Below are 60,948 nucleotides of genomic sequence, written 5' to 3' on the forward strand. Positions count from 1 at the left end.
CTTGACTCCTTTTGGGGTCTCAGTCTCCTCAGTCTCCTAGCTCCCCCTCTCCCCACACTTCATAAGGTCTATCTTAAATTATATTTTATTACATTTTCTTTTTCCCACCTGTCACTATATCAGAACTTCCTGGGTCCCTCTAAATCATGATGCACCCTGGTGTTGTGTCCCCTCTTCCAGGAAGCCTTCCCTGACCAGCCTTCCTGGACTCAGAGTTGATTAGGCCCCAATACCCTGGCTCCTGGCTACCTGGAGTTTCACTGTTCTGATTATCCTGATCTTTGCAGTGTGTTCAGGTAGAGCTTTCACCTGCAGCAAACCTGGACTCAGTGAGTAGGTGGGAAATGAATGAAAGACACTTTCCAGGGAAGCGATGTCACATCTATCATCAAACACATCAGGGCCCACCAACTCTGTCCTATTAGTGCTCCTTTGGCGGCTCCTGTTGGCTTCTCCTTTTTGCCACTTCTCCCCTTTCTGGGCCTAGCTCTCCTGTAAGGATGACAAAGCCAGCAGTGAGAATCACCTGCACCAGGGAGATCTGGCCTTCAGAGGAAGTCCTTTATGACCCACCCTCCCCAGGGGGACAAACACAACTCCCCCTCATTTTACAGACGCAGAAGTTCAGAAGGCGGAGTCTTACCCAGGGGCAGGATCGGGGGCCTGCATGGGTCACACTTATGCGGGTGGATGTGGGTCCCAGACCGTGGAGGGGACGTGTGGTTCTGCTCAGACCATCCCCCTGTGGCCACATGTGTGGTCTCCACAGTGTGACTGTTGCCAGTGCCACAGGAAAGGCCTCATCACTGGACAGATGGTGTATTGGGCCTGGTGCGCTCGGCCTCCAAAACCCAGCCCCCATTCCACACACTTGCTGACCTTGCAACTCCAGCCCCCTTAGCCGGGAAGACAGTGCCATGGATTTATTCCTTTTCTTCACAACAGCCTGAGGAGGAAGTTTCTCTGTGTATCATCGCCATTTTACAGTTGGGGAAACTGAGGTTTAGAGAGGTTAGGGACTCCCCCAGGCTACCAGCTGGTGAGTGGCAGAGCAGAGACTTGAATCCTGGCAGGCTGGCTAGGCTGTGCTGGGCTTACAAGTGGAGGGGTAGCAGTGGGAGGGGAGAGGCCTGCCGGGCTTGGCCAAGGCCCCATAGTCTCCAGGGCAGAGTTCGAGTCCTGCTCAGGGACCCATTTGTGTCAGTGAACCCCTGTGCCCCAGGTTCCCCAGAAAACATGGGGGTAACTGCAGCGCCCTCCTGATGAGGCTGCCAGGTCACCATGCAGAACCACAGGAAATAGAAGGTGCTCAGGAAGTGGGGTGGGGGCTTCTGAGTGTGGGGTGGGGGCTTCTGAGTGTGCAGTACCAGAGATGAGATTGGGGAACAGGTCAATGTGGGGGCTGTGCAAAGCTCAGGTCATGATCCCAGGGTCTTGGGATTGAGTCCCGCATGGGGCTCCTTGTTTAGCGGGAGCCTGCTACTCCCCGTGCTTGTGATCTCTCTCTCTCAAACAAATAAATAAAAATTTGTTTTTAAAGTTAAAAAAAAGATTTTTTTTTTTAAAGATTTTTTTTAAATTTATTTTTATTAGAGAGCGAGCGAGAGAGAAACAGCATGAGAGAGGAGAGGGTCAGAGGGAGAAGCAGGCTCACCACTGAGCCGGGAGCCCGATGTGGGACTCGATCCCGGGACTCCAGGATCATGACCTGAGCCGAAGGCAGTCGCTTAACCAACTGAGCCACCCAGGCGCCCTAAAAAAAAGATTTTTTTAAAAAAGATTTTATTTATTTATTTGACAGAGAAAGAGACAGCGAGAGAGGGTATACAAGTGGGGGGAGTGGGAGAGGGAGAAGCAGGCCTCCTGCTGAGCAGGGAGCCCGATGAGGGGCTCTATCCCAGGACCCTGGGATCATGACCTGAGCCGAGGGCAGACGCTTAACGACTGAGCCACCCAGGCGCCCCCCCAAAAAAGATTTTAAAAATTAAAAAAAAGGAGTGCTGCCTCATAGAGGGCCCTCAGATTTGGGGGTGGTGTTTCTGGGGTGTTTGGGCAGTCTGAGGTCCCGATCTTGCCCCAAGGATGATTCTAACAAGGCAATAACATCTGGTCTGGAGAATACCCACCGGGATGATAATCTTAAAGAGGGAAACTGAGCCCCAGGTTGAGATGTAGTGAGGTGACCTGGGGTGGCTGAGAGACCCCTAGACCCAACAGACACTCCAAAGGCATGGAAAGGAGTTGCCAAGGTTTGAGAAGCAGGTGTGTGTGTGTGTATATGTGTGTGTGTGTGTGTGTGAGTGAGAGAGAGAGAGAGAGAGAGAGATCCCTGCCCAAGACTCTCTGTTCTCCTTTCATCTACCCCCTCCTGTCAGTTTCCCCTGTTCCCCATTCCGCCTCAGCCTAGGGCCTGGAAGCCGGGGCGAGCAGGATGATCCTTTGGAACGTGACACAGCGACCTCGCTTAACATTGGGGTTGACACTGGCGCCCCCTGGAGGCCAGTCTGAGGGCCAGCAGGACCTCTGGGAGTTTGGGGATTCTGAGGGCAGCCGCTGAGACAGTAGAGCCCTCTTCCCTGCCAGACCTGTGGATTTTCAGATCCAGAGACCTCAGTTTAACTAACTGATTCCCAGGAAATACTGGGGGGCTGATACAGCACAGCTAACGCCAGAGCTGAGGCAGGCGGTGCCCACAGCTTCACAGTGATTCAGTCATATGGAAGCAGAAGTTGGGGGATCCCCAGGTTGGGGAGCCTGGACCAAACCCCGCACCCCAACCTCATTCTTGACTTGCTCTGGCTACTGCAACCCATCCTCCCCCCAGCCCGGTTTGGTTTACACAAACCGTGTCTGAACACCATGTCCTCAGCTCCTTCTGGGTTCTCTGACTCTGGGGAGGCCAGCTTCAGCTCCTACTGACCTCTTCAGCCCCTACCTTGCTGCTGAATGGCTGTCAGCACTGACCTGTTCCCAGGCTGTGGGGTAACCAGTCCTAATTCCAGTCCTCACGGAGGGAGGGAAAGTTCAGAAGGGCTTTCCTAGGAGGTGGCAAGGACTGAGGAGAGACAGGCCCTTAGGAGTTCACCAGAGAGAAGGGCATCCTTCTGTCCTGTGTGGCATGAGTGCTGAGTTCTGGGCAGGGGCACAGATAGCATGGAGGTATGTTACAGGCCCAAAGAAGAGTTGGGTGAGAGATTTTCGTCACAGATGTCTTTAGTAAAAAACCATACCAGCAACTAGGACTGGCATTGGACTGGAATGAGGCAGAGGGACCAGGAGGTCAGGAGACACCCGGAGTGAAGACTGGACCAGAGTAAGCTGGAGGGCTGGAAGGTGGGCCATGTCCCTGCCGCCCTAACTTAGACTTGTGGGTTTTCTATCATCAGAGGATTGGCAACAACCTCCACACCCTCAAAGACAAATGTGCTAGTTTAAGCTCCCTCAGCCACATGAAGGAATATTGTTCAGCCATAAAAGGTGTCTACAGAGCATTTGTAAAAATGTTATATTTTTCTTATACATCGCTGGCAAAAGTGTAAATTAAGGTAATCCCTACAGAGGGCAATTTGGCAACACTTCTCAAAACTGCAAATGCCCAGAGCCTTTGATCCAGTGGTTCCACCTGGAGCAGCTCATTTTAATGCATCTGACCACCTTGGAAAGGACCTCCATGTCCATCACTAGCAGCTTGTTGAATGAGTGGCAGTTCATCCATATCATGGAGTACTATACAGCGGTGAAAAAGAACAAAGCCTCCATATGTGGATTCACAAAAATCGTTAAAACAGATTGGGGAAATACAGCGAGGTGCGGAACAGTAAGTAATCTATGCTACCTTTGTGTAGAGAAAACATTTAGAAAGGATATTTACAGAGGTATTCCGGTATGCTTGTATGTTACAGAATAACTGTGGAAATATATATAATATATAATAAACTGGAAACAGGGAGATGCTGGCGAGTGGACTGGACAGTGGAAGGATACGTTTCATCCGATACCCGTCTTTTGAAGGCTGCGTCCTATGGATGTTTTTCCTCCAACCCTGATGCCAAAGTGGAATTCCCCAAACTCCTGGAGCTGTTTTTGGGAGCTCAGGTGGGCTGCAAACCACCATTCCCGAAGGGCTGGCACTGGGGCTTGGGTCCCTTTCCTCTGCTCACTGGGTCTGGTGCAGCCCCTGCCCAGGTCTCCCCTCCTCTTGGTGCCCGTCCTCGCCGCAGTTACTGGACAGACCACTCCATCCCGCCCTCCTTCCAGGACTTGGCTGCTGGGCAGCTCCTGGCGCCCAGAGAGCCTTCGCCCTTCCGTGAGCCACTTCCTCAGACCCTTAGCCTGCACGGCAGGTTCCGCAGGGCTTTCTCGGGCGGGTGGGTGTGGGCTGTGCTCCCAGCGCACCGCCTCGGCCACGCCCCCAGCCCGCCCTCCGCCAGTGCCCGCCCCCATCTCAGCGAGGGCGGGGCTGAGACGCTCCCGCCCCTCCCCTCCCGAGCCGCCAGGGCACAGATGTTACCTAGGGCCCAGAGCCCAGGAGCCCTGGGAGCCGTCCGGAAACGGGCAGCGCTGACGGCCACCGGGCCTGACGCCCGTCTCCCCGCTCCAGCTCGCCACCCTACCCGACCCTCGCCCCCGCCGCCAGGAAGCCCCGACCAGCGCCCGGACCCCGGAGCCCGCGGTCTCGGCAGCCGCCGGGGCCCCGCAGAGCGGGACTCACCTGGCTCACCCCGGAGCCATGCGCTCTGGACAACGTCCGGGAAGGGGCAAACCGTTTCTGGGACCTGAGGGAGGGGGAGGAGCCCCCAGGGGCTCCAGAGCTCTAAGTCCTCCTTCACCCCGCGCAGGGTCCTCCCTCTCTCCATCCCTCCCCGCGTGATTGCCCGCCTGCCCCGGGGACCGACGGCAGCGGCTCGGCGTGGGCAGTGGTGGGGCCGAATGTAAGTGGTCTTGAGGGCGCGGCAGTAGTGGTCCCCAGAACCGGCCAGCGAGGCGGTGGACTGGGGTCTAGGTGACGCGGCTGCGCCTGGGTACGCGCTGCAGCCGGGCCTGGCGCCCAGGACGCCTTCAAGTTCTAGGTGTGTGGCGGCCGCGCCTGCGAACTGCTGGACGGCGCCCGGGGCCCTCCACCCCAGGGTCTTACCCATAAAACGGGGGCGGGGAGTGCTCACAGAGGCTCCCCAGGGTTGAAATGGTTTCAAGTGAAAGTTCTGGAAAACAAGCAGCCTCATCCCAAGTTAGGGCATGATACCTGCTTTGTACGTTCTTTGCTGTTCCTCTCTCTATATTGCCTTCCTCGTGAACTCCAGGGACGTGCAGGTAGACAGCTGGGGGGTGAGGGGGGACAACACCGATTTTCCTGACATCCCCTCAGCCAGAGCCCCGTTCCCACACGTATTTATGCGTGTATTGAGAGGTCCACATTTCCTTGTAGTAAAACCTCTGGCAATGAGTTTCAGGAAGTGACACCAATCCCTATGTATATAGAACCATGCTGCTAAAATGTACTCCCTGGCTCCTACTTTCAGGATTCTGCAGAATTTGAAAGAAAAGTTTGTCTTGAAACACTAAAACCGTTAAACCATGCTGGAAGAAACCGTGCCCTAGAGACAGACACCTTTGAAGAATACTTTGAAAAGGTTGTATTTTGATCAGCAGTACTGGGCTGGGTTCCTCCGTGGCAGGGAAACCCCTGGAAATGGGGCCTGGTGTGGGGGGCTGCTCTCCCACCTTCCCTCCTTTGCTAAGCTAGCCTTGGTGTGGCCAGCAGAGGCCAGTGCCCAGATCTTGAAACCTCACTCCACAGCAAAAACTGGGATATTGCTGGGCTCTGCAGGCAGTCTCCTCCCTGGCCTGTGTCCTGGGAGGCCCTTTCTCTTGCCTAGTCAATGGACTCTCTGCCACAGCCCCATCAAGACCTGACCTTGCTATTGCTGTCTACGCACACGCCCTGGTTCCCCGGGTGTTGGCAACCTGAGGTGGAGCACAGAGGGGACCCCTATCCTGTCCTGGAAAGCTCGTGGTGCAGATGTAAAGATGGCTTCCGACAGTGGGAGCCGCTGTGGAGCCCAGGGCAGGTTCGGGAAGGCTTCCTGACTGCCTGGGGGAGGGTAAGCAAACGCAATCCAGGCCAAGGGGGGCAGCTCAGGGCTGGAGCGTGCCTGGCTGTCTTAGCCCGTGATCCCTTGCTGACTTGAGACCTCGAGTGACCTGCCCTTCCTTGATCCCTCTGGTCTCATCAACTCCAAGGGCCCTCCACCTGGGCTGCGCAGTGGAGACCTTGGGGATCCCGTCCCAGATTGATTTCATGGATCTGGATGCTGGGTTTTTTTAAGTTCTCCGGGGGTTCTATTATGCAGCCAAGTTTGAGAACTACTTGTGCCAGTGAAACCCCTCACTCCCGCGCCTCCGGCGCTCATAAGTCCTGGCCAAGGAGCTGTGGTCTATTTTCTGCCTGTGATAGGAGTGAGGCTTGAGTCCGCCGGGGCAGACGAAGGTGGGGGAGCAGCCCCCCACACCAGGCCCCATTTCCAGGGGTTTCCCTGCCACGGAGGAACCCAGCCCAGTACTGCTGATCAAAATACAACCTTTTCAAAGTATTCTTCAAAGGTGTCTGTCTCTAGGGCACGGTTTCTTCCAGCATGGTTTAACGGTTTTAGTATTTCAAGACAAACTTTTCTTTCAAATTCTGCAGAATCCTGAAAGTAGGAGCCAGGGAGTACATTTTAGCAGCATGGTTCTATATACATAGGGATTGGTGTCACTTCCTGAAACTCATTGCCAGAGGTTTTACTACAAGGAAATGTGGACCTCTCAATACACGCATAAATACGTGTGGGAACGGGGCTCTGGCTGAGGGGATGTCAGGAAAATCGGTGTTGTCCCCCCTCACCCCCCAGCTGTCTACCTGCACGTCCCTGGAGTTCACGAGGAAGGCAATATAGAGAGGAACAGCAAAGAACGTACAAAGCAGGTATCATGACCTAACTTGGGATGAGGCTGCTTGTTTTCCAGAACTTTCACTTGAAACCATTTCAACCCTGGGGAACTTGTGCTAGACAAATATTTAACAGAAGCCTTCAGAAACAGGTACCTAGAAGGGAAAACATCCAGGTTTTCCTTGGTGGTGTAAAGCGTGAGAACTACTGCTTCATCTTCCGAAGGCCAAGACTGAGCACCAGCCCCCCGCAGCACCCACTGTGCTCACACACTGGGAGCCAGCTGCTTCTCTTCTGTACGGGGGCCCCAGGTGCGGGGAAGGGCCAGTGCACCCACGCAAGATCTATTTTGCGGTTGGCAATGACAGGGCTGGGCTGCAAGACGCAGCACCCCGGGGGGGGGGGGGGAGCACCAGTTGTTTCTGCGTTTCACAGGCGTTCGCCAGGTGCTGAACTGCTCGGGAGGCTGCCGTGGGCTGAGGAGCCTGCAGGCAGCACTGAGGACACACCGAAACACCAAAGCCGCCGCTGCCACCACCGGCTGATGCAAGTTTTATTGAGACAACGTACAAACAGGCCATGGAAACAAGGGTTCTGATGCCGGGACCAGTAGCGTAAAATGAATACAAAAATAAAAAGGCACTAATCTGTTAAGAAAAGACACTCAATGTTCTAAGAATATAAGTCATTTAATACTGTTAATTTTATAGCACAAAATAAAACAAGCTATGATCCCCAAAAATAATTTTAAAAGCTTACACAGAAAATATTATTGCCTGAAGTTTATGATCTTTAAGTTACAGGTCAAAAGTTTTGTGTTGTTGTTGTCATTTTAAAACACACAGTGAAGACCGTCTAGAAGCAAGGCCACTGTTCCTCCTGCAGAGACAACGACCCTGTCTCAGGGAACTGTCCTTCTACTCCTTTAGAATATACAACCAGCTCAGTTTCCACACGGATAGCAGTTAACCAGGGCCAGAGGTCTCTGGTCCCAGGGGGTGGAGTTTGAGGCAGAGCTCAGTGGTGTCCACAGAAAGCATTAGTCTTAGGTACTGTGTTAAAACAATCAAAAAGTCACTCATTTTAAGAGGTTAATGAACATAATATTAAAGGATTAAATTATAAACACCTGGCACAAAAACACATCATCCCTTTTCAAAAATAAAATGGTCATATTCCTCTGAGCAAACGTTACAAGAGCAGTGGCCGTCTGCCCTGGCCTGTCTTGTCTGTAAACAGCTGTAAAAGAAAGTTAGCACGGAGCCAGCGATCCTTGAGCTCCAAGGAGGGAGCAGCTGTCTTTCCCCCCCTTTCTGTTTTCCATCCATGAGCACAGGTGTCTTGTCTGGGTGACCAAAGTTGTCAAATGGCAGCTCGTCGACGCGTGCTCCTCTTTCACCGTGCCATCAGGTGGTACCACGCCACAAAGAAATGACAAGGATGACTCCTGTGTTGGAGGTCCTTCTCAGGATAAATAAGTTTTGAGTCAAACTGGCAATGCCCTTTAGTTCATAATTTGTTCAGTTCCCAAGTGAGTTAATTTAACATCCAAATATTTTCTTAAGTGACACACAGTAGAGTAGAGCAAGGAGCAATAATGAACAATCCTAAAAGGAGACCAACCAAGGAGGGAAGGCAGCTCCTCTGGAAGATTCGCATTGCTTTCTGAAACAGGAAGTCTTCCCCAATCACTGGGGAACCCAGGCACGAAGCTGAGGCAAGGGTGCTGTTTTTGTATATTTAGTGTGATGAAGACAATCTCCCTGCCTGATGAAAAAACTAATAAGGTCCTAAGTCAAATAGGTACTACTTTTGGCACATGTATCTCGAGAGTTCAGAACTCAAGGCTCACCTTATTTCGGGCTCCCAATCTCCTGGGCAGCCCTGGAGACATGCACACGGGCTGAAGTGACAAGCAGATTTATTATGAAGCCAAAGTAGGTTTGTGGGGTGCTCTGATTCTGAAGTGCTCCACATGAGGTGGGTCTTGCTACAGGTCAGCAGACACGGATGGCTGAAGGGAAATCTTGCTTTCCAAAATGACCATACACTTCTTGTACTCCGAACCAACTACTGTCACCAAAAAGTGCCAAGCCCCTCAGCTAAACTTGGTTTAAAAAAGCCTCAAGGTTTGTGCCCTCTTTGAACAAGGCACGTATTCCACCTTCTGCTGGCCAACCCCCTCAGTACCAGGTCACTGGCTGCAAGGCGAGTGCTGTGTCCAGGCAGACCACGGGAATGCTGCCACGCATGTGCCACTTGCTGTGGGAGCTGGGCTGGGCCTGAACTCAGAATAAGAGGCAACACAATGGAGAGGCCCCTTCAGAGCAAGAGGTGGCCACAGTGCTCACTGATTAGGGAGAGCAGACTGCATTTTTTCCAGGAAAACCACAGATGGGCAGCCACAGTGATATTTTTTCCAACTGATCATTATCTTTGTCACAGGAACATTTTCAAGATTCTTTAATATGGTAGTTACCTGCCTAATGGAATACTGATTTAAAGAGATTGAAAAAATGGTTGCTTTGCTGGTTCGGTCACCGGTATATATATATATATATATAATATGCTCTAACTCAAAACCCAAGACGCTTGGGAGACAGGGTCGTGGCTAAAGCAGCCGCTCAGCAAATGATGCAATCAGTCATTAGGTGGCTGCTACATTTCTAGGTCTGCTGTATTCATTCTGAGCAGAGGCCTGTCTTCACCAGTTTCCAGAAGGGAGAGCAGCCTGAACTGCATAAAGGTTCCAGAATCCTAGACTGCTATGTGCACCAGATGAGGGATCAGCCACACCTTTGTACCAAGCTGGCTTGTATAAATAGCCCTCTTTTAGCTAACAAGGAAATGTTAACATCAAATTGCTAAATGGTTAATGGTTCTCCCTAGTCACTAAAATCTTAGACATCAAATGCATGAACCAATTTCCAGAGCTTGCATTTTCTTTGCCTGGGAGCGTCACAGACACAGAGCCTGGGGAACCAGTATGAACAGCACCATCTTTCTCTGGCGGACTGTGAGCTTGGGCTTCAGCAGGGAGGAGTGGGCCTCAGTGAGTAGGATTTAAAGATTCATTAATGAATTCAATGATTCTATGAACAACTTCTCTTTTTAAAGAAACTTAAATTCCTATACCTTAAAGGGGTATATTCACTGAAACACTGGACAGAAAACTGGCCAAGTGCTTCCCCCCATTGCTCCTGTCATCACTGGCAAACAAGGTAAGCAAAGCCTTCTCCAAATCACCCCCCCGCCCGATGCTTTTTGGGGACAATGTAATCCAAGAGGCCATGCACACAAGCTTGGCATACTATGACTGATTTTTTTGTGGGCTGTTTGCTATATGGCAAAACAGGTACAACTGGCAACCAAGACAATAAAAGCCTCTGCTTCAGGGTGGTGGTGGTTCTCCCCCCCCCCCCCCATATTCCTTTAGTTACAGCAGCGTCAGTTTGGAAGCTCAGAGGCATGTGTCATTCCTTACAATTATCACAAAAATCCAACCTGCTACTTAAAAACCTGTTCAGAACACACAAGTCTAATTAAGTCTTCCAAAACCAAACCAAAAAGGAAAAAAGAAGAGCCAGATTTGGGGAGTTTAGGACAGAATTCCCTCTTCTTTACAGTTCATTTGCTCTGTTCTTCAAAGGAAGAACAAAACGGCGACTAAGCCACTGCTTTATGGAACAGCAACGTGCAATGTCTCACCATGGCCTCAAGCTCCATCTGATGAACATGACAGAATCAGTCACAAGTACAAACAGGGCAGTGATGAGAAGACAGACCCTTTCCTCGTCAACTTCTCTCCACTTGTGTGCTTCCACCAGTATTTCCAGTTTATGATCCAAAAGAACTCTAAACTTTGCTACTCTTTGACAATACAACTATGATACAAATGCCCAGGCAGCTGCTGTGTGCATTCCAAATGTGTATGAGAGACCGCCACTCTGCAGAAAGCTGACCATCGGCAATGCAGTGTGACCTGCCTAGGAGAGAGAATGCTTTCCCACTTCAAAGGAGACTATGACAGGCAGAACAAGGAAGCAGCAGGAAACAGGCAACAGCAATCACTCGTTTTCATCAGGGTTTTGAGGGTCAATGATTTTGACATGCGTAAAGGGGAAAAGCCCTTTGCGCCCATTCACTTCGCCTTCCCACTGGCCATTTATATTCATCCTTGTGACTTTCACAATGTCACCAACCTGTAAGGATGGAGAAAGAAGACAAAGTCAGTATTTCCTCTGCAAACTAAAAAAAAAAAAGGTTTACTTTAAGCCATACACACGGTTCTATCCAAAGGAATCTACATATTTTTTTAAGGATTTATTTTTTTTCCATGCTTAAACCTAAAATCAAGCAGTGCCAAAGACACAAGGTGCTACCAGTAAGCCCAGTGTCATCCTCAGCTGGTGAGAACGTGTATTAAGCTTCTGAGAACAAAAGCAGCCTTTTTTTCTCCCCATAATGATTACTAACTCCAACAGGATAGAAATGAACACTTAACTCTCTGAGAATGGTTAAAGTGAAATCACATAAAAAAGTGTATTAAAAATAAAAATCTAGGGGCACCTGGGTGGCTCAGTCGTTAAGCGTCTGTCTTCGGCTCAGGTCATGATCCCAGGGTCCTGGGATTGAGCCCTGCATCAGGCTTCCTGCTCAGGGGGAAGCCTCCTTCTCCCTCTCCCACTCCCCCCACTCGTGTTCCCTCTCTCACTGTGTCTCTCTCTGTCAAATAAATAAATAAAATCTTAAAAAAAAAAAGAATTAGATTCTTAAACATTTTTATTTTTTAAAGTAGGCTCTAGACCCAATGTACGGCTTGAACTCATGACCCCAAGACCAAGAGTTGCATATTCCACCAAATAAGCCAGCCAGGTGCCCCAAGAATAAGACTTTCTATGACGAAACGTTCTGAGACAAAAATAAAATGCCAAGTACTAGATATGTATAGAGAAAAGGATGTAAAAAGCCAACTCATGTATTTATAGATTAGATTATAATAATTATTTTCAAACTCATGTCACAGGTTCAACTGAAACACTTCTGCTGCTTGAACAGTTAAAATTTATTACTATTTTTAAAAAATATTTATTTATTTGTCAGAGAGAGAGAGGAGCATGCACAAAGGAGGGGGAACAGCAGGCAGAGGCAGAAGCAGGCTCCCCGCTGAGCAAGGAGCCTGATATGGGACTTGATCCCAGGACCCCAGGATCATGACCTGAGCCGAAGGCTGATGCTTAATGGACTGAGCCACCCAGGCGTCCCGAACAATTAAAATTTAAAGGTAATGACTGATGGGGCACCTGGGTGGCTCAGTCAGTTAAGTGTCTGCCTTCAGCTCAGGTGATGATCCCAGGGTCCTGGGATCCAGCCCCGCATCAGGCTCCCTGCTCTGCGGGAAGCCTGCTTCTCCCTCTCCCACTCCCCCTGCTTGTGTTCCCTCTCTCGCTGTGTCTCTGTCTGTCAAATAAATAAATAAAATCTTTAAAAATAAATAAATAAATAAAGGTAACGACTGAGCATTCTATTTTTCAGATTTGCATTAAAATTTAAGTTGTAAAAAAATTAATTTGTAAAATACTCAGTGGAAAAAAATTACAATTGAAAACACGTTTTCTCTGGTTTTGTCTTAAAAGGAAAGTAACAATTTGAGGGACAGAGGAAACGGATTTCATAATAGATTATTTTATGATTAATGCTTGGAGTCCCAAGTATTGCTCTTTCTCCAAGTCATAATATTTTAATTTATAGAGAGTAGAAAGAGAATGTCTTTTTTATTCATACCTGGGAAACTCATACAAATATTGATAATTATTAAAAATTTCATGTTTTATAAAGTGGACCAAGGAGTTAGTTTTATTATTTATTTATTTTCAGAGAGAGACAGAGAGCAAGAACATGCATGGGAGTGGAGGGAGAATCTTAAGCAGGCTCCACACTCCACACACAGTGCAGAGCCTGATACAGGGCTCTATCTCACAACCCTGAGATCATGACCCGAGTCGAAACTGAAAAATCAAAATCAAAAGAGTCGGTCACTTAACTGACTGAGCCACCCAGGTGCCCCCCAAGGAGCTGAGTTTTATAATTTCCATATTCTTCTCCTACCATACAGAAGTCACAAAACAGGAAAACCCTAATTATGATCATATTTGTTTCTGATAATGAAAATTTTCGGATCTGTATATAAGGGAAGTTCTAATGTGAATGAGAACCTTGAGTTACAGTAGACTTTGTAGAAATCATGTAGCTGGAAGCTGAAGTCAATGGAAACCTGGAAAAATGGTTTATGTCCAATCTTATTCTGTTAAAAAAAATAACGTTTAAGCACAAACATAAGATACAATAATGAGAGTGAACACGCAAATTAAAATCGGGTCTAGGTAAGAAGAGAAAAACCTTCTGCGGGCAGGAGCTACTAGGATGCTACAAATCTAGACACCTGAAGACGGATCACATTCCTCAATTTCCTCACACTCTGCACTGCACCTGCTCTAGACCCTTGGCCTCTTTGAGCCTTTCAGTGCAGGAACCTGCTGTCTCATGTCTGGAGCACAAAAAGGCCAACAAGATGAGAAGCTTCACTGTCTGGCCTTTCTCTCCAATGTAAAACATTCTTTCCTTATCTCCCTTTCACCTAAGAAACAGACTGCCTGTCTTTATTTTTGTTTTTATTTTATTTATTTTTAAAGATTTTATTTATTTGACAGAGAGAGAGAACAAGCAGGGGGAGCGGCAGAAGGAGAGGGAGAAGCAGACTCCCCGCTGAGCAGGGAGCCCAATGCGGGGCTCGATCCCAGGACCCTGGGATCATGACCTGAGCCGAAAGCAGATGCTTAACCAACTGAGCCACTCAGGCGCCCCTGTCTTTATTTTTAAAATAACGAAATGGGGGGCGCTTGGGTGGCTCAGTCAGTTGGGTGTCGGACTCTTCGTTTCAGTTCAGGTCATGATCTCACAGGTCATGGGATGGAGCCCCACATCTGGCTCCACTCAGTCTGCTTGAGGATTCTCGGCCTCTGCCATTCCCTGCACTCACATGCACTCATTCTCCTCTCTCTAAAAATAAATATATAAATCTTTAAATAATGAAATAGGAAATAAAAGTCATGGGTAGAAAACTCCTGATATTCTAAATTAACTTCTAGTTATTGCTAATAATCACAAAGAAAATACAATGTATTAAAATAAACATACAACAAGGCAAGGGCAAGAAAGAGGATGTGTGGGTATATATTTGGAGAGAGGATTCTGTGACGAAAGGGAAGGGGAACCAGGTGAGCAAACACCCAGGTGGACTCTGCTATAGAAAGGGACGATGGGGGGCGCCTGGGTGGCTCAGTCGTTAAGTGGCTGCCTTCGGCTCAGGTCAGGATCCCAGAGTCCTGGGATCGAGCCCCGCATCGGGCTCCCTGCTTGGTGGGGAAGCCTGCTTCTCCCTTTCCCACTCCCCCTGCTTGTGTTCCCTCTCTCGCTGTGTCTCTGTCAAATAAATAAATAAAATCTTAAAAAAAAAAAAAAGGGACGATGGCCTTAGGGCATCTGGGCAGTCTGCAGGTAGTAGGCTGGCACTCAGAGCGAGATCAAACTCTGCCAAGATGTTAGAAGAAAAAAAGGCTAAGGCAAGAATGAGCTGGAACTGAAAAGAGACAAAGCTACAGTTTGGGGCTGATGAGTATTGTTAACAGATACTGGGCCCTGCAACTTAAGTTTTTGTTTGATCCACTCATTTGATGTCCTACAAAAAATACTTTGGAATTCTGTCATTTTATCTATGCTTTCTCTATCTTCAACTGGACTCCAGATGCCCAGAGAGCATATATTTTGCCTGAAGTCTGTAATCTTAGCCTGCCCTGGCTGTTTGATAAATGTGAAAGAAAACAAAGCCTCACTTTCCTGAAAACCTGGCCTGGGGCAGCCCTCTCCCACATCTTGGGTGAGCGCATCCCTCCAGCCTGGTGACAAGAAATATGCTCTGACCCCCTGCTAATGCCCCCCTCCCTGGTTTCCCCAGCCTCTTACTACCTGGTTCTACCAGTGTAGCCATCCTGCCCTGATCTGCCTTCTGTCATCTAATGTCACCCCAGCACAATCAGCCCAACTCCCAATCACCCTGCTCTCCCACATCCAGACCCTACCTACCCCACTCTGGCTATCGCTCCCACCATTTCAGTAAGGAAAGTCAACAGCGCAAGTCCAGTTCTCTCCCTCCGATGCTCTATGGCACCTGAAGGAGGAGACTTCACCCATCCTTCTCACTCCCTGCTGCTCGACTCTTCTTTTTTGTGGTATTCTATAAAGTAACACTACTACTAGGTGGGTACTTCCCATTTGGCATTTGTGGAAAGCAAGGCTCTGTGAAGTCAGGTGTCTTGTTCTCCAGGATTCTGGCAGACTTGCCCAAGGAGGCTCCATTCTCTGCTCTACCATGGTCACCTCCCTGCCCCCAACCCACACCACATGGCACTCTCTGAAGGAGGACATTTGTTTTGCTTATTTTGCACTCCATGTCACAGGTCTCTTGTAAACTACTTTCTGGAGAAGTCTGCAAAATCAGGGAGAGGTTAAAGAGAGAGGAGAAACCTGTAAGTTGATGTCCCCCATCTGCTGAGGATAGATGGCCAAGCAGAGGAGCAAGGTGCTAGAGGACAGAAGTGACAGGCACATGGGTCTAAGGACAGTAGAAGACAGACCTTTAAAAAAGACAAACAGGGGCGCCTGGGTGGCTCAGTCGTTAAGCGTCTGCCTTCGGCTCAGGTCATGATCCCAGGGTCCTGGGATCGAGCCCCGCATCGGGCTCCCTGCTCCGCGGGAAGCCTGCTTCTCTCTCTCTCCCACTTCCCCTGCTTGTGTTCCCTCTCTCGCTGTCTCTCTCTCTGTCAAATAAATAAATAAAATCTTAAAAAAAAAAAAAGACAAACAGAACTGGGTCACTGCTCTGCCTTTTAAACCTCCCAACACCTATTCTCTGCATAAGAGCAACATCCAAACTCCAATCTTCAAGGCTCTGCCTCATCTGAGTCCTGACTCCTCCCACCTCCGACCTCGATTCACGCCTCTCTGCTCCTCCCCTCCAATCTACACTGGCTTCCTTTCAGTTTCTCAAACTTGCCGAGCTCTTTCCCAGATATGACAGATGCAAGGACATGACGTGAATGCAATTCTACAACTGCACAGCTTAAAACGCTGTTGTCCAGAATCGTCAAGCTGGTCTTAAGCAACCCTGGACCTCTCCTCTTCTTTCACAGTTGAAGACATGTAGTCAACCCCCTGATCAAAATCAAAAAAATCCTAAGGACAACCCAAGCTGCCTTATAACCACCTTATACAGCTGCACATGCAGACAATGAGAGCAGGAAGGATCTCCAGGCAGTAGCCACTATAGATGGAGCATTGATTCTACTCAGAGCACTGGGCTAGGTTCTATACTGTGTATTCAGAATATATAAAGATACAACTTGAATATTAGACCTACCTAAAACTAAGGTCTAAGATCTACAACAACAGGGCGTAAGCAATCTCTTGTATGCTTAAAACAGGTATAAAGTGGCACTGTGGTGGCTCGTGCTATGAACTTTGGTGCGGGGCAGAACTAGACGGATGCCCTATGTGACCATGGCAAACTGCTCAAGCTGTCCAAGTCTCAATTTCCTTCTGACTTTCAAAGGTTCTTATAGGGATGCCTGGGTGGCTTAGTCAGTTAAGCGTCTGCCTTCCGCTCACGTCATGACCCCAAGGGTCCTGGGATCGAGTCCCATATCGGGCTCCTTGCTCAGCAGGAAGCCTGCTTTTCCCTCTGCCTTGCCGCTCTCCCTGTTTGTGCACGCTCTCTGACAAATAAATAAATAAAAACTTAAAAAAGAAACAAAGAAAGGTTCTTGTGATAACTAAAGAAAGTACTACATGGGAATTGTTAACCAGGACACCCAGCTAAGTAAGTGGTAGTGGTTATCAGAGTGGGGATTCCTGAATAGAACCCAACCCCCACACCCATGTTCATGCTCATGCTCCCAGCTGGTCACTGCCCTCTGGAAGCATGCTGGGAAGAACTGGAATCAGCATGGAGAAGCACTGTATTAAAGTGGGTTTCAACCTTGTTAGTAATAACATGGGTCCTCTCAAAACTGATGGGATGGGAAGGATGCCATACATTAGAATGAGAGGAGAGAAAGGGCAGGCCTGAAAAGTAGGGGTCTAATAAATTACTGTGATGGATACCAAGCAGCTGAGGAAGACAATGGGAAGATGGAGAAGATGATGAGCCAAGTATTGAAAACTGCCAAGAACATTCAAACTTCATGCCTTCTAATTAACTTGTGATTCTCAGTTTTTACAGGGTACTTTCCACACCATTCTACATCATCAATTTAATAAGATTTACTGCGTATCTATTGCAGCTCAGTTCCCATCCTCAAGGAACCTCTTGTCTTCACTGTGGGATAGACAATAAATAATCTACTGTCCTGATGTGGCAGATGCTCAATGAATGTTAGAGAATAAACAGTTTAAAAAGCAGCAAGTGGAAGAAAAACAGTACTGAGAGTCCATGCTGCAGAGCACAGGAGCAGAGAGCTATTGCTTTGACCCACGGAACCTTGACTAGTAGAGATAAGTCAAGGTTCAGGCTAGGAAGAGAGAATGGATGAGAGACATCTGATGGCCACCTGACCATTAATGCCTCATTCTGGCCTTGCAGGAGCTCTCACATGTCAAAACATAGCATGTCATTCCTCATGCTATTGCTAGCTCAGTTCAAGGCCCTTCCCATGGGGAACAAGCCGTAGAACATCAACACAGGAAAGATGCCCTAGCTGTGTTATGCTGCCGGCTGCCCACGGTTACAGGCCTGGCTGTGGACCTGCTTCTTCACGGCTCCACTAAAGAATGCTCGGACTCAGATCCTAAAATGCCATCTTGCTGCTCCTCTCATCACACCCGATTCTGGTACAATGCCCTTCCTCTGGCTTCACGGTAGGACTGAGCCCAAAGAACCACTCACTTCAGAGAGCAGACTGACCTCAAAGTTGATGGATATCAACTCAGTTCAAGGAGCACTTTAAGCCTGGAATATGTGGCTGATCCTATCAACAGATCAAAAGGAGACACATACCTTACTAAATGTCACCCCATGACAATCCTTATCATTACAAGAACTGCCACACTATTATCTTTGTGCCTGGTTGCACTCAGCACTTGGGAAGTGTACACATCAACTCTAAAATTAAGCACACATTGGTAGGACACTAGTCAGTCCCATTCTTTGTGTCTAGTGAGAACCATGCAAGAAGGCAAGAGGGCACTTCCTGATGTTAGTGATGGTTTCCTATAGCTCTACTTGTCCAGAGCATAAACAGAAGGGCTCTGGCAATAATTCTACTGCCTGACTTCTGGCACCTGATTCCAAGAGCAGTCAAAGCCCTGGAGGGCCCAAGCTCTGGCTGCCACAGCAGTTCTCTGCTTCCCCAATCAGTCTCCTTTCCCCATTGGATATTTTCAGATTGTACTCTCTGGTTATATCAGAAATAAAATCAGGAGCACAATGGGTTACAATGGAATCAGAAGTTCTAACTTGGGTGACATGAATGTGTCTCAGAAATCAAAGAACAGGGGCGCCTGGGTGGCTCAGTTGTTAAGCGTCTGCTTTCGGCTCAGGTCATGATCCCAGGGTCCTGGGATCGAGCCCTGCATCCGGCTCCCTGCTCGGCAGGAAACCTGCTTCTCTCTCTCTCTCCCACTCCCCCTGCTTGTGTTCCCTCTCTTGCTGTCTCTGTCAAATAAATAAAATCTTTTTTCTTTTTTTTTTTAAAGGTTTTTTTTTTTTTTAAAGATTTTATTTATTTATTTGAGAGAGAGAGAATGAGAGACAGAGAGCATGAGAGGGAGGAGGGTCAGAGGGAGAAGCAGACTCCCTGCCGAGCAGGGAGCCCGATGCGGGACTCGATCCTGGGACTCCAGGATCATGACCTGAGCCGAAGGCAGTCGCTTAACCAACTGAGTCACCCAGGCGCCCCATAAATAAAATCTTAAAAAAAAAAAAAAGAAAAGAAATCAAAGAACATCCCGAAAGTATACGCAGAATTGTATGTAAGTGCATTAATGTATGTTGTTTTCCTGGAGAAAGCTTTCATCAGATTCTAAAAGGGGCCCATAACCCAAAAAAGGTATAAAACAACAAAAACCCATGTCCTGCAACCACCAGGCAGTTTTAATTCTGTGGTTTGTGGCTTTCATTCATTTACTTGTTCAACAAATAGTGATTATTTATGTGGCAGGCCCTGTAAGGATACAACAGAGAACAAAGTGGACAACAGCCCTGCCCTCATGGAGCTGCCTGGGGCTGTCGCCTGTTTTAACACCTGCCCTTGTGCTCTCCATGCACCAGTACCTGAATCAAAGCTCTCAGAGCTTAAGAGGCTTTTAAGGGCTACAACCCTCCTTGTCCGTGTGCCCTGAGTAGTAGTCAAGTAGTCTCAGGCACTCTCCCCTACAACCAGTGCTACTTACTGGTTTTTAATACTGAAGACTTGTTCTGTTCCTTGAAATTTACATTATCCTTCAGGGCAGCAACTCGATTTAAGAGGGCTGCTTACCAGTTAACACTTCTTATGAAAACAGGGATTTTATTTTAAGATGGGCCAGGGGTTAAAGGTATCACAGGCCAGTATGCTGTGATGCAAGAGAATGTGGGCTATGGGAAGGAAGAAGTAAAACTTATCTCCATCTGCAGATGACGGGATCCTATATATAGAAAATTCCAAAGATTCCACAAGAAAGCTACTAGAGCTAATAAAATTCATCAAAATTACAGGGTACAAGATCAACACACAAGTACCAGTTGTGTTTCTATAAACCAGTAATGAAGAATTAAGAATGCAATTCCATTTAGGGGCACCTGGCTGGCTCAGGTGGTGGAGCATGTGACTCTTGTTGATCTTGGAGCTGTGGGTTTGAGCACCACGCTGGGATGTAGAGATTACTTAAAAAAAAAAAAAAAATCTTAAAAAACAAAAACACAGGAGCACCTGGGTGGCTCAGTTGGTTAAGCATCTGCCTTCGGCTCAGATCATGATCCCAGGGTCCTGGGATGGAGTCCCACATCAGGGTCCCTGTCTCAGCGGGGATCCTGCTTCTCCCTCTGCCTGCCACTACCCCTGCTTGTGCTCTTGCTCTCTCTGACAAATAAATTTTAAAAATCTTAAAAAACAAAACAAAACAAAAACCCAAAACACAATTCCATTTACAGTGGCATCTAAAAGAACAAAATAGGGCGCCAGGGTGGCTCAGTCGTTGAGCGTCTGCCTTCAGCTCAGGTCATGATCTCAGGGTCCTGGAATTGAGTCCCACATTGGGCTTCCTGCTTGGCAGGAGTCCTGCTTCTCCCTCTCCCACTCCCCCTGCTGTGTTCCTTCTCTGTGTCTCTCTCTGTCAAATAAATAAAAATCTTAAAAAAAAAAAAAAAAGAGTAACTGGGAATAAATTAATAGTGTGTTTTACCAAAGTAAAACACTTGTACATTGAATGCTACAATATGTTGCTGAAAAAAATTAAAGAAGACTTAAGTAAATGGCAAGACATCTTGTGTTCATGGATAGGAAACCTTAGTATTATCAAGATGTCAACACTAACCACAGATCTACAAATTCAATACAATCCCTATCAAAATTCAAACATTTTTTGCAGAACTGGAAAAGCTGATCTTCAAATTCACATGGAATTGCAAGACACCCTGAATAGCTACAACAATCTTGCAAAAGAATAACAAAGTATTTGTAGTATTATTACTACACAAAGTTATAGTAATCAAAACAATGTGGTACTGGCATACAGACACACATACAGACCAACGGAATAGAACTGAGAGTTCAGAAGTAAACACATGTGGGGTGCCTGGGTGGCTCAGTTGGTTAAGCGACTGCCTTCGGCTCAGGTCATGATCCTGGAGTCCCAGGATCGAGTCGCATCGGGCTCCCTGCTCAGCAGGGAGTCTGCTTCTCCCTCTGACCCTCCCCCTCTCATGTGCTCTGTCTCATTCTCTCTTTCTCAAATAAATAAATCTTAAAAAAAAAAAAAAGTAAACACATTTATGACCAAACGATTTTTTTAAAGATTTATTTATGAGAGAGAGAGAGAGAGCGAGCACACGTGAGAGTGTGGGGGAGAGGGGCAGAGGGAGAGAGAATCTTCAAGCTGACTCCCCGCTGAGCGTGGAGTCTCACATGGGGCTCACCCATGAGATCACAACCTGAGCCAAAATCAAGAGTCGGACGTTCAATCAACTGAGCCACCTAGGCGCCCCTAGGACCAAATGATTTTTGACAAGAGTGCCAAGTTCATTCAAATGAGGAAAGTGGTGCTGGTACAACTGGATTTCTACATGGAAAAGGAAGGATTTGGACTGCTACATCAAACCATATACAAAAATTAACTCACAATGGAGAAACAAATTACATATAAGAGCTACACCCTGGGGCGCCTGGGTGGCTCATTTGGTTGGGCGACTGCCTTCGGCTCAGGTCATGATCCTGGAGTCCCTGGATCGAGTCCCGCATCGGGCTCCCTGCTCGGCGAGGAGCCTGCTTCTCCCTCTAACCCTCCCCGCTCTCATGTACTCTCTCTCTCATTCTCGCTCTCTCAGGTCAATGAATAAATCTTAAAAAAAAAAAAAAAAAAAAAAAGTGGGGCGCCTGGGTGGCTCAGTTGCTTAAGCGACTGCCTTCGGCTCAGGTCATGATCCTGGAGTCCCGGGATCGAGTCCTGCATTGGGCTCCCTGCTCAGCAGGGAGTCTGCTTCTCCCTCTCATGCTGTCTCTCATTCTCTCTGTCTCAAATAAATAAATAAAATCTTAAAAAAAAAAAAAAGAAGAAGAACTACACCCATAAAACTCTTAGAAGAAAACACTGGGGTAAATCTTCGTGACCCTGAATTTGGTAATGGATTCTTAGATATGACTTTAAAAGCATGAGTAGTGAAAGAAAAATTAGGTAAGTTGCATTTCATCAAAATTAAGAATGTGCATCAGGGCACCTGGGTGGCTCAGTTGGTTAAGCGTCTGCCTTCAGCTCAGGTCATGATCTCAGGGTCCTAGGATCTAGTCCTGCATTGGGCTCCCTGCTCAGTGGGGAGTCTGCTTCTCCCTCTCCCTTTCCCTCTCTTCCCTGCTCGTGTGCATGCTCTCTCTCTCAAGTAAATAAATAAAATCTCAAGAAAAAAAATGTGCATCAAAGCATACTATCAAGAAAATGAAAAGAAAACCTACAGAAAAAAAAAAGCATTTAGAAATCATGTATCTGATAAGAATTTAATATCCAGAATAGATAACTCCTAAAGCTCAACAACAATAAAAAACAATGCAATTAAAACATGGGCAAAGGACTTGAGCATTTTCCCAAAGAAGATATAAAAAATGGCCAAGAAGCACATGAAAAGATGTTCAACTTCATTAGTAATTATAGAATGCAAATCAAAATTTTAAAAATGGAAAAACAGTAAGTGTTGGTGAGGACATGGAGAACTGGAACCCTTGTGCACTGCTGTAAAATGGTGCAGCCACTGTGGAAAACTATGGTGGTTCCTCCAAAAGTTCAATATGGTTACCATTATGACCCAACAACTCCACTGTTAGGTATATACCCCCAAAAACTGAAAACAGGTATTCAAACAAAATTTGTACATGAATGTTCGTAACACTATTCTCAATAGCCAAAAGGTGAAAATAACTCTGATGTTATTAAAGAATGTATAAATAAAATGTGGTATATCAATACAATGGAATACTATTTGGCCATAAAAACAATGAAGATACAGGCTACCACATGGATGAACCTTGAAACATTATACTAAGTGAAATAAGCCAGACCCAAAGGACAAATATTGTAGGATTCCATTTATATGAGATATCTAGAATAGGCAAATTCATATATATGGAAAGGTGGTTAGAGCTTACCAGGGCCTCAGGGGAGGGGAATGGGGAGTTACTGCTTACTGGTTACAGAGTTTCTGTTTGGGGTGATGCAAAAGTTTGGAAATAGATAGTGGTGACAGTTGCACAATTATGAATGTAACCAATGCCACTGAATTGTACACTTAAAAAAATAAATTCCAGGGGCACCTGGGTGGCTCAGTAGTTAAGTGTCTGCCTTCGGCTCAGGTCATGATCCTAGGGTCCTGGGATCAAGCCCCACATCAGGCTCTCTGCTCGGCAGGAAGCCTGCTTCTCCCTCTCCCCCTCCCTTTGCTTGTGTTCCCTCTCTCGTTGTGTCTCTCTCTGTCAAATAAATAAAATCTTAAAAAAAAAAAAAAATTCCATTATGCAATTTTACAATTAAAAAAAAAGAATGTAACATACCAAGACCAGTGAATTGTATGGTTTAAATGGGTTAATCGTGTAATATATAAATTGTATCTCAATAATGCTGTCTAAAAATAAGACTGTGGGCTGAGTCCTAGCTCTGCCACATACCACCTGTGAGACTATCAACAAATTTACACAAACCTTAAGTTCTAAGGGTTACGTAAAATGGGACTGGTGCCAACTACCCCATAGGCAGCCATAAGGACTAACTAAAATACTCTCTGTGAAGCCCCTGGCTGATGGTTCTTACTCAACAACCATTACCACATACAGAAAACTATGGTCAGCATAATGACCAGGCTGGGACAGGCCTTGTCTGAACCATGCCAGGGCCTCAATTTCAAGATATTCTCATCCAACTTACACATTAAGGAAGAGGAACAAAAACCTTTTATAGATAATCTTCTCTAATTCACAACCCAAAAAGAACATGATATGTTAGAAGAAGAAATTCTAAAGGACTTTCTAAAGATTCCTACTTTTCGGGCGCCTGGGTGGCTCAGTTGGTTAAGTGACTGCCTTCAGCTCAGGTCATGATCCTGGAGTCCCGGGATCGAGTCCCGCATCGGGGTCCCTGCTCAGCAGGGGGTCTGCTTCTCCGTCTGACCCTCTTCCCTCTCGTGCTCTCTGTCTCTCATTCTCTCTCTCTCAAATAAATAAAATCTTTAAAAAAAAAAAAGATTCCTACTTTTGAAAAAGCACTGTGATTAAGGAAAAAAACACTTTTGGTACACAAGAAGTAGAGTAAGTCAAATTCATAAAACTAGATATTGCTAAGCAAAACCAACAAACATCAATGACAGAGGGATGGAGAAGGAGCCTGTCAGTCCTGATGAAAAGCCCTGAGATTCTTACTTAACAGGTGAATATGAGCTTGTGGGCATCTCTGACAAGCCTTGGTGAGAAGGGGGATCATTGATGGAATGTGACAGGAGGTAAGACAGAGTGGCCCTGTCACGTTAGGAGGCCATGACCCTGTACAGATCTCCAGAGCTGATTTAGATGTTTGATGATGAGCATGTACAGACCTGACATCACTGTTGGATATATACTACAGGTGACACAGCCAGAGGAACTCACAGATGATCCCTGAGAGGCTGAAAAATACAGCTAGTACTACTGAAACCTAGTTTTGCTTTGCACACAATTTGATCTCAGTCAGTAGAAGAATCAGTGAAGAAACTGCTAATGTGAATTTAATTCTAACCAATGAAGCAAAACCAAGTGGTTGAAGTAGAAACCTAAGAATTCCAGGCCAGTCAGTGAAGGAAGTGGTGCCATGGGCCTTAGAAAGATTCAGAAGATTCAGAAACCAGATGTAATCCAGTGACTAGGGGTTTCAAAATGGGGAGAAGACAATACAAGAAGAAATATGAACACAATCACAGATGACCCCAATGGGAGTGAAGAGCAAGTATCTTGAGAATGCTGGTGAACTCACACAAAGAACTCTGAGCATCATAAAAAAGAACAAGCGCCAAAGATGAAAGGATGTCCTTATACTGATAAGACAGATATCTAAGTACTGACCAAACACACCGGCAAGCAGGAATGAGAGTCCAACTCTGGTCACCTGCCAGAGAACATTACAACACAGGACACTGGTAGACCTATGAAGGGTCAAGTTTCTTGGTTTTGTTAAAAGAGGGATAATGGCAGATTTTATAAAATGTAAAAGGCGAGCATGAAATCAAACCTGGACAAAATTCTGAATGCAATTAGCAAACAGATGGTATCTGGAAGGCAGTACAGGCTCAACCAAGAACAAGTCATGCCAAAACCACCTCATTATCTTTTTTTAGCAATGCTACGTAGATCAGGAGAGGCTGCAGAGGAGGACTTTAGTACAAAGATCTGGATCGTGCTTTTATGAAATCTGCAGCTAACATGAAACTGAGGGGGGTGATCAATATGCCAGATGACATAACAAGGATTTTAAAAGATTCAGATAACTGTACAGATGGTGTATGACAAAAACAAAAAGAAACGCACCCCCCTCCACCCCAAACCCGAAGAGGGATAACTGTATGGTCACATACTAAAGTCCAAACATCGGGCTAAGCAAATACAGGAAGGGGACTCATAGTTGTTTCTCCCTGGTGGAGAGCTAAAAGGAACCACTCACAGACTATATTCCAGAACTTCCACAAGGACAGAGACCTTTGTTTTCTCACTACTGAACTCCAAACTCCTTAACAATGTCTGCCACATTGTAAGTACTCAGTAAACCTTTGCTGAAGGAGTGTTTTTGGAGCCCAAGTTGAGACCAGAGGGCCAATGGATTTAGATGCTGCAGAAAGCTAAAAGCATTAGGAAGATGGGCAGACTGAATGATCTATTACTCAACTTGCCTTTCTTCCCCATCCTGAGTCACCTGAAGCCTCACTTGCAGGCCAAGAAAATGTTATTCTTCCTCCACAAAATCTGTTCCACTGACTCTGATTCCCACAGATCCCTACTGTCACCAACTTTTTTTTTTTAAACTAAGTAGGCTCCATGCCCAGTGTAGAGCCTAACGTGGGGCTCAAACTCACGACCCTAAGATCAAGACCTGAGCTGAGATCAAGAGTCGGATGCTTAACTGACTGAGCCAGGCACCCCTCACCAACTGTTTTCTTAATCCATACCACAGGGGAAAGCTCCACCTAGGTTCCATTTAGATGCCTGGATACAAATTTTCACACAGCAAATAACCATAGGTATGCAGCCCCAGAGTTAAGGACAATGCTAAGAAAGTTCTTCCCTTTCTTTTCTAGTCAGGAAAGTATATTGGAATACAAGTGTGTGAGAATGATACCATAGGGAGATTCAAGCACTTGCTCTAATTTATTTAAAAATCCATCAATAAAAAGGTAAGTTGCCTGCAAACTGCAGAACCTCCATCAGTTGTGAGAAATTGGCTATTTTATGCCTCAGTGAAGGCAACATAAGAAAACTATTCGTCTCCTCAGCCTAGCTCTTTGATGACATGGCGACAGCCCACTTCCTCTGCTTTGTCTTTTGCTGCTTTTGCCCAACATACTGCACTCTCACCAACCTGCAGCTACTCGGTGGTATTAAGTCTTGTAAGCTCTTCCCTCTGCCAGGAATGTCTCCCTGCACTTCACCCACCTAACTTCTATTCATCCTTCAAAACTCAGTTCAAGGGTCACCTCCTCCAGGAAGACTTCCCAGACAAATACCCACACTCCCATCTCCTACCCCCGCCCTTCCCCACTCTCCCTCCTACTCTGTGTTATTACAGCACTTACCACATTGCTGGTTTGTCTCTATTCTCTCACTAGGTGGTAAGCACCTTGGCGGTAGGGACCTACAAGACATCCCTCACAGGTTGATTGCATGAATGGATGATTAATGAACAAACTCACATCAACTTCAGAACAAGGGTGCCTTTTAGACTCAAAAGAATTGAAGTAGCTTGCCCAAGATCACACCACGAAAAGCCAGGACCTGAATGCAGGTCCATGATCTTTCCTTGACCATCTTGCTTTACCACACCCCAGGTACCAAGTATTCCTTTTCAAATTAAATCCCAAGCATCAACTCACTTGAAAAGAGGTAAGCAAGAGAGAAAAACGGCTAAACACAGACCTGTTTTAAAAATCTCTCTTTATGGGCACCTGGGTGGCTCAGTCGGTTGGGCGTCTCTGCCTTTGGCTCAGGTCATAATCCTGGAGTCCCCGGATCAAGCCCTGCATCAGGCTCCCTGCTCGGTAGGAAGTCTGCTTCTCCCTCTGCCCCTCACCCTGCTCTCATGCGCATGCATCTGCATGCTCTCTCAAATAAATAAATAAATAAAATCTATAAAAATAAATAAAATCAAATCTCTCTTTACTTGTAGGAATGTTCTTTTGAAAATCAAGTTTTATGAAAAAAAGTGTGAAATGATTCATGAAATAAAGTTCACCTAAGCCCTCATCGTTCTCACTGATACCATCAAGGGAAATAAGGAAGCTTCAATTACTGGCACATTTTGTCCTACTTATTTCACCTTTCTTATTTTAATTTTAATACTTTTCCTGGTAACCTAATTGCAAAAGTCTCAAGAGAGTTGTTTTTAACAAGATCAGACACGCACTAAGTTTTAGAAGATAACGCAGCTCATAGAACTATTTACTTATGCTATAGCCAAAAGTCTCATTTAAATATACAGAATGAGAAATACCATTAAGTGGAATTTGGCAAAAGTTTATTACTTGGGTCCCCCTTACACTCTTGGTGAAACACCAAAGCAAGCCCTTGATGAGACTTACACAGTTGGGGTAGTGTCACGAGGAGACTAAGGTGTGGAGACCTCTTTCTGGGGTCTGAGAAACAAGAACTGCATAACGGCCAAGTATGCGGGTTACCTTAAAATATACATCATTTTATTTATTTATTTGAAATAGAGCAAGGGCGCCTGGGTGCTCAGATGGTTAAGCGTCTGCCTTCAGCTCAGGTCATGATCCCAGGGTCCTGGGATCGAGCCCCGCATTGGGCTCCCTGCTCAGCAGGGAGCCTGCTTCTCCCTCTGCCTCTACTGTTCCCCCTGCTTGTGCTCTCTCGCTCTGTCAGATAAATTAAAAAAAAAAAAAAATCTGAAATACAGCGAGACAGCACAAGCAGGGCAGATGGGCGGAGAGGGAGAGGGAGAGGGAGCCCGACGCGGGGCTCAATCCCAGCATGGTGGAATCATGACCTGAGCTGAAGGCAGACACTTAACCAACTGATCCACCCAGGTGCCCCAATACCCATCATTAGCCAGGCTTTTAATCCTCATCCTGGTCTAATCTAATCCTCATCACCTACCCACATATCTGCTCACCAAGCTCTAAATGATCTCCTTTAGGGGTGCCTGGGTGGCTCATTCAGTTAAGCAGCCAACTCTTGATTCCAGCCCAGGTCATGACCTCAGGGATCTGAGTGAGATCTTCTGCGATCACCCCGTGCTGGGATTCCCTGCTGGGTGGGCAGTCTGCTCAACGATTTTCCCTCTCCCTCTGTGTCCCCCACTCCCGCCCCGGCTCCCGCCCATGTTCTCTAATAAATACATAAATCTTATTAAAAAAAGAAAATAAATGATCCCCTTTATAGTACCTGGTCTTCCACTCTACAATCCCCCCTATGCACTCTGAGCAACGCACAGGAGATACAGGTTTCTAAAATGCACACACATCTTAGAGCTAGAGGTGAACAGGCAGGTGGCCTAAATGGAGTGAGGCTTTAAACCCTAGCTCAGGTAAGAGCCCAATTCCTGACTTCCTCTATGGAGCCTGGAATTCTGAGTGGGTGCCTCAAACCCCGTGTGTCGAACACATGTGAGTCACAACTTCTCTCCAAATCCGAGCTCTCCACTCCTATGATGAGACAACAGATGTGAAAATGCCTCAAAAGGCAGGAATCACTATGCAAACTGGAAGGTTTTATTTATTTATTTTATTTTTTTTATTTTAAAGATTTTATTTATTTATTTGAGAGAGAGAGAATGAGAGAGAGCACATGAGAGGGGGGAGGGTCAGAGGAAGAAGCAGACTCCCTGCTGAGCAGGGAGCCCAATGCGGGACTCGATCCAGGGACTCCAGGATCATGACCTGAGCCGAAGGCAGTCGCTTAACCAACTGAGCCACCCAGGCGCCCCAAACTGGAAGGTTTTAGAGCCCAGAACACCCCACGTAATTTTAGGGTGCTGTGTGAACTAGGCTAGGGGCGTACACCTGTGCAGGGGCAGGTCTGTGTGGGGATGAGAAAGCTAGAAGGCCTACTCAGCCAGGATTCAGTCTGGTTTCTTTCCCGTTCCTCCACTGGGAAGCATTAAAAGCATGTGGCTCCTGGGCGCCTGGGTGGCTCAGTTGGTTAAGCGACTGCCTTCGGCTCAGGTCATGATCCTGGAGTCCCGGGATCGAGTCCCGCATCGGGCTCCCTGCTTGGCAGGGAGTCTGCTTCTCCCTCTCCCACTCCCCGGTTGTGTTCCCTCTCTCGCTGTGTCTTTCTCTGTCAAATAAATAAATAAAATCTTTAAAAAAAAAAAAAAAAAGCATGTGGCTCCTGCCTAGACCTGGTCCCTGCCACAAGCCCCAGAAACTTACTCCTTTACAGCCAACGTGAGAGGGAGAAGTAATCAGACTCTGCAACAAACCTTCAGGTGTAGTTCGCTCGGACATTACTCCTCATCCAAGGAAAATGGAGGATAACCAATGGAAAAAACAGCACACACACAAATCAATGCTAGCTTTTATCTGTGGACAGGCTGTTCTATGGGTTAAGTTCTGCTTTTGGAAGCAACAGGCTCCATTACTTCATCCTTCTGTCATGTACCTGGGCTGTCTCCCAACCCTGCCCTACTTTGACCTTGAGGTGAACACACAAAAAACAATCACTAGCTTAATCTCAGCTTCTCCAACATATATGCAATTTGATAATACCAACGAAGAGTATTCAATTGTAATAATATTATAATGATACTTATTTACCTAGTAGTTTGTGGCTCACAAGGCATTTTCACAACTTATCTACAAATAAAAGAGCTAGGATTTGTGGCATCAAATTCCATGTTCTGAGATGTTAATATTTAGGGCTCATCTCACTGCACGTATTTTACACCTCGTAAAAAATAACATGAAAAATATATAGGACTGTTCTAAAATTATTAATCTTAAATCTTTTTTTTCCCCCTTAAGTAGGCTCCACACCCAGCACGGAGCCTGACATGGGGCTTGAACTCATGACCCTAAGACTGAGACCCAAGCTGAGATCAAGAGTCGGACACTTAACCAACTGAGCCACCCAGGTACCCAAAAAATCTATTTTTCAAATCCTTCTGTTCTTCCTCTGGGGTTTGTGCTCATTTATGGTCACTCCAGGTTTATCGGATGTCTCATCAAACTTCTACTTTCTGTGATACACAGTTTTACGCCCTCAACAGGCTTATCAACACTGGTCTTCAGGACTTCTTGGTTCAGAAAGCCACAGTTACATGCTAAGCTTTCCAAGAGTCTTAAAAAAAATAAATCTGGTAAGTAAGGTCTGAGATACATATTTTTTTAATTAAAGATTTATTTATTTGAGAGAGAGCATGCACGAGCACAAGTAGGGGGAGGGGTGGAGGGAGAGGGAGAAGCAGACTCCCCATTGAGCAGGGAGCCTGACGTGGGGCTTGATTACAAGACCCTGGGAACAGGACCTGAGCAAAAGGCAGACACTTAACTGACTGAGCCACCCAGGGACCCCGGTCTGAGATATTTTAAACTTTTATCTCTTCCTAGCTGAAGAGGAATTTTAAGACGTTTATTCGTATTTTTTCCTCAACTAATCACGATGTCAAAAAAATGGACCTGTACAAGTGGCTCTGTGTCTACCTGTATGCTGATTTCGTCTCTAGGTCATGGGTCTTTATTAACCATCATCTTTTCTCACTGGAAAGAAAACCAACTACTGTGGGACTAAACCTAGGAGAGACTACACCTTGGGAGAAACAAGGATAGTAAAGGACAAGAGTCATGTGGGACACTCACAGTGGATCTTCCAAAATCACCCAGTTATCTTATTCCCCTAAACAGAACTTTAAGTGAGCAGTCATTACTCTGCAGAAACAAAATTAAAACTAAAAATGAAAATCAAATGTCAAAAAGACCCAAAAAACCAGCCCTGTAAATTTTACCTCTAATGCCAAAGCAGTCTTGTCATAAGCACAGGGTACTCTTTTCTGGATGGCTTTGGCAAAGACAGGTCCATTCTGTGTGGATGGCAAAGGGTTGATCGCTGCCCCAGGAGTACTGGAAACTGCAGGTAGAGGAGTTGTGGTCTGAGGTTGAGCATAGGCATGAGCAGGTTCTGGGATCCCATAACTGTTGGAATTCCTATTCCCATGCTTTCCATGTGGTGAGGATCTCACAAGCTTTTCAACGTAAGGAACAGGAATCATCCCAATCCGGCCATCCTTGTTCCGGGCGCTCCACCACTGTTCTTCTGGCTTCTCTATTATGACCAGGATCTCACCCTTTTTAAAGGGCAGGTCTTCAGCATCATTCCCAGGAAAATCATAGAGAGTCCGTACATATTCCAGATTTTCTTCTGCTGTAGGCAGGTTGGGTGCTGATACAGATCCCATTGGTGGGCTTGGGTACCTTCAGAGAGAAAGAAAATTAACTCTAAGAGAAAAATCTTATTCGATACCAGTGTTTGTCAAACTTTTAAATAAACCATTCTCCTCTACAGTGAATTATCTCCCTTGCTATATTCTCAGCAGTTAAGAAGGTTCTGTCACACTGTTTTATGTTCTGCAGTTAGTATTGCCTGAATAGACCTTGTTAAATCACGTCAAGTGCATACACACATACACCATCTCTGTTTCATAAGAATACAGTTTTTTTTTTTTTTTTTTTGTTCACAGAGATACAACTGGTCTGAATTTATATTTAAAATCTTGAGTAAGTTCAGTAGCTGCCTTCCTTAGGACCCTGTCACAGCCATCACACATTTTTCCTCCTGGTCCTAATCTATGGCATGCTTCCTGCACACTTCCCTGGGCATCCAGAGAGAAAATGACAAAGGCTTCAGTTTCTGTGTCCTTCAAAATACAAAAACCAGAAAAGGGTTTATACGCCTGTCAAATTAAAAACAAACAAACAAAGAAACAAACCCATACTGCATTTTATGCAGAAATAACCATCTGAGCATCAAAATGAAAACACAGGGACCTTTTCACTGCAGAACTCACAGGCAAAAGCTCTCATCAAAGCATCAGTCCAGACACCACCACACCCCTCTGCTATGCTCAAGATGATCAGCCTGTATTTGCCAAGCTACAGAATGCCCTCCCAGGGTCAGTTATAAAAGTGCAGTCCCTGCTCTCCAATAACACCCCATCTGTAATGCCTCGTCTGTAAAAGAAGTATAGCAGTCTCTCTTCACCTAAGAAATGTTCTGAGAAGTTGCAAATACACCAACTTGTGGGGAAAAAAAACTATTTTACCATTAGCTCCCTCCACCACTTAACTTTTCTAAAGCACAGAATCCACACCAGAGTAACAAACCCTGGGCTTCATCCAAAGAGTTCGCACCTCTGAAGTGACTTTGCCTGCAGAACCATCCATCACCAGAGCCCCGTTCTAGAGTAGCCTTGAGGGAGAGTAAGCCAAAAATAGGAAATGCCTGTTTAACCACTGACTATGGTTTCCAATTTATCTTTTTTTTAAAGAGAATCTTTTTTTTTTTTAAGATTTTATTTATTTATTTGAGACAGAGAGAATGAGAGAGAGAGAGCACATGAGAGGGGGGAGGGTCAGAGGGAGAAGCAGGCTCCCTGCCGGGCTCCATGCGGGACTCGATCCAGGGACTCCAGGATCATGACCTGAGCCGAAAGCAGTAGCTTAACCAACTGAGCCACCCAGGCGCCCAAATTTATCTTTTTTTAAAAAGATAATTTATTTACCTACTTATTTGGGGGTAGGGGGAGTGTGTGCAAGTGGGTGGAGGGGCAGAGGGAGTAAGAATCCTCAAGCAGTCTCCCTGCTGAGAGGGGAACCCGACACAAGCCTCAATCCCAGGACCCTGAGATCATGACTGGAACCGAGATTGAGTCGGCTGCTTAACCGACTAAGCCCCCCAGGTGCCCCTGTTTTATCGTCTATTAACTCATGTCCACTCTCTTTCTTTCCTCCAATTAATGATCTAAAAAGTTACTTCATATAACAATGCGATCTCTTACGTTTAAATATTTTTTAAATTTTATTTTATGTTAGTCACCCTACATTACGTCATTAGCTTTTGATGTAGTGTTCCATGATTCATTGTTTGCGTATAATTATGTTCAAATATTTTAATTTTTTTTCCTTTATAAAAATGCCACCATGTTACAACATTCAGCAAAAAAGGGACAACAAGGGAGTTGGCTGGCTCAGTCAGTAGAGCATGCAACTCTTGATTTCCTGATTCTGAATTCAAGCCCTGTGTTGCGTATAGAGATTACTTAAAAATAAAATAAAATCTTAAAAAACAAAAACAATACCCAGCTCCCCCCAAAAAAGAGGGAAAAAAAAAACAACCCACAGCTCCTGCCCCATCATAACTACTTTTTCACCCCTCCCACTGGCCAAATTTATGGCTTTTTTTAAAAAAAGATTTATTTATTTGAGAGAGAGTGCATGAGCAGGGAGAGGGGCAGAGAGAGAGAGAATATCCAAGTGGACTACTGCTGCGCGTGGAGCCCAAAGCCAAGCTGGATCTCATGACCCACGAGATCAGGACCTGAGTTGAAACCAAGAGTTGGACGCTTAACAGACTGAGCCATGCAGCCACCCAAACTTTATGGCTTTCTTAAAAGAGTCTTGTGTATGCCCATGGCAGTTTTTCTGCCTAATATCACACCACAGGTGTTTCCCTGTATCACTGGTCTACATGATCATTTACTTTTATGTCAGGATAACATTTCATTCTGTGAGCCTGCAGCAATTAAGCATCCCTGTGTTTCTGGATATTTAGTTTTTCTTCCTCCCTATTCGATCATCAACATCACAAAGCCTTTTGAATATAGTTTCTTGATATTCAATTTTTTTTATGGGGGGAGGGGGAGATGGAGAGGGAGGGAATCTTAAGCAGGCTCCACGCCCAGCACGGAGCCCAACCTGGGGCTCAATCTCACGATCCTGAGATCACAGCCGGAGCTGAAACCAAGAGTTGGATGCCCAACCAACTGAACCATCTCAATATTAGATTTTTTGTAAAGCCTAGATTTCCAGATTAAAGAACAGGGACATTTTCATGGCCCTTGGTACACACTGCCACACTACTTTCCAAAAGGCAGTCTTCATAATTTGGCAAAACTTACATCTTTTAAATGTAAATGACTAGTTTAATATAGTATACTAACAACTGAATTAACAGCAGTCTATGTATTATGCCACGGTGATTAGGAGCTTGATTTAAAACCTCTAAAATCTCAGGGGGTCTGCTTCTCCCTCTCCCTCTGCTGCTCCCCCCTGCGCTCACTCGCACTCTCTCTTTCTCTGTTTAAAAAAACCTTTTTTTTAAATTATACTCTTTCAAATAAATAGATAAAATCTTTAAAAAAAAAACCCTCTAAGATCTTATTGCTTATTAACAACAACATGATACTGAGGGGCAAACTGCTTAATATCAATACGTTTTGAAAAGAGATAGCAGGAGTAGCAACAGTAACAGAGTTGACACTTTCTACCTATGCCAGGCACTGTTTGCAGTCTATATAGACTTTAAATTATTTCATCCTCTCAGCAATCCTGTGATTATCCCCATCTCACAGATGAGGAAGCCAATGCCAACACAGGGTTATATTTGTACTCAGGCAGTCTGGTTCTAGAGTACTTACTCATAACCTCTAAGCTAGTCAGCCTCGGGAATAAACCCCGAGTCTTTCGGTTGCATGGGAATTAACGTCAGATTGTATGTGAAACATGCACAATAGTTCCTGGTTGTTACTGAGCATCCAATTAGCTCCCACCCCTACCGTCTTTAAGGTACACCCTGCCCCTACTTCAAGGGCCACAGACAATCTGTGAAAAGTTTGGGTAGTACTACATAAATCTCATATTTTACTAAAAGCACAATCAGTTCCATCTCAGACCCCAGCCAAGGGTATTTCATTATCTGTATACTTAAAAAGTTAAAAGCATTTATTTCTACAATACAAATCATGAGGACACTAATACAGTTTCAGTGGGGATTAACACTAACGAAATTCATCTACCCAGGTATCCATTAGACTTACTACACACTAAGAACTTGGGAGACAATCGCTTCTCGGCCTTTTGGCTAAGATCAAGTGTAGAACTTGGGAGACAGACAATGAATTAAAACCAAGTTCTTGCTCTTAGAAGACTGCCAATTTAGCATAGAGACTAGAAGACAAAAACACAGCACAACGAGTAATTAATATGCCGTGACAGAAGCTGATAGGGTCAAGGAGCACTCAAAGGAAGGCGTGAATTCTATTAAGGGGCAGGAGAACAGGCAAGGAGGCAATGCTCTAGAAGCTGAAGACTAGCCCCCTTTGGAATTGAAAGATTCTGTTGAAGACAGGCTTACATATTTTGGTTCTAAATCAGAAAAAGACTAGAGGCCTGAAGGTTCAAACGCTCCCTTCCCCAGCCTCCCCATACCTCACGGGGCACACGACTTATTCCTATAAGCACAGACCAGGAGCTTTGCTGGCGAGGCCCTTGAGGTTGACAAACTTCTCTAAAAGGCTGGTACATGTTTGAGGCTTTGCGGACTATACATATGGCCTATGTTGTATACTCTTCTTTTTTTAAAATACACTCTTTCAAAAATAGAAGAACCATTCTTAGCTTCAGGACACTATACAAAAACTGAGTCTGGCCTAGGAGCCTGCAAACTATGGCCTGTGGGCCATTCAGCCTACTGTATGGTTTTGTAAATAAAGTTTTATTACAACACAGCCAAATTCACTCATTTATAGTATTGTCTATGACTGTTTTTGTGCTGTAAGGGCATAGTTGAGAAACTGTGAGAGACTATATACGGCCTATAAAGCTTAAAATATTTACTATCTGCCCCCTTATTGAAAGTTTGCTGATTCGTTGTCTGTATTACTGGCTGAAAAGAGCAGAGGGTGCTTTTCAACTTTCAATACTTCCCTGGTAAGGAGGATGTATGCAAATGTGACAAAGATGGAGGATAGCTTATACTTTCTCCACCATTATACTGCTAGAGTGACTGTAGGGCTCATTTCCCAATTTAGTACATACACAGATATCCCTAAATTCACATCAAACGAATCTCCCAGCCACATTCCTGACATAAATTCAAAGTCTTCCACCCCACATCCTCAAACTCATGTATTCATCAAAATTCCCTGCAAATTACACATTAGTTCCACTATAGACATGAAACCATGATGATGCCAGGGCAGATTATCTTGCCCCCCCCCCTTTTTTTTAAAGATTTTATTTATTTATCTGAGACAGAGAGAATGAGAGAGACAGAGAGCACATGAGAGGGGGAAGGGTCAGAGGGAGAAGCAGGCTCCCTGCCGAGCAGGGAGCCCGATGCGGGACTCGATCCAGGGACTCCAGGATCATGACCTGAGCCGAAGGCAGTCGCTTAACCAACTGAGCCACCCAGGCACCCTATCTTGCCCTTTCTATTAGGTCCCACAGCCCAAAGTAATATGTAACATAAAACTGCAATAATTCATTGTTTCTCATTTCGATTTGTTCCTTGATCAAGACTGTAAAAGAGCACCTGTAAACTCCTCTTCAAATTTTACATACAAAGAGGGGTGCCTGGGTGGCTCAGTCGGTTAAGCACCTGCCTTTGGCTCAGGTCATGATCCCGGAGTCCCAGGATCGAGCCCCAAGTCCGGCTCCCTGCTCAGCAAGAAGTCTGCTTCTCCCTCTGCCCCTCACCCTGCTCGTGCGCTCTCTCTCTCTCAAATAAATAAAATCTTAAAAAAATAAAATTTACATACATAGTTTTCCAAGCCCATTCAAATATTCTAAGACCCATGCTTCTCCCTGTCTTGTGCCTATAGTCCACAGCATACTGAGCAGGAAGGCCCTGGATGACTAACTGGAAATTGGCCTTTCCTACCTAATGTCAATGAACCCCCTGAACCCCCTCTCCTTTAGGTAAAAAGCATTCTCAGCTTCATATATAAAGCACAGATAAAACATCTTCTTTAAACCTGAGCATTAATATCTTCTAAGCTTAAAATTTCCTTCATGAAAAAGAAGGAATACAACTTGTGAGAGAATTTCAAAGGTACTGGTAATCTAGTTTTTTAAAGGGGTCACATGGGTATTGATGAATTTTCTTATTATATACATGTCTATACATACTCTCTTGTATGTATGAAAATATTTCACAGTAAAAAGTTGGGGAAAAAAAAACAAAATAGGTAAGAAAATCAATTCTTCTTTTTAAAGACTTCTCTAGGGGCACATGGGTGGCTCAGTCGTTAAGCATCTGCCTTCAGCTCGGGTCATGATCCCAGGGTCCTGGGATCAAGCCCCACATTGGGCCCCCTGCTCAGCCAGGAAGCCTTCTTTTCCCTTTCCCACTCCCCCTGCTTGTGTTCCCTCTCTCACTGTGTCTCTCTCTGTCAAATAAATAAATAAAATCTTAAAGAAAGAAAGAAAGAAAGAAAGAAAGAAAGAAAGAAAGAAAGACAGACAGACTTATTTATTGGGGTGCCTGGGTGGCTCAGTCAGTCAAGCGCCCAACTCTTGATTTTGGCTCAGGGCGTGATCTCTCGGTCCTGGGATCGAGCCCTGCATCAGGCTCCCTGCTCACCGGAAAGTCTGCTTGTCTCCCTCTCCCTCTGCTCGCTGTCTCTCTCTCAAATAAATAAATCTTAAAAAAAAAAAAAAAAAAAAAAGGCTTATTTATTTGAAAAAGAGAGTGCTCATGAGTGGGGGGAGGGGCAGAGGTAGAGAATCCTCAAGCAGACCCGCCCCCGCCCCCAGCAGGAACAGGACACTCCTCCCCCTCTCCTGAGCCAAAACCAAGAGTCCAATGCTCAACTGACTAAAAGCCGCCGAGGCGCCCCAATAAGAGAATCAATTCTAAGAAGACTGGCTAAAAACCTCTAGTGAAATGGCACTGAATACTGAGGACCTCACCCTTCCATCCCTAGATATTCACACCATCACTTACAGCTCTTTCTATGCCTGTGGCTACCTCTCCACCCCATTCCACAGCTCTTCTGCTCATTCTGTGTAGTCCATCTAAGTTTAGACTCCCAAATCTACATTATTTAGCCCCCAACTCTCTTCTCAATAACAAACCCATCAGACTGCTAAACTTGACTTCCAGTAAGCATCTCAAAGAGTCTCCCTACTGAAAACAATCATCCCTCCTCACCCTGATCAATTCTCTTCTCTTCTTTCAAGACACCACTGAATCATCCCTGAAGTCATACCTCTTTCCTCACCGTCTACATGCAATTGCCCAGCGAAGACTGTTAGTTTCTACTTTATAGTCCCAAAGCATGTGATCTTAGTTCGGCTTCTCACGATTCCTTCTCCTGTAACAGCCCTTAATTAGTCCCACACCCTAGACTCTCACCCTACCCGGTCCCACACCAGAACAGTTTCTAAAGTGCAACTGGCCATGGCAATTCTCTTCTCAAAAGCTTTAGACAGCTCCCACTGTTAAACTCATTCACAAAGCACAGGGGGGCCCTTCACAATTTAGCATTATTCTTCCTTCCTACCTCACTGCCCATCACTCACATTAATTACAACTCTGTGCCTTTCCCAGGAGGCACTGCCACCACCTTTTCTCCCTCCTTCTCATCTCTTCTTTCAAGCCTTCCCTGACCCTTCAGTTGATCATTCTTGCTTTTAAGCTCCCAAGGTATTCTAACTTGATTTACTCCCATTATATGTCTTGAGTCTAGTATTGGGCTTTGGTGTAGAGTAGGCTCAATACGGTGAAATTCCTGCTAATAAAAATAAAATATCAAAGACATAAGGAAGCATTTCCCATTCCTGTTTCTATCCTTTTTTTTCCCTTCCTTCTGAAAACACAAAAACTTCAGCACTCCAATTCCCTATATCTGGTTTAATTCTGTATACAAAGAAATCCTGTATGCCATTTGGTTTGCTGTCCAAGCCTCTTCAGTTCACCACTGTTCCATTCATGCTCTCAGTCATCATTCCAGACTAGTTGCCACATGCTTAGTGGCCCCACCTTACTTGGTATGATCTTAGCTCAGACTCTAAAATAATCTGAATTCCCACTAATAAGCACTGTCCATTTTTACTTACCAGGAAAAACTAAAATATTTCAGCCTGAAGGAAACCTAGAAATAATCTAGTCCAACTCTTTAGGTTTAAAAAAAAAAAAAAAAAATCTTTCTAAGGTTAAAAATTTGAGTCTTAAATATTAAGAGAAAAGTCACAAATCAAATGGCTACCAGTACTTTACATGCCATGGGAACACAACTCAACTGGGCAAGCTTCCATTCCCAGCATAATGACCATGTTCTCGTATCTCATCTGAATCAAATTTAGATGATTTAAACTACTGGTAAGAGGAAAATCAAAGGTTTATTCACAGTGCCAAATTCTATGCTAATCAAAATTACTGGTAATCCTTCTCCCCCACTCCTAATTCTAAAAGTCCAGATTTGAGTTCCCTCAAATATTTAGAACAGGGGATGTGGAAGGAGGTGTGATCGTGTGGCCCATGGCATCCTCTGGTCCATGTGGGGCTTGGCTTCTGCTTTACAGGTGGGAGGGCCCTCCTCTGGGCACTCAGGTTAAGCTGGGCATCCTTTTTCAACTACTCTACCGAAGCAGATAGCATGGAAATGGCCTTTTAAAAAATCTCAGCACCAGGGATACTTGGGTGGCTCCGTCAGTTAAGCATCTGCCTTCAGCTCAGGTCATGATCCCAGGGGTGTTGGGATCGAGTCCTGCACTGGGTTCCTTGCTCAGTGGAGAGCCTGCTTCTCCCTCTGCCTGCCACTTCCCCTGCTTGTGCTCTCTTTCTCTCTGACAAATAAAATCTTAAAAAAAACAAACAAACAAAAAAAAACACTCAACACCAGTAACCTTCTCAAGAACATGACAGGGATTGTTGATTCAATGTTAGTTCCATGTTACTAAGTACATGAGATGTGCATTGTCTGCTGACAAAAATCAAAGATTTTCTAAGGGTCCACTTGCCTCAGTTAAAAAACTTTACTTCTCAGCTTTTTCTCCTAAACTTCATATAGCTGTATAAGCTAAAACTAGAGAATTATATAAGCAAAGCAAGCTATGCAAAACAGTTTCTAAACCACAGGAAAATGGATTTCATATTTAAACAATCCACCTAGGGGCGCCTGGGTGGCTCAGTCGTTAAGCGTCCGCCTTTGGCTCAGGTCATGATCCTGGGGTCCTGGGATCGAGCCCCGCACCAGGCTCCCTGCTCCCGGGAAGCCTGCTTCTCCCTCTCCCACTCCCGCCTGCTTGTGTTCCCTCTCTCGCTGTGTCTCTCTCTGTCAAAAAATAAATAAAATCTTAAAAATAAATAAATAAACAATCCACCTAGGAACCTTCTGAAATATTCTGTTGTTAAACTGGAAATCAACTCCATTAAATTAAAAAACACTAGCACTTACCTGAATATTAACTTAATGAACAGAATCTTAAAAATATTTATACTCAAATAAATTGGAGGTGAAAACTGCCACAGGTTTTGTTTATCAGATCAACTGTAATATAAAAATTACACCTACATCTAGGGTGCCTGGGTGGCTCAGTCAGTTAAGTGTCCGACTCCTGGTTTCGACTCAGGTCATGATCTCAGAGTCCTGAGATCAAGCCCCTCGTTGGGCTCCTCATGGAGTCTGATTGTCCCTCTCCCTCTGCTCCTCTCCGGCACTGGCCCCCCCGCATAAATAAAAATAAAATCTTTAAAAAAAATTACACCCACATGCTGAAAGAGAACCCTTTAGAATCACTCAAAATCAACAAAAGCCATATGATACGATATGACACTTTTTGGGGGTTAAATTTAAAACCCCCCACATGGGCGCCTGGGTGGCTCAGTCGGTTAAGCATCTGCCTTCGGCTCAGGTCATGATCTCAGGGTCCTGGGATCGAGTCCCACATCGAGCTCCCTGCTCTGGGGGGAGCCTGCTTCTCTCTCTCCCTCTGCCTGCCATTCTCCCTGCTTGTGCTCGCTCTCCGTCAAATAAATAAATAAAATCTTTTAAAAAATAAAAATAAAACCCACCACAGGAACACCACAAACACAAAAAGCAATTAATAAGATAAACTGAGAGGACACAAAGTTACAAATGTACCAAGTCATCTTTGTTTCCTCCTTTCTCTTTCCTCACCATCCCATCAGCAACATCAATCTTAACTCCAAAACAGGCACCTCCAAGTCACAGCTCTACATCAGTCTATATGACCTGTGACATATATGCCATCAGCCACCATCATTCTGCACCCAGATAACAGTGACAAGTCCCTATCACTCCTGTGCTTCCAACTCCTTCCATGGCACCCACTGCACTTTAAATAAAATCCAATTTCCTTATCTTGACCATTACATCTCCTAACTCTTCTCATAGAATCCCTTTATTTAAGTACCACACTCCCAACCCAATGACTATCTTCCTGACCTCAGGACTTTGTCTAAGCTCTTCCCTATGACTGGAAGGCTCTTCCCCCCCTTCTTAGCCCAGGCCTCCCCAAGGCTTGCCTCTTCCCTACCCTTGGGTAGCTTCATGCTTTCCCTGACCACACTACATCAGGTAGGTCCCTCCTATTATATTCTCTCTGCTCAGCTTCATTTCCTTCATAGCATTTATTAATCCTGTATTTTATTTATTTTCCTACTTTTAGTTTGTCTCTTTCAATAAAATAGAAGTTCTATTATGGATAAAGTACGTCTGCCATCCATTGTTCTCAGTCCCCATCACTGGGATATAACTCTTGTGAATATCTGAATAAAAATATAAAACTAGGGATGCCTGGGTTTAAGTGGTTAAGTGTCTGCCTTTGGCTTGGGTCATGATCCCAGGGTCTGGGGACAGAGCCCCACACTGGGCTCCCTGCTCAGCGGGGAGTCTGCCTCTCCCCCAGCTCATGCTCTCTCTTCCTGTTCTCGCTCTCAAATAAATAAATCTTTTAAAAAAATATAAATGTTGAGGAACATTCCAATAAAAAAGATCAGACTAGAAAACAAGCACCAGTCCTTAAATTCTGAGGAAGTCATAGTTATAATTTTTCACTAAGCAAAATTAAAAACACACAAACTTTTAGCTAAAGGGCACGAAACTCTGGCCTTAAGAGCTCAGTTTTGATGCCTAAACCACTTAATATATCTTGTTTGGGGTGTGAAGAGGCACTAAACTGACTTGCATTTGACCAAGGCTTTACAGGGTACCTCTAGTTTTCTACAAAGGCTGAAAACATATCAAACCAATCTTCGAATTTCAGGCTCAGGGGAGAAAATCCAAAGATTAAGAAAGTAAATCCAGTCTGGATCTAATTCAACCAGAATTGTGATCGTCCTCCGAGATACCAACAGAAAATAAAAACCTAAATTACAACATGCCTGGGGCAGAGAGTGAAGAGGAGGAGAAACAATTACAGCTTCGTGTAAGTGGGAGGTCAGGGAAAGGCCCTATTATGTGAGGGGCCTGGAACAGCAGTTACGATTTCAACAGGTGAGGATTGGGGGGGGGGGGGCGGTATTTAAGCAGTCAACCTAGAGCCAGCAGCCCAGCCAACAGCTGGAGCAAAGGTACAAAGGTGTGAGAAAGTAGGCAGGGATGGCTACCAGGGATTAAATGAGCTGCCTAGCGGAACTGCACTAAAGGAAGAACAAGGTGGGGAGTGGGGGGAGGATAGGCATCCAAAACAGAAAGTTATGTCTGGTATCTGGAAAGACACATGTATGAAAAATGTGGAGTTGTTTTTGTTGGTAATGGGAAGCTACTGCAGCATATTCCTTTTTCTCTCTCTAGAAGGAGATCAAACCATTTACTAACATTTTCTGAAACAGCTGTTATTATAATACCTGTCACCTCAAAGCAAGCACAATGCCTTGTACATGGCATGACTTAATAAATGCCTGAAATTAATGATATTAATTCACCTCCACGAGTTGGAGAAGTAATTCACTTAAACATACTAAAAATCTCATTATAGTTGGTTCTAATATTTTCTCCAACCCCTCGTATCGGAATATATTGTGCTCAAAACTGACTCCCAACTACCAGCATCTTTGGGGACCTGGAGATTTCACTAATCAGATTCTTGATGCCTAGGTCTTTGTTATACACTATTTGATTTATAATCACTTTCTCCCAGTTTTTAAAGTCCATTTAGTTCAGCAGTTAATCTTACAGTCATTATACTGTCATGGCTTTGTTTCTTCTCTCTTATTCCATGGAAGCAACACTTACGCATCCAGTGGGTGCTCCTTAGTTATTACAGCTCTTAATGGTTAAAACTCAAGAGGAACATCTTAGCAAATCTATAAAATCAGAAACACCTCATTCCAAAAATGAGCACCCTATCCTTTTAAAACAGAAGTTCAAGAAGCAAAATGGGCAGTAAAATACTTTTCATTTAAAAAAATTCCAGGCAATTTCTTCAGTTCAAATTTGGCATAATTTAAATAAAAGAAACGTGATAAAACACTGAAGACAAATTAAAGCAAATAATCGAATAAAATAATGCATTTTACTTGGAAAAGAGAATGCTGGATGCTTAACTTTACTAAATTATTAAGACTTACAGATGCACAAAATGTACATCTAAAATTAAACTAGAATAGAATTAAAGTGTAGCTCAAAAATTTCCTTTAGTAATTAACATTCTAGCTTTATTCCCCCTTAGAATTTAATAAAATAGATTTCTGGCCTATTAGTGGTCCAGCCTGGGGGTTAACTATAATATAAAAACTCAGGGGCACCCGGGTGGCTCAGTCGTTGAGCGTCTGCCTTCGGCTCAGGTCATGATCCCAGGGTCCTGGGATCGAGTCCCGCATCGGGCTCCCTGCTCTGCGGGAAGCCTGCTTCTCCCTCTCCCACTCCCCCTGCTTGTGTTCCCTCTCTCGCTATCTCTCTGTCAAATAAATAAATAAAATCTTTAAAAAAAAAAAACTATAATATAAAAACTCAAAAATATGTCCTCGCTGAAGCCAGTGCATCTTCTTTTAAAATTTCTGTAATTATAAAACAAAAGGTGTCTGGTGTAATTAAAACTTGGCACCAAGATATCAATATATAGTTCTGTTAAAGGTTTTGTATCTAAACGTGCAAGCATTTTCACTTGCCGGCTGTTAGTTCCAAAAGGCTGCAGTCCAAGAGTTCTTAAACTGGACCAGGGAGCCCAAGAACCTTGAATGGTGCGTAAAGTTGTGTGTACGTGCATTTTTAGGGAGGGGGAAATGCCATGGCTTCCTTGAGATTCTCAAAGAAGTCTGTGGTCCAAAAAGGGTTTAAAAACAACAAAAACTCTTCTTTAGTAGGATAACCCAAATAGATAACGTGACGAAAAGCAAAAAGCGGGCATTTTAACTATGAACCGCCGTTAAACATGTTTAAAACGCATCCCCTCATCCAGTGACCCAGATCCTGACACTAGCCTTCCGTTCAGAAGCCTTCTGGAAAAGAATTTGGTTCAGAATGGAGTGAAAAGGGTTCAATTACACACCTCCACCCCCCACTCTTCGACCGATCCCAAGCGAACCACCCCTGCCATTCTCGACCCTCCTCCGCGGTAGGAATGGGCTGTGCGCCCGGGCAGCGCGGGCGCTCGCGTACCTGGGCGCGGGCTCGATTAGGGTGGTGGTGTCCAGGTAGTGAATCTTGTAGAACTCCAGCAGAGCCGGCAAGTGGTCAAACTCCTGGTCCCCGATCTTAAAACGGCGGTTGGGCAGCGAGTTGATGATGTAGTGGGAGACCCGCGAGTTCTCGGACACAGACAGCACATAATCCCCGGGGCAGGTGGAGGAATCGCGAACTAGGAACATACCGTGGCGCTGGCCCTGGAGCCGGGTCTGCGCCTCCTGGCGAGACACCGGCCCCATGTACCATGCGGAGCGGTCTGAGGAGTCGAACCTGGCGGAGGACATCGTGTCGGGCCGGGGCTCTGCGGCGGGTCGGGGCGGCGGCTGCTCTCGTCTGTTCTGGACGCCTTTGCCCGACAGACGGCTGTGCGGCCAAGGAAGGGCCTCTTGGCACACCTCGAGGCGCGCTTAGAGGGCCGAGCCAGCACCTTCCTCTCGGCTCCGGGCCCGCAGCATCCTCCGCCGCCGCCCGCCTGCTCCGGGGCCGCCTCACGGAGGGAGCCGGCCCGGGGAATGCAGGGCACAGCCCGAGGTCGGGGCGGGAGAAGCCGAGCCGCAGCGGAGGCCGCCCCGGGGTTCTCGGGCTACCCGGCGTACCGGGGGTGCTTCCAGTCACTCCTGGCCCGGAACGCGCCGACTCCGCGCCCCCCACGGCTCTGCAAGGATCCCCGCCGCCACACGAAGCACCGGACTCCCAAGAGCGTCGCGCCTCCGGGGCAGTTTTGCCCAGCCCGTTCCCAACAGCCACAGCAACAAAATGGCGGACGCGGGAGAAGCGGCTGGCCACCTCCCCCCTCCGCTCAGCGCGCTCGATCTGCGCACGCGCGGGCTCTAGCTCCCAGCTGCCGCCCGGGCCCTCCCCGTGTCGTCACGCGGCGCGGCCAATCAGGAGCACGGTCGTGACGGTCTGGGCGTGCGCCGCTTTCGGCCGCTCCCGCGTTCCGGGAGGAGGCGGAGAAGGTGGAGGAGGCGGAGGAGGCGGGGGTGACGGGGGTGGCGGCGGAGGAGGCGGGGGTGGCGGCGGAGGAGGTGATGGCTGCAGCCACTCCCTTCCTGGGCTGCGGTGCGCCGCCGGGGGCGCTGCCGCTGTGGGCTCGCCCCGCTCTTGCAGGAAAACAGCTGGAGTCGAGAGGGAGCGGCTTTTCGAAAACCTGCTCCGCGAACAAAGCGTAATGTGCATGCCGAATCTTTGGCCTTGGAGGCGTGGCACTGAGGTGACCTGGCTGGCCGAGGGGCCCAGGGGGACCAGCGCTGGGGGAAATTACGGGTGGACAGGCCTCAATGGGTCCAAGTGGCTCTGGAAGATGACCGCACGGGCTGCGGTGACCCGCAGTTAGGGACGAGTTGACCTAGACCCGAGGTGGCCTGATAGGCTAAGGGAACCAGAGTGGCCAGGAGACTCGACAGGCACAAATGGGGGGTTGTGAAGGTTGGATCGACAGGATTAAGTGGTCTAGGAAGTCTACGGTCTGGTGTAATCTGGCCGTTATTAGCGCTTAATTGATACAAGTAAAATGCGGACTCCTCCGGGCGTGGCTTGAAGACCTTGTCTGTTCCGGATTCTGCTGCTTCTCTAAATTAATCTCACATTCCCCCTGGCTGGCCTTGTTCCCGCCAGGTCCTTGTAACCTGTTTCCCCGCCCTGCACCCCGCAGTAGAATGAAATTTTTTTTAAAAAGCAGGGATCTTGTCTGTCTTGTTCACTTCTGGGCCTAGCACAATGTCTGGACCTGACCTGATGCTGAAATATTTGTTGAATGAATGACTATTGAGAAAAACCACCAGACTATTGGTGCCCGATTATTGGTAGCACCACTCCCAGAACTGGACAGATAAGAAAGCATGTCCAAAAAGGGAGACGCAGGCAATACAAACCTATACTTAGATCCCTTTGTCCATGTTCTTTCATTTTGGTCCTTTGCAGCCCTCAGGTTGAACATATACTAGATTCTAGGGTGATGGGTGATATCCATCTTAGGGTAAGCTAAAGGGGAAGTGTCAAGGTTTAGTGCCTTTTGTTACTCAGCATAAGCAGGTTTTCATCCCCACCCCCAAATACTGTCATGTTGTATTATTCTCAGGTACAATTTGAACAGCACAAAATTTGAAACTGTTTGGATTCAAATCCTGCTCCCAGTTGACTAGCTGGGTGACCTTAAGCCAATTACTTAATCATTCCATGGCTCATATATTAAACAAGCTAATACATGTAAAATGCTTAGAATAGTGCCTGATACCTCTCTCTTTCTCAAATAAATAAAATCTTTAAAAAAAAGAATAGTGCCTGACATATATTAAACATCATATAAGAGATTATTATTGCTCTCTCTAAAATGAATAAAATCTTTTTTAAAAATAAAAAAATAAAGATTTTGTTTATTAGAGAGAGAGCACGCACCCACGAGTAGGGGGGTTGGGCAGAGGGAGAGGAAGAAGCAGGGAGCTCCATGCAGGGTTCCATCCCAGGACCCTGAGATCATGACCTGAGTAGAAGGCAGATGCTTAAGCAACTGAACCACCCAGGCGCCTCAGGAATTCTTTTTTTTTTTTAACTTTTATTTTTTTAAGCTTCTGGGTCACTGACATAATTTCTTCTATCTCTCCAAATACACTTTCTTGGTCTTTTTTTTTTTTTTTTAAGATTTTATTTATTTATTTGACAGAGACATAGCGAGAGAAGGAACACAAGCAGGGGGAGGGGGAGAGGGAGAAGCAGGCTTCCCGCTGAGCAGGGAGCCGGATGCGGGGCTCCATCCCAGGAACCTGAGATCATGACCTGAGCCGAAGGCAGACGCTTAACGACTGAGCCACCCAGACGCCCCTCTTGGTCTTTTTTTGATAGCACTTTTCTCTCCAGCCTCTATGTGTAGAAGAAGCTCATCCCTTAATCTCTCTACAGCTTCTCCTTTGGTAGGCTAATCATGAAGGCTTTAGGAGTCACCTGCCTATTGGTGACTCTGAAACACATATATTCTAAAAGTAGAACAAAATCTGACCACATCCTATGGTTTCTATGCAAACACTGTGGTCCCAACCTAAATTTTTTTAAATTTTTTAAATTAACATATAATGTATTATTTGTTTCAGGGGTACAGGTCTGTGATTCATTAGTCTTACACAATTCAAAGCACTCACCATAGTACTTACCCTCCCCAGTGTTCATCACCCAGCCACCCATCCCTCCCACCCCCCTCCACTCCAGCAACCCTCAGTTTGTTTCCTGAGATTGAGTCTCTCATGGTTTGTCTCCCTCTGGTTTTGTCTTATTTCATTTTTCCCTCCCTTCCCCTATGATCCTATGATCTTATTTCTCGAATTCCTCATATCAGTGAGATCATATGATACTTGTCTTCCTCTGACTGATATATTTCGCTTAGCATAATATCCTCTAGTTCCATCCACATGTTGCAAATGGCAAGATTTCTTTTTTTTTTTTATCACAGCCTAAATTCTTATTACATTCCATTGTGATTGCTTATAAGCTTCACTCCCTTCCTAATCCGAGCATCTTGGAGGCCTGCCTACTTTACTATTACTTTTTGTATTCCCAGGGCCTAACACAGTGCCCAGCACATAATATATACTTAATAAATAGTGTTTGGCTGTAGGTGGATAAAGATGAGAAGAAGCCAGAGAAAAATGAAGATTGATTGTAGTGAAGGTAAAGAGGTTGTGTCACTATTTCCTGTTAATTAGCATAATAACTATTTAAAATAAATATTTGGACCTGATGGTTAGCCCTGTATCAACCCCTGTGTTCAAGACAAGCTTCCATTTGGATTAAATTGTGCCTTTCAGGTTCCCCTTTTCTGTCAAATGTGTCAATGTTTTTCTAATTTGCAGACTCAAATTTGAGTCATCTTTTACTTAACTGAAGAACTCAATAATACCTAATTTATATAGTGCTTTCCAATTCACAAAAGTTCCCATAATACATTACTTACTCCAACCAAAGTCCCATGAAGAGCTTTTTTATAAATGTTCCAGAAGCTCAGAGAGGTTAAGTGACTTGCTGACATAAACTACCATAAATTATGTAATTTGCAGGGGGCAGAGCTGGCACTCTTAAGCCAGGTTTTCTAACTCAAAGTCGAAGTCGCACTTTACTGTCACACAACTGCCTATAATTTAGTCCCTTTGTTTTGCTGACCAGGACACTGATGTCTTCCAAAGTAAATTTTAGCACCAGGAGGGAATTATCAGTCTCAGAATACAGAAGAGTGGTTGAATTTGCCCCCAGTTTGGATTTCAGATACAACCGTCATTCTGCCAAAGTGCCATGATCCCCTCTTGAAAAATTTGTCTTACAGATGGATCAAAATGTCTCTCCTTTTGCTTCAAAATAGTCCACTGGGGAATGGAGTGTGGACTGGAGAAAGGTGGAAACAAAAATGTCCCTGTGTTGGTAACTAGGTTAAGGTAGGTGACATGATGTGTGTTTGGGCCAGGGTGGGGAGGGTTAGCATAGTACTCTACTTCTGTATCTGTTTGGAATTTTTCGCAATAAAATTTTTTAAGTATTTTTCTTTACTCTTCCTTAGCATAGCTGAGACAAGCTTTAAAAAAAATCCAAAAAATGTTTCTAGATGCTAAGATATAACAAAACGGAAATGAATGGAGAAGCAACAAGGAAGCATTAAGGGGCATCTGGGTGGCTGAGTCGGTTAAGCCTCTGCCTTCAGCTCAGGTCGTGATCTCAGGGTCCTGGGATGGGGATGGGGCTCCCTACTCAGTGAGGAGTCTGCTTCTCCCTCTCCCTCTGCCCCTCCCCCACAACTTGTGTTCTCTCTCTCCCTCAAATAAAATCTTAGAAAAAACAAACAAGGAAGCATTTTAAAAAGGGGGGGGGGGCGCTGTAACATAAAGATTTGTAATTCTGCCCGATCTTGCTCATTCCAAGGGTTTCCAGATGGCATTTTATTTTTCTTCTAAGAAAATTACAGTCTAGACTCAAAGGACTGACAAGGCTTTTCAAGCACTTGTCCAGATTCCTTACTTCCTAGCCCTGAGGCTGCCTTTATAGAGAGTGCACAGCCTTGGGACCTACTGTTGACTTTGTTCTTCCCTATTTGGGCAGGTCCAATCCCTTTGGTGACGGTTAAGGCCAGGCAGTCTTCCTATGTTGCTGCCTTACCAAGGACATGAGAACAAGTGTCTGTCCCTTTCTCCTGCCCTTGATTCTTTTCCAGCAATAATTCTGAGAGTAGAAGAGACATGACCATGTAGGTGTGGATACTTGATATATTTACTTCACTGACTTCATAAGGTCAGCAGTTCTCAGACGCTTTCTCCACAAGGAGTGGTTGACCTGTTGAGTTTCTACTGCATTTATTAACGTATTTTTTTGAGATCTTTTCCTCCTATGCAATAAATTTTCTCTTATCAATTGCTCTCAGTCACTATTCTTGTTTTACATATATTTCTAAGTTTATCTCCCTAAAACAAAAAAGCTCATTGATGATTTTTCCTTCCTATTACTGTGCTACTACAATACTAATAATGTTCATATCCCCATTATAATTTTTCATACCATGCTATCTAAAATATCAACTTAATAATCACTTCTTTCCCAGAGTGATCTCTCTGAACTAGGTTTAGGTGCCATATCCAGAAGCTCTACTGGCCACTACAGAAAGCATTGGCCCACTTTATTCTAGTGATTTTTTTTTTTTTTAAGTTTTATTTTTATTTTTTTTAGTAATCTCTACACCCAACATGGGGCTTGAACTCATGACCCTGAGATCCAGAGTCACATGCTCTTCTGACTGAGCCGGCCTGGTGCCCCTAGTCTAGTGTTTTAAAGTGCGGTCATGTTCTTCCTGTCATTTAGTTACTTGTGGGCTGGACAGCATTCTGGAATGTCATTAGTAAAATTCTGAGCGGGATGATCCTTCCACTAGAGGACTTAGCTTAGCTCAGAGAAATCAGTTCCATTCAACTCTTTACACAGGGGGCGGGGGAGACACACCAGATTTTTCTGTAAAGGGCCAGATAGTAAATATTTTAGGCTTTTCAGGCCAAGAGAAAAATCAAGAGTATTATTTATGTAGGTACTTGTGTAACAAGAGAAAAAAATTCGTACAAATGTGTTAAATTCAAAATAGAATAGTGATTGAGTATAACTTTTTTATCATCCAGGTATGCAAATGAGAAGAATGGAATTCTTTGGGATGATATTTTGCTTAATTAGGATCAAGGTTAGTGTTCCCTATGATCACATTGAACTATGAATGCTGATCTGTAATGAGACTTTACATATTTCATCTTTGAAAATGTCTCCATTCAGGGGCGCCTGGGTGGCTCAGTCGTTAAGTGTCTGCCTTCGGCTCAGGTCATGGTCCCAGGGTCCTGGGATGGAGCCCCACATTGGGCTCCCTGCTCGGCGGGGAGCCTGCTTCTCCCTCTGCCCTCCCCCTGCTTGTGTTCCCTCTCTTGCTGTGTCTCTCTCTGTCAAAAAAATAAATAAATAAAATCTTTAAAAAAAAAAAAAGAAAGAAAATGTCTCCATCCAAGTGGTACTACGAATACTGCTATCAGTCCATGAGCATGATTTTTTTTTTTTTAAAGATTTTATTTATTTATTTGAGACAGAGAGAAGGAGAGAGAGAGAGAGCACATGAGAGGGGGGAGGGTCAGAGGGAGAAGCAGGCTCCCTGCTGAGCAGGGAGCCCGATGCGGGACTCGATCCCGGGACTCCAGGATCATGACCTGAGCCGAAGGCAGTCGCTTAACCAATTGAGCCACCCAGGCGCCCCCCTGAGCATGATTTTAATTGAGCATATTTATTGTTGGAAGGCATTTATAGAATTCTGTTAGATTCTTCTCCTGATGTTTGCCTTTTAGTTTGTTGTTACATTGCAGATTAGTCATTTGCATTTGAAGGTTAGGTGGAAGCTCCTCAATTGCACAATTAAATGGAATTTGAAATATGGAAATTTCCATTGCACTTGACATCAAGGTCTGGAGATATTGCTTCTTGTTTTAATTTTTGACATTACAGGAAGTGTATAAAGAGCTGTTTTACATTCTTTGTGATTCAAAACATTATTGTCAAAATGACTGCTACAATACACATTTCACATATAAGCACTGTTTTGCTCTCTAATTTCAGCTTGAATTCATTGAGAAACACTATCAAGCCTGTAGCAAAAGCTAATTTCCAGTTATTCAGTAATGACAGTTGGGATGATTCTCTCTTTTGAAACATTTCAATCTTGGCTCTGAGCTGGAAAAAAAAAACTGCAGTAAAACTTTAGTACTGCTAAGCCATCAAAATGCTGTAAAGTAGAGCAAGGCACGATATTCAGCTTCTATCTACAAAACTTCATCGACCTGATGATGGGTAAATACAAGAGCAAATGAAGTTCACTATTGATAATTCTAGTTCAATAACATATGATAGATGCAAATATTTTCTGCAAATTAGTTCCTGCTGAGTAATTTGAGTCCAACGAATAACCATAGGCTCTAAAGGCCTTATCTCTTCTAGAGCTTTATAAATTTATCCAACTAAGCCTTTTCCTGCTTCACAAAGTTTTACCTCCATCAATTAACACATCTTAGCAGATTCCCCTTCAGGTTGTATCTAATTAGTGTTTTCTCAATTTTTTTGGAAAATATTCTTGCCTATTGTTGTTCCATGCAGATTCCTCAAAGAGCCTTATTTTTCAATGACTTCAAACTTGGCATTGGCACCTCAAACAACAGCAACTGAGCACTGTTGGTAACATCTCTCATCCCATTGATAATCATCAAGGAAAATCACTCAAAATCATTGGTTTTGGGTTTTTGTTTTGTTTTGTTTTGTTTTTGTCAGGAACATCTTATCTATGTCCTTCTTCTGGCCAGAGGGACTTCAATATTGCTATAGCAGAATATAATCTAGATTTACAGATGACTTTGCCTTTCCTTCTTGTAACCAACATAGCACGTGCATGCATGCGCGCATGTGTTAAAGTTTTCTGATGTCAGAATGACAAGAATGTGAATAATTGTCCCATTTTTTCCAAGTTTTTAAAATATTTATTTATTTAAATAGTCTCTACATCCAATGTGGGGCTCAAACTCACAAACCCAAGATTAAGAGTTGCATGCTCCTCTGACTGAGCCAGCCAGGTGCCCCCACGTTTTATGTTTTTAATGTCACATTTTACTTTATTTATTTGAGAGAGAGAATGAGAGGGGGGAGGGTCAGAGAGAGAGGCAGACTCCCTGCTGAGCAGGGAGCCCGACGTGGGACTCAATCCCGGGACTCCAGGATCATGACCTGAGCCGAAGGCAGTCGCTTAACCAACTGAGCCACCCAGGCGCCCCACATTTTACTTTTTTAAAATTTTATTTTTTAGAGGAGGAGGGGCAGAGGGAGAGGGAGAGAGAGAAGCTGAAGCAGGTTCCACCCTCAGCACGGAGCCCAATGCGGGGCTTGATCTTACAACCCTGAGATCATTCCCTCAGCTGAAATCAAGAGCTGGACACAAAACCGACCCAGCCATCCAGGCGCCCCACACTTGACATCATTTTATCTTGTGTATCCCTTAACCAATTATGGTCATCATGGTAATTTTTACTACTTTCCTCTTTTAGCCCTCATCCTAGCTTTATAAGTGATTAATTCACTACCTTTACTATATATTTACCTTTCAAGTGAGATTTCTTCTTTCATGTTTTCTTGTTACTAGTTAGGGTCTTTTCTTTTCATCTTAACATTTCTTTTCTTTCTTTTTTTTTTTTAAAGATTTTATTTATTTATTTGACAGAGAGAGAGAGCACAAGCAGAGGGAGTGGCAGGCAGAGGGAGAGGGAGAAGCAGACTCCCCGCTGAGCAGGGAGCCTGACGCGGGGCTTGATCCCAGCACCTGGGATCATGACCTGAGCCGAAGGCAGTCATTCAACCAACTGAGCCACCCAGGCGCCCCTCATCTTAACATTTCTTATAAGGCCCTTTTTAGTGGTGATGCAAGCTTGTGCTTTAGCTTCTGCTTGTCAGGAAAACTATCTCTCCTTCAATTCTGAATAATTGTGCTGGGTAGAGCATTGTTTGTTGGAAGTTTTTTTTTTCCTTTCCTTGACTATATCTTGCCAATCCGTTCTGGCCTGCAAAGCTGCTGCTGCTGCTGCTTTTTTAAAGATTTTATTTATTTACTTGAGAGAGAGAGAGCATGGGCGGGGAGGAGGGGCAGAGGGAGAGGGAGAAGCATACTCCTCACTGTGCAGGGAGCCCAACATGGGGCTTGATCCTAGGGTCCTGGTATCATGACCTGAGCCGAAGGCAGACGCTTAACTGACTGAGCCACCCAGGTGCCCAGCGTATTATATTTCTAATACCTCCCAGTAGTTGAAGTTGTGTCAAGACCTGTCAGTGTCCCTGCAAAGCTTCTGCTGAAAAATCTGCTGATAGTCTAATGGGGTTTCCCTTGTACAAAACAAATTGTTTTTCTCTTGCTGCTTTTAATATTTTTTCCTTGTCTTTAACTTTTGACATTTTAATTATAATATGTCTTGGTGTGGCTCCCCTTGCATTCACTATATTTGGAACTCTTTGGGCTTCCTGGATCTGAATGTCTGGTTACTTTCCTGGGTTAGGGAAGTTTTCAGCTATTATTTCTTCAAAAAAGATTTCTGCCCCTTTCTCTTCTTGACTCCTTCTGGGAGTCCTACAAATGTTAGTCCTTTTGATGTTATCCCATAACTCCTTTATGCTGTCTTTACTTTTTTTCTTTTTTCTTTTTGCTGCTCTGATTGAGTGAGTTCTGCTGCATTATCTTCCAGTCGATTCTTTCTTCTGCTTCATCTAGTCTGGTGATAAGCCCTAGTGTATTTCTTAGTTCAGTTATTGAATTCTACAGCTATTTGACTTCTATTTGGTACTTTCTTAGATTTTCCGTCTCTTTGTTGAAATTCTCACTGTGTTCATCCATTCTTCTCCCCAGTTCGGTGAGCCCTTTGTGACCCTTACTTTGAACTCTTTATCAGGTAAATTACTTCTGTTTCATTAAGGTGGTTTTTTTTTTTTCTGAGGTTTTATCTTGTTCTTTCATTTGGTATATATGCCTCTGTTTCTTCATTTTGCTTGACTCTGTTTGATTCTGTACAGTAGATGAAACAGCCCCCTCTGCCAGTCTTTTTTTTTTTTTTTTAAAGATTTTTTTACCCCTCTGCCAGTCTTGAAAGAAGGGCCTCATGTAGGAGGTAGGTCTGTCATTCAAACCTGCCCCAGCTCTTTGTTGTCCCCCAAACCTTTGTGCTTGTCCAGGCAATGTATTATATTTCTTTTTTTTTTTATTGAACACAGTTTTCTTTTTTTTTTTCAAACCACTTAATTTATTGGCTTACAGATGAATTGGCATCTATAAAAATAAACCTCCTGAAAAGGGTTTAGGCTGCTTGAATCCGGCTAACTTGTCAACCCTTTATCAATGTAAGACTAATAAAATGTATTTTCATTATCAACATAAAATGGAAGCATCAAGATTGGTGTAATGTTAGTTTAGAAAGTCATTTGCAGTGACATTTAAAACAATTTATTTTAACATCTGACTTATGATAAGAATATTGCCTATTAAATTAAGGTTGGCTGTTCAGAATTCACTGGGGCCCTATTCTCCCCCTCTGTGACAGTTAACATCTTTTGATATCAAGGGTCATCACATACCGAAAATGAAAAAAGACGAAGACAGACACCAGGCCATTCTGAGCAAATGCCTATTAAAATGACTGATCCCTGACATTTTAATGCGAAGTCTGTGCTTCTGATAGCTTCCTTTCCCTTGCCCCTGTAAAGCCTTCTGCCCTGGCAATATCTTTATTGACGCCCAACCCATTTGGAACATCTGTAAGTCCTTCCCTTTATCTCTACTGCAGTTCAGAATGCTTTCCCCTGTGGAATCGCCAGAGAACAGGTGAAAATAAACCTGCAAATGAACTCCCCAGGAGTTCACTTCACCTCCCTAAGAACACTGACAACAGCTGAAGAGACAACAAACTGGTTGTTCAGCCAGCCTGTGATGTTACTTTTACACACAGTCTGGAAATCTTCACAACCCGCCCCTCAACTCCAGAGCAAGATCTGCCAATATTTCAGGTCATCCACCAGAAGATTCAAGATAAAATTAAGCTGACACAGGAAAAATACATTTCCTTGTAGAATGTCAAGCCTCTGGAAACAAGCAGGCATAAATTTTTGTCAACGTATTTAAGGGAGCCCCACTGAGAAATCTTCCATGGTCTCAGGAGCTCAGCCCATATGCTGGGATAGACTTTATCGGGATTCTAGCTACCATGTCAGTCACAAAAGACAACTAGGCAATCTGTTTTGATTTCATAAATTTAGAGTTAAGTTGTATGGCAAGTCCATCTCAGGAATTCCTCTGTCCCTGTTAAGAAGGCACAGGATCTCATAATAGCTAAGTTGTCGAAGCAAGGTACGTGGTAGGGCAATCTTTCCACCCCCCATTGTACGTGCACCTCGACCCGGGTTTGTCGGGGCTGGGGTTAGGAAAACGCCTCTTTCTTTCCCTCTCTCTCAACTTCACAGAGCTTTCCGCAGTAAAGTGTTTCCATCAGCTTTGTCCTTTTGTCAGGGACCGGTTTGGTAGTCGCAGAAGCCCAGCCCTGGGAACCCTGGAAGCTTCTCCCGCAGCACTCCACACTTCCATTCCGCTGGTCTGGCGATCAAGGTTTTCAGGCAATAACCGCATGTCATTTGGTCCTTTTCCCCTTAGTTCTTAGTCATTGCACTGGCAAGTCTTTCTATATGCGCTTCTCCCACACGCCTTCTAAGATGCCGGGCCCCGCCCCCCTTCAGGGCCCCAAACAGCTCTCCGGGGCTCAGAGTCCAGGCTTATCACCTCGGGTTTCCCCAGACAGGTTTCTCCTCAGCTGCTCAATCACAAGGCTGCCTGGGTGGCACAAGGCAACAGAACAACCACCCTTTCTGCTCCCTCCGGGACTCAAGTCCGCTCCTGGGTCTACACACAGGAGCGGCTTTGAGCCGGCGGCCGCGGGCTGGGACCGCACGGGCGGCCGAGGCGCCCAGACCCCGCTGTGCGGCCGCGCGGGGAGGCGGAGGCGCGGCGGGAGGGCGGGCGCGCCGCCCCGGTCCCCGGCAACCTGTGATGCAGGTGCGTCTCCGACCCGCCTGCGCATCGCACCGCCAGAAACCTCAGACACCCCATTGTGTCACCAGGCGGCACGCCGTCTCGGCCCCCGCCGTCCTCGCCTACCTTCTGGCGGCCTCTCCGTTGCGCCCGCACCGCCGGCCGCCTGCCTCCAGGGCCCGCGTTCCGGGGCTCAAGCGCCCGGCGCCGCCGCGGGGACCATGGCCGCGGGCGCACTCAGGGCTCGGAGGCGGCGGCAGCGGGACGGCCGCGCCCAGCGCGCTCAGCTCCCGGCTCGGCCGCGGCCACCCGGAGCTTTGGACGCGGGGGAGGAAGGCCACAGTTTTCTTTTTTTAAAAAGATTTTATTTATTTATTTGAGAGAAAGAGTGAGAGAGAGCATGAGAGGGTAGAGGGTCAGAGCATAATCCCCACTGAGCAGGGAGCCCAATGCGGGACTCAATCCCAGGACTCCAGGATCATGACCTGAGCCAAAGGCAGTTGCTTAACCAACTGAGCCAACCAGGTGCCCAGTGTATTATATTTCTAATACCTCCCAGTAGTTGAAGTTTTGTCAAGACCTGTCAGTGTCCCTAACTGAGGATGATCTTAGCACCTAGACTCAGGTTGTTTGAAAGCCAGACCCTCAGGCAGCAGCTTTTAAAAATGTGCACATATATATATACAGTCCCATGGGACTGCAGCCATAAGCCCTCCTGGCCAGGTGATCTGGCAGTGACTCCTGGGCATCACTGCAAAAATCCCATGATGATTAGCTACTAGGCCTCCTTCATAGGAAGACAGCTCCAGCATCCATTGCCTCTTGCTGTGCCCAGGGGTGGTAGCTTTTTAAGACCTCTTTCTTCATTGGTTACAGTCCTGTGGGATCCTGCAGCATAGGTCTCACCAAAGCCAGGCAATGTAGAGGTGTCCCCTGGCAACAGACACAAAAATCAGGGTGCCAAACAGGGCTATGAGCTCCTTTCTGAGTGACCCTGATTATTACAGTCCAATAGGACCAGGAACACAGTCTCTCTTGGCCTCCAGAGCCAGGTAGTTTGTAGGTGTCCCCTGAGCCTGACATGTGTAAAAGCTTCCTTCTGGAAGATACTCTGGAGCATGGCAAAGGGAGAGTGCAAAGATGGCACCCACCAGTCTCCATCCCAAAGAGTACTCTAGCATGCTCCTAGATGTGTGTGTAAAATTACTTAGTTGCCTGCCCCTCAGGCCTACCCTTCAATATAAGCAGGTGGGCCTCTCTCCCTTTAAGTCTGGGCTCTATGGACTGCCTCTGAGCTAGACTCTGGGGTGGGTAAGTCCAAGCCTGCACACAGATCCTTTAAGAGCCATTGTCTCTCAGATTGCTATAATCTTGTGGGTTTGGGAAGGAGGCCACATTGGTTTTCAAAGTTAGGTGTTTTGAGGGCTTGTCTCTCAGGTGCAGGTCCTAAAAGTTGAGATACCTGACGTGGGGTTCAAACCCTTTGCTCCTCAGGGAGTTTTGAGTTTTCTACTGGTTGTGGGTTGCTGCACTAGGAGTGGGGTTTATGGCGAGATTGTTTCTCAGCTTCTCCTACCCACTTCAGTGTGGCTTTTCTTCTCGTTTGCCTGAAGAATAGTTGTCATTCAACCAGCCTTTAGTTTTTTGTTTTTTTTTTTTTAAGAAGAAATTGCTCCATATGTTGCTATAGACTCAGTATGTCTGTGGGAGGAGGTGAGTTCAGGATCTTCCTGTATCACCATCTTGAACCGGAACCTGTCTTGTTTTGACCACTGATGATGCTCCCAGTGTCCTCTAATCTTTGAGCAACTGTTCTCACTGAATGACTAAGAGTCTAAAATGAGTTTATTTTCTCTGGACACAATTTAATTACCTCAGCATCAGTAAGCAGCTTTCTTTGGCTAACAGATGAGCCACTTGGAAATCACTTTGATTGCAACTTCATTTTCATATATTTCTGTGAAGAAATTCTGATGAGCTATGAGCCATTCCATCTCGAATTTTCTTTTTCTGGCTCTTGTTTTCCTGTGAGTTGGGGACACTATGATGACTGTGTCAGTTGAGATGTATATTGCGTTCTTTCAGCACAGATACAACGTCACCGTATGATAAATCCGGTGCCTTGTCATTTAATTCAAAACCCCAAAATATCCACCCTCCACTTTGCTTTGGAAGTGTGATATTCAGAGTTTGCTTTTCTTCTTTTCACGATGGATGTGCATGGGCAGTAAAAAAATAAAATGCTGTGGTGCAAAGACAACACATGGCATTTGGAGCTCTGTTGAGTTATAAACTGCGTCACTGCGACTTGTAGGGTGCGGAGCCGAGCAGCCCTAAACAACACGTGGCTTTCTTCCAGTGGGTGTGAGTGTAGATTTATTTCAATAAAACTTTACGGACCCTGAGATTTGAATTTCACATAATTTTCATGTGTCATGAAATACCCTTCTTTTCATTCCCCGCCCCCCACCCAGCCGTTTAAAGACGTAAAGCCATTCTTTGGCCATGGGCCATACAAAAAGTTAGGGGGCTCCATTTGGCCCCTGAGACATTGTTTGCCATCTTCCATATGGAATGTGTGTCTCTGTCCTGTTCCCAGTGTGACTTAGGATTTTTTAGGGTCACTACCACAACCTCTACAGAACTTCTCTCCCCTGAAAAAGGCCCATCATTACCATCTCACACCCCTGATAATTACATTCAGTGTTTGTTTGCATCTTACTCCATCTCTATGTTTGGCCAGCTCCCTATTTCAGACAGCCTGGCACATGATCCCTGGCTACGTCCCACAGCACCATCAACATTTATCCCGCCCAGATGGAGCTCCTTCATCTAGGGATAGTATTCCATCCATAAGGGGGAACTTGAGCCACCAGAGTTAGGTTCTAGAACACAGAGCAAAGACCAAAAACTACCCACACCCACAACACAAAAGATGCAGTTGACCCTTGAACAACATAGGTTTGAACTACAGGGGTCCACTTACACGTGGGATCTTTATTGATATATACAGTACAGTATTATAAATGTATTTTCTCTTCCTTATTTTTTTTTTTTTAAGATTTTGTTTATTTATTTGAGAGAGAGGAGAGTGAGAGAGAGCACAAGGGGGGTGGGGGGGAAAGGGCAGAGGGAGAGGGAGAAACAGGTTCCCTGCCGAGCGCAGAGCAGACGTGGGACTCAGTCCCAGGACCCTGGGATCATGACCTGAGCTGAAGGCAAATGCTTAATCAACTGAACCACTCAGGCTCCCCTTCCTTATGATTTCTTTTTATTTATTTATTTTTTTAGGATTTTATTTATTTGAGAGAGAGTGATCGAGGGAGAAAGAGAGTACAGCCGGCAGGGGAGAGGGGGGCGGAGAGGCAGAGGGAGAGGGAGAAGCAGACTCCCTGCTGAGCAGGGAGCCCGATGGAGGGCTCAATCCCAGGACCCTGAAATGATGACCCGAGCTGAAGGCACCCAGCTGCCCCTATATGTGGATTTTTGACTGCACAGAATTTTTGACTAACCCCTGTGTTGTTCAAGGGTCAACTGTACTTCTCTGATCCCATGTTTCATCTGAGACTGAGGCATAAAACAGTGATTCTTAAACCTTGCTGAACATTTGATTACTTGAGCGGCGTAAAAACAAACAAAACAGGGTGCCTGCGTGGCTCAGATGGTTAAGCCTCTGCCTTCGGCTCAGGTCATGATCCCAGAGTCCTGGGATCGAGTCCCGAATCGGGCTCTCTGCTCAGCGGGGAGCCTGCTTCTCCCTCTGCCTCTCTCTTTGTCTGTTATGAATAAATAAATAAAATCTTTAAAAAAACAAAACAGGGGCACCTGGGTGGCTCAGTCGTTAGGCATCTGCCTTTGGCTCAGGTCATGATTCCAGGGTGCTGGGATTGAGTCCTGCATCGGGCTCCCTGCTTGGCGGGAAGCCTGCTTCTCCCTCTCTCACTCCCCCTGCTTGTGTTCCCTCTCTCACTGTGTCTCTTTCTGTCAAACAAATAAAATCTTTAAAAATAAAAATGTTTTCTTTTCTTGGGGCACCTGGGTGGCTCAGTTGGTTGAGTGTCTGACTCTAGGTCTCAGCTCAGGTCTTGATCTCAGGGTTGTGAGTGCAAGCCCCGCATTGGGCTCTAGGTTGGGTGTGGAGTCTACTTAAAAAAAATTATTTTCCCCTTTCTTCCACTAAAGGAAACATTATATCCACTCTTCTGCCTCTGGCTTTTAAAAAACCTAATCATATATCCTGGAAACATTTCCACGTCAGTACGTAGAGACCTCCTTTGCTGTTTGTTTTTACAT

General features: G+C 45.3%; 1 protein-coding gene and 1 long non-coding RNA gene across 2 annotated transcripts; one reads left to right on the forward strand and one right to left on the reverse strand.

Moving 5' to 3' along the window:
* Positions 1-7,468: 7,468 nt before the first annotated feature.
* On the reverse strand, positions 7,469-45,375 carry CRKL (CRK like proto-oncogene, adaptor protein). Its single transcript, XM_045887177.3, has 3 exons — positions 44,535-45,375; positions 30,918-31,383; positions 7,469-11,131 (listed from the first exon to the last, which is right to left on the reverse strand). Exons 1-3 carry the CDS (start codon positions 44,843-44,845, stop codon positions 10,997-10,999), a joined length of 912 nt encoding a protein of 303 aa, XP_045743133.1. The 5' UTR covers positions 44,846-45,375; the 3' UTR covers positions 7,469-10,996.
* Positions 45,376-45,575: 200 nt separating this feature from the next.
* On the forward strand, positions 45,576-51,005 carry LOC123852382 (uncharacterized). The gene is made up of 4 exons (XR_010407144.1): positions 45,576-45,774; positions 48,871-48,979; positions 50,699-50,757; positions 50,847-51,005. It is a non-coding gene; the product is annotated as an uncharacterized LOC123852382 (long non-coding RNA).
* Positions 51,006-60,948: the final 9,943 nt, after the last annotated feature.

Source organism: Mirounga angustirostris, unplaced genomic scaffold, assembly GCF_029215605.1.
Source record: "Mirounga angustirostris isolate CCGP_5_RB_7025 unplaced genomic scaffold, mMirAng1.0.hap1 SCAF_14, whole genome shotgun sequence".
NCBI classification, from domain to species: domain Eukaryota; kingdom Metazoa; phylum Chordata; class Mammalia; order Carnivora; family Phocidae; genus Mirounga; species Mirounga angustirostris.

Coding starts and splice junctions, on each gene's coding strand:
- CRKL (XM_045887177.3), bottom strand. CDS start 44,845: ATGTCCTCCGCCAGGTTCGACTCCTCAGACCGCTCCGCATGGTACATG. Junction 31,384..44,534: donor CTAATCGAGCCCGCGCCCAG/GTACGCGAGCGC, acceptor TTCTCTCTGAAG/GTACCCAAGCCCACCAATGG. Junction 11,132..30,917: donor AGACTGCTTTGGCATTAGAG/GTAAAATTTACA, acceptor CCATCCTTACAG/GTTGGTGACATTGTGAAAGT.